The following is a 60,829-nucleotide window of genomic DNA, read 5'->3' as shown; positions in this document are numbered from 1 at the left end:
TATAATTAATAACTAATCGAGGAACTCCTCGTTTTAATTCTTCATGTTTTAGCACAACTCCATAGTGATTTGTTTTTCCTTATTAATCATTTTGTTAATAAATTATCAATTTCTTTTTTACAAAATTCTAATAATTCATTGTTCATTTTGATTGGTCTAGCTTTAGTAGGAATATTTTTCTCAGAAAATTCTTTTTTATAAGGCAATTCAATTATATGATGTTTTCTACTTCAGAAAGTATTAGGCAAGCTGGAGCATACTTCTTTCTCGACTATATTTTTAAAATTATTAATATTTTGGATTAACAATGAATCTTTTAATTGTTCTTCAATTCTTTTATATTTTAATTCTTATTTTAATAAACTTATCTGTTTTTCTTTTTTTTAATCTTGTTTTTCGTTTGAAAAATAATTTTTTTGGTTAACAAAATTTTTTAGGGAATTTATTTCTTTCGAAACAGGAGAGAATAAAAATTTAAATTGAATTTATTGCTACAGTATTTTTGTAGAAATCCATTCTTCTATCAGAGAAAAAGGATAAAATAAAGCAAAAAATAGATTTCCTAGTATTACTTTAGTATTAATATTTTTTACTAAAATAAATGTTGTTTTAAAGCAAATTCCATTATTACATATACGTGTATTAGATAATTTATAATTTATATTTAATTTTGTTCCATTGGCTTGAGATAATATTTCTTTTGGTTTTTTAAAATATTTGGAAGGTATTAATCCTTCTTGGATACAATTTAAATTCTCTCTTGTGTCTAATAAAGTAATTGTTGTAAAAGAAATTTCTTGATCAATAGAGACTATCACTTCAGTATACCATTTTTAAAAATTTATCCTATTAAGGATATTGACAAAATTTTTTGCTTCATCCTTAATAACTATTGTTAATGAGCATTCACCTTGTTCTTTATTAGGGGTATTAATATTTTTATTTGTTTTTAATAATATAATTTCTTATAGTAATTGTTCATTTGAAACTTCTAATTTAAGATTAAATGTTTTTAGATTTTTAACTTCTTGTTTTTAGATTAAATTGTTGTAAGTCTTGTAGTGTGACTTTTTGTTTTCTAGATTTAAATTTACTTACTATTTCTGAAAAATTGTAAGGTACTGGTACTGAAGTAGTATGCTTTGTAAAAGTATCTTCTAATTTTACTAAATAATCCCTTCTTTCTTATGGATCATTAATTTTATCAATTAGTTCTAAGATAATATCCTCATGTTTTGAAAAAATATTAATGGTTTTGTTGCAAATGCAATTGTTTTTATCTAAACAATTATAAACATACACCTCATCTTCCTATGATTCACTATCAGAAGATTGTTCTGAAAGGCTTAATTCCTTTAATTAATAAATTTCTTCTGAAGAACTTTCTTCCTCTTCACTTGACGGTAGTATAAAGATATTTAATAATTTTTCTTTTAATTTTTTGGATATGTCTAATTTATTAATTTGTTGTTTAACTATACAATTTGACTTGTAATGTCTAATTTTTTCACATTTATAACAAACAATTTGTTTTTTCTTTTTATTATACTTTTTTGTATTTTTTATAGGTTTATTATATATTTGTTTATCTTTTTTCTTTTTATAGAGTACTTTATATTTTCGTTTATGCTTGTTGTTAGAATAATTCTTATAATTTTTTTTTCCTTTTTATGTCTTCTAGAACGAGGTAATAATGGAGTATAACTGAACTATTCACAAAAGGTACCCGGTAAATATTTTGGCCAATAAAATGCTTAGTTAATATGAATATTAAAGTATTAACATCATTTTCTAATGGATGGCCATATTCTATTTTTATTATTTACATTCTTTCATCATGTTTATATTGGTATAATATTTTACTTCTTTGTTCACTTGAAAAATAATGATCCCACGACCTTTTAATTGGCCAGTGAAACCTGTAACAATAATGTGAGCTACCTGATGATTTGTTTTTCCATTACTATTATAGACGTTAGCAACCATAATCATTTTTTGAAAATGATTTAGTATTTCATATTCAAATAATCCATCTATGTTCCATTTATATAATACGTTTGATGAAAAAGTAGATCTTACTATATGTTCTCTTTCTTCAACTTGCATATCTAGTGGGGTTGGCCTTGGATACCAGTTACTAGTAATAGAGATGTGTCTTTTAGAATCCCTAGCTGAATAATCATTAATATGGTCTCCTCTAATCTTGTTTATTTGTAAATCCATATTCTTAAACTGATTTTCGATTTTGCTAATTTCAGAGTCAGATACAATAAGTGAGTCTATTTTACTCAATACATTAATATGAGATTGTTTTGAAGTAGAAGCACTATTAGTACTATTTAATTTTTCTAAATTTATTAGAGATTTATTCTAATAATTTTTTTTTTATAGAAAAAATAGTTTTTAAATGAGATTGAATCTCATGGGGAATAAATAAAGGGATTTCCTTTACTTCTTTAACGGTTGGATTAATAGGAGATAATTGGGTCTCAATTCTTTCTAATTGTTTACCCATAGTTTTTAAAAATAAATTAGTGTAATTATTTTGTTGGATTATATTATCTGTGTTTTTAATATCTGTTTTAGAATTATACATCTTTATTGGTGATGCTAAGATTTGAGTACCTCTTTGGCTGTACTTAATGGCTTCAAAAGGGAGATATTTTTCACAAACAATTTGATCACTCTCTTCATTAATCCATTAATTAGTAGTCCTATTTATGGTTGATAATTGGTTTGATTTATAGATTTCAAACCATGTAAAGAAATGTATATTAGTCTGTATTTCTTCTAAATACTCATAATATTTCTTTTGAATATAATCTCATTCTATTTTTGTAAAAGTTGAGAAGAATAATAATCTCTTTTGATTATTTTCTTTTTTCATATAATCTTATTTAAGATATTCTTTATTAATCTTGAAATCTTCCTTACTAAGGATGTATATTTAAGCATATTCTCCAACTACTTGTGAATATTTTGGAGAAGATGGTTCTTTTACTGGCTCAGGATTATAAAAGGTAGATGTTATACTATGATTAACGGTATATACATGTGTATCAATAATGATTCCAGGAATAATTCCCCGGTTATGAGTGTGTAGGTTCTGGAATCTGGTGTGTGGTAACTAGAGGGCGCTGGTGAAGAATAATGTGAAAACGATCTTCTAAAAGGTTGAAAGACTATTTGGACTGATCCATCAGTCTTTTGGTCTATGTATTCTAAATCATCTATAACATTGTTTTCTATTTTAGATAATGGATTTATATTGTCTAACTTCTATTCATTAGGAATAGTAATTTGATTCCATTGAATCTGTTTAAGAATCTGTATACTAGAGTTTGGTGTGCTAGATTATAATAATAATGTATAACTTTTTGGATTGATAATAAGAGTTCGTGGCTCTAGTGTGGTTTTCATAAGTTTATAATGGATTCTATATACTGTGGTTAAAGGATGTGATCCTTTCATCATATAATAACTACTTGTTTTAATATTTAATGTTAAAGCATGTAGAATATTAGTATCAAATAATTAAATAGAATAATTAGAACAACAATTGAAATAAACCGGGCCTTGAAACATACTAGATTCTACCATACCAAGTAATGAGTCATGAAATTTATAATGTCTTATGTCTCTTAAACAAAGTAGTACTGAGGTATTTAATCCACTTCTAGTGAGTGATTTTATAACAACTTGTACTAATCCAATATGTATGAAAGAATATTTCTGTTCTTTATAATGTTTAATGGCATCTTTAGTTAATAATTGTAATGTTTCATAATCATTGTTTAAACTAATAGTTTTTTTCTACAGTTTTAATAGTATAATTAGTAAGAAATGATAATTTTGAAGAAAAAGTAGATTGTTTATAAATTTGACTTTTTGGAACATTATGAATTGTCCAATCTTGTAAATTTCTTTCAATATTTAATATATTATAATCTTCTTGATTGATGTTATCAGGCTCTATAGGTATACTAGCTGAGGATTTAGATTTGAATAAAAAATTCATTGAGACAGAATTTTTAACAACGATAAACTATAGAAAGTCTTGTAGTTTTTTTAACAGAATTCATTTTTTAATCTTTCATGTAGTTTTTTATTATTTTTATCCCATTTGTAATTGTTTAGGTTGAAATTTAGAAAAGTGTAAGGCAAGTTTTTTTTTTTCCACATTTTTATTCATTAATAATATTTATCTTTATAACCTTATTCCATATACGGTCTATATATTCATTGTAAAAATTCATTAAATTTAATAAGTCTTTTCTAATTTTGTATTTTAATTATTCAATCTTATTAAAAAGTAAATAAAAAAATTTGAAAAGAGTACAAGCAAGGCTCAAGAAATAACTTGACTTAATTTGAGCTCGTAAAAGAGAACGAGCAAACCTTGAAAAATAACTCGGCCTAGCTTGATTCTAGCTCGTGTTGTGAACATTTCGAACTTAGCTCGGCTTGGCAAGCTTTTAATTCGAGCTCGAGCTCAAATTATTTGAGTCAAGTTTGACTTGACAAGCTAAAAGATCAACTCGGCTCAGCTCGCTTAAAACCTATAGAATAAATCTATTTTTAACTTGACCATTTTATGTAACTTGACTCATAAAATAAATCTATTTGCAAGTCTATTTATTAAGACATCAAACACATTATTGATATGGAAGCATACCGCATTAACTTATATAAAAAAGTAATGATACTTTAACTTTTTTTTATTAATATAATGATCCCACAATAAAAATGTGTTGCACACTAAACTTGTAAATAAGATAGCTCTAACAAAAATGTTTAAGGAAGAAAATCAAATTGTGTAGGGCTTTATCATTTGTTCATGTGACTTATCATTTATATCATTCCATTTAAAATTTTAAACACACACATTTACATATTAATATGTGTGTATTTAATTAGAATGTCAAAATTGACAAATCACATGTTGGTGTATGGTCTAAGAGATGATAAGTAGATTTTTTCATTATTTCTACATCCTAGCCGGTTGGTCTTGCCTTTTTTCTTATAGAAATTAGTTAAGCTATTTCCCTCGAGCAATGTTAGTTTTTATCTTAAAACTCGTCATCCCCAATTATACTTGTTGATGCGATAGATTTTAAGCAATTTCGTATACCAGCTATTTAAAAAAAAGTTATTTAAAATATGCCACATAGCAAGTATGACTAGAAGAAAAAAGAGCATTTCTCATTACGATTACGTGAGGATATGAATCTATTTATGCTGTTTTTAAGACGACAATCATGACGAGTTAATATGAGATTACTAAACATAATTTCATTAAGAGGTGTAACCGTTCCAATTTTAGACAAAATTTAAGAACGAATCGGTATGAATCGGTTTTGTATTTTTAAAAACCGATTACGTACCGGTTACTTTCCTAAACCGGTTCATCCGGTTTTACCAGTTCTGATCCAGTTTTCTAGTTTTAATTTAGTGAATGCATGAGATTTGTGAGAGAGAGAAGCATTGAAAGTAGCTAGCAATCTGGAACTTGGAACAAATATATGTGTGAGAGAGAGACCAATAGCTGAAGACAAATGCATGAAATCTGAAATTGCATCAAAATGATACCTAGCTAGAATATAATAACATATCAGATTCATCACTATATATGAAAGCACATGCTCTCATTGAATAATAGTGTTTATGGATTAGAGCCCAATATAATACTTGGGAATGTATCTTGTCTTAAGAGGCAAAAGGCTGCTCTTTGCCCCCACATTTGCATAAACCTTTTGAAAAACGATATGTTTAGTAAATTTATAAAAAATGATTTAAGAAAGGAATAATAATAGTAAATTTAAGAAATACAAAAATTAAAAAAAAATTATAATACAAATTCCTAGAAAAGAATATAATATGTTTAGTAAGTTTATAAAAAATAATGATCTTCACTATTGACATTAGACAAATAAAGATCCTCAAGAAGATGATTTTAACTTCTTTTTTTTTTTAACTTTTAATATCTTGAATCCATCTATGTATGAGAGCAAATAAATCTTTCAAAAGGGCATCCAACTGGTAGGTAGATTTTTTTTACAATTCAGTAGATGTTTTATTTTTCATTTTTGACTTGGTAGAAATGGGAGATTTCATCTTTGGAAGTCGTACAAGAGATATGGGACTGAAGGCAATGGAGCAAAGCCACTTGAAAGCTTTCATTCAACTCAATTGCTTAATCAAACATAACAAACAGAGCTTTAGGCTAACGTGGCCCTTAGAAAAAAAACCTAGGAAGTCCACAACCTAACCATATCATTGCAGATGTAAGAGTCTCACTCAACTTGGAAGTATTAGACTTTCTTTGTTGTGTTTGAAATCGACAACCCAAAGTAAATAGTTCCTCTGTTTTTCTTTCTTTTAACAACCGGGAGCATATGCCTAAACAATCCTGACCTCAAAGAAAGATGCACAAAATTGTATAAGAATTAAGTTCAAAGAGCAACACCTAGACAAAGATTCTCAAAGATGTCTAAAGTTCTCATTTAACCAATAAACCTTTGAAACAAAAAAGTTCCCATAACAATTAAACCAACGGAGATTAAAAATGATATACACATTCGAGATTGTTCCAAGAAAAATTACCGTTGAAGACAGAGAGACATGAGAGAGGGGCTGCCAGCTACGTGAGAGATGGGAGGGCTACGTGAGACTGTGAGAGACAGAGAGGGCAGTGCAGCGTTGCGAGAGGGGCCGAAGGGCTGTGTGTGCAATGGGAACAGCTCAAGAGGTGAGGCCATGAGGGGAGGTGCAACGGCGAGAGAGCGGGTCTGTGTTTCCGAGGGGGTAACGACAAGATGGAGGGGACTCAAGTTGAGGGGACAACGGCAAGATGTGCACAGTGCAACAGCGTGGGCCGTGGCCACGTGAGAGGGCAGGGATGCAAAGAGGCTGTGAGGCAGAGAGGCAGAGTGAGAGAATGAGGAAGAGAGGGGCAGGTCTTAGGGTTTGGGAGACTGGAGGTGCAACGACGCCGTTTAGTAATAATATCAAAATTATTACTAATAGTCTAATTAGACTAAACTCTTATACTATAAGTCTATAACTATATCAGTAATTTTGTATAACTATAGTCTATATTAGACTATTAGTATTAGTACATATATTAGTATTTGTTATAGTGAGTTTAATTTATTATAACTATATATAGTTATATATATATATTTTGTTATAGTGATTTATATATAATACTATAATATAGTATTAGTTATATATTAGTATAGCTATATAATATATTGGACTATATAATAGTTTTAATATTAGACTATTAGTATGACTATATATTAGTATTAGTTATAGTGATTTAGTATAATTATATTAGTATAACTATAACTATAGTCTATATTAGACTATAATAATATATAACTATAGTCTATATTAAACTTTAGTATTAGTTAGACTATATAATAGTATTAATATTAGACTATTAATATAGCTATATATTAGTATAGCTAACTAATATAAGTATAACTATAGTATATATTAGATTATAAGTATAACTATAGCTATAGTGAGTTTGTTAAATGTTATATTAGTATTTGTTAATTGTTATAGTGAGTTTAATTTATTATAACTATATTATTGATAGTATTATAGTGATAGCATTAGTGTAGTAATTTGTTATTAGTAATTAGTATTACTATATCATTATTTTATATGTGATTGTTTAGTATAATGATTATTTAGCTATATATAATATATCAGTATTAGTTATATATTAGTATAGCTATAAATAAAATGTTATTAATAATTTAAATATATATTTTATGTTTAAAGCATATGATAAATTAAATTTTCATATTTAAGATTAAACTTTTATTTTATAAATTATAATAACATTATCTTATATATAATTATATTAATAACATATGACCAAATAAATTACAAATGTTCATATTTAAGATTAACATTTTATGTTATAATTTATAAATTATAATATGAAATTATTTCATATATAATTATATATTATATATAAAACTTATATATAAAAAATATTTTGTATAAAACTTATATATATATAAAATATTAATTTTTATATTTTTTTCCCAACCGGGCCAATCTGGTCCGACCGGTTTTATGGTTACAAGAACCACAAGAGCCGGTCTTGGACCAGACCGGTTCAAAACTGGTCCAACGGGTCTGGTCCGGACCAGTTTTCCGGTTCAAATTTACACTCCTATAATTTCATATAATGTTTTCTATTGCACTAAAAAGATTTACTTACTCCATTCAAGTTAATTTTTGTATATAATTTTTGTAGAGTAATTTATGTTCAAATTCATCCCATATATATGTATATATAATTATCTTGCAATGATTTCCTTATATATTGTCCCAAAAGATAACATGGCAACATATAGATAATGGAAAACTATCTTCAAAGGTAATGGGAAAAGAGCTAAAGGCATGTGGCTGATTGGTATAACTCACAATTTCCAAAATGGAGGTATGAAAATCGAAACCCCATTCCCTCAAATATATAAGAAAAAAGGTAATGGGAAAAGCTATAACTAATAACTATTCTACGAACAATGACTTCCTCCGTATTATTGTGGTTGTGATGCTTTGAGATTTACAAGGAATGGTACAACAGAGGAGAATAAAGAATACAATAATAATTTTTGTATTGTTAAAAGGATTAATGTATCATTTAAAAAAATATAACTCATTATTTTCAAAAAATATTAAAATTTTTATATATGTAAGAGATTTATTTTCCATGGATGAAATTATTTTACGTTGGATTTAGAATGAAATATATGATTATATTCACTAACTTAGGCGTAACTATTGCCTTGGGCTCTCTGCGATACTTGCATGAAAGAGCCTCATACGGCTCAACTGTAATGCCTTTTGAAACATTTGTTACAAGTTGCGTACCAAAACCATAGTTCTAAACTTCGCACTGAAATAATTGTTTTTCTTAAAAAAACCCCCGAGTTTTTCTGGGTTTTTTTGAAAGAGAATAACTTTCATTGGTTACTCAATACAATGTTTTTCAGCTAGTAGCTTTATTGAATTCACCACACAAAGAAGAATTGCACACCCAAGTGCCTACGGTTCCTCCAAACAACTGTAAATGAAAATAACGCATGCGTTCCAATTCTGTTAGGTTTGTTAGTATGCCCTGGCAGAATATTCTTTATTCATTTTGTCTTACATTAGTTCATTCTTGTAATCTATATATACGGGTACAAATCATGAATACAAAATATATACATTTTCAGCCTATTTTATCGCCTTCAACCTTTCATCATTTTTACATCTTGGCTCTACTCTGCACCATTCTTAATATGGTATCAGATTCAAAGCTATGACAGAAACTCCTCCCAAAACCGATTCACAAATGTCCAACCCCCACACCCCGCTAGTCCCTTATTCATCCAACCCGGTGAAGGAGCCTCATCTCCCTTAGTCCCAGACTTTCTAACAACTGAAAACTATGTCACATGGGCTAGAACCATGCGTCGGGCCCTCAACATCAAAAACAAATTAGGATTCATTGATGGTAAGATTCCCAAGCCATCCAATGATTCTGACCCCTTCTATGCACCTTGGGAGCTTTGTAACGACATGATCATCGCTTGGAGCATAGATCGAGCATCGCTCATGCAGACACTAATGCCAACGTTTGGAATGACCTCTGTGAACAGTTTCCCATCCAAAATGCTCTACGCATTTTCCAACTCACTAAATCTATTTCATCTCTTACACAGGACGATTCCACGGTCAATCAATACTACAATCAACTCATAGGATTCTGGGATGAGCTCAAAATTTATGAACCAATGCCCATTTGTTCTTGCGGTGCCGTGAAGATCTTACTGGGATATTCACACAGGAGCAGAGTCATGCAGTTCCTTATGGGACTTGACATCTCTTATGATTTAGTCTAGGCCCAAATCTTGCTCCATGATCCGCTTCCACCATTGAATCGTGTTATCTCACTTATTCAACAGGAAGAACAACGCCGACAGCTCCATTCCCTTCCATCACCCCTTGCGATGGCCACCAGAGGACCCGATCATCGCCCACAAAATTTATCTCGCAAGGAAAGTTTATTCTGGTCCCATTGCAACATATCTGGCCATTCCTTGGAATGGTGTTTTAAAGCCAACCCAAACCTCCCTATTTGATCACACTACCGCATACCAGGGCATACCAAAGAGAAGTGCTACAAACTTCACGACTTTCCTCATGGACATAAGAACAATGTTAAATCTAATTTTGCTGCTAATCAATCTACTCTTGAGCAGGACAAAATTGGCCATGGACCACCTATTACTCAAGAGCAATATAGCAGTCTTCTTGCCTTACTTCATCCAGCTCAATCCAATGTAGTCACTCCTTCAGCCAATCAAGCTAGCGCACCTTCTTCCCCTGCGTCTGGTATTTCATCCTTTCACTCCACTCGCACACACAGCAGCACTTCCTGGATACTTGATACTGGAGCTACAGATCACATGATTTGTAGTCCCAATTTTTTCACCAACAATGTCACTCTTGTTTTGCACAAAATCAAATTACCAAATGGAACCACAACCACAACCACCCACATTGGTGATGTTCAACTTCTTCCCTCCTTAAACCTAAAAAATGTATTGTGTGTGCTTGCATTTTCCTTCAATTTAATATTTGCAAAATCATTAGTTACTCACTCTAATTGCTATCTAATTTTCTTTTCTAACTCTTGTTATATCCAAGACCTTTCATCTTGGATGACGATTGGATAGGGGAAGATGATTAATGGCCTATATCATCTTCAGATTGCAAAACCCAATCCCACTGCTTTACACTCTATCTTTACTGCTTTACGCCCTCCTGCTGTAAACATTTCTACAGTTTCAAAACATGATGAATTTAATTTGTGGCATTGCCGTTTTGGGCATACTTCAATGACTCAACATATATTGAATGAAGTTCAAAAAAATGATTATAAGCCCACGGTTTCCTCCACCAATCCGTGTGAAATTTGTCCAATTGCAAAGCATCGTAGATTGCCATTTCCATCCTCTAATATCACGTCCACCACACCTTTTGAATTAATTTCAGTTGACATTTGGCCATACACGAGCCTATAATGGTGCCAAATATTTCTTACCATTGTTGACTAATTTTCAAGATGCACTTGGGTATATTTACTACAAGCTAAATCCGAAGCTCGCACGTCACTCCAAAATTTTTTCACCCTCATTAAAACACAATTTGACACAACCATTAAAACAATTTGTTCAGACAATAGTGCCGAGTTTAACATGTCATCCTTTTATCAGTCCAAAGGTGTTGTACACCAACTCACTTGTGTTGCAACACCACAACAAAACGCTCTTGCTGAATGCAAACATCAACACATCCTTAACGTCGCTCGAGTTTTAAAATTCCAATTTGGACTTTCCATGCAATATTCGACTGATTTTGTGACCACTACCGTTTACTTAATAAACCGAACACCTAACCCACTTCTAAATCTCAAATCACCATTTGAAATACTTTTCCAGAAAAAGCCATCTTATTCACATCTAAAAGTCTTCGGATGCTTGTGTTTTATATCCACACTCACTCATGCCTGCTCCAAATTTGACCCAAGAGCACGCCGATGTTTGTTCCTTGGATACCCTTAATTGTATCAAAGGCTACAAGCTACTCGACTTGCACACCCAAGAAATTTTTCTATCACGAGATGTAACATTTCATGAAGACATCTTCCCTCTCAAACAGCCTACACAACCTACCTTTCAACATCATACATTATTTCATGCATTTCCAGAAAACACCACCCTTATGCTCCCTTATAATTTTCCAGAAAACATCCTCCATTCTCCAACCACGAACACCTCATTTCCCTCACTTAGCACTAACCTGCGACTCACTCAAAAATGAGTAGAACAAAGGCTATCTCAAGTGGAGGAGGGTGTCGCGTAATAATTAGGAATAAATTCCTAGATCATCTCCTCAAGAAAAGTTACTTAAAATCAGACTCGTTTAAAATAGTGAAAATATTCACAAAGAGAAAATAAAAATGATGGTATGTGCAATGAATGGAAGAGTGCAACAAAAATGAAAAGGGCACTAGTCATGGACTAGATTCATATTTTTAGATTTTTGAGTATCAAAATGAAATGTAAAAGACTAACAAATTAAAATTAACAATCAAAGAATCAACTAAACAAAACAATCTTAATTAATCTGAAAATTAAATAATAAAACTGAAATTATTTAAATCTTAATTAAGTTTTAATCAATCTAATAGCAATGGAATTAAGAGATTAATAAAACTAAGGTAAGAATTAAATTAGATTAGAAAGTAATTGACAAAATATGAACTGAGAATTGAAAAGCCCCAAAATCAAGATTCTATAAATCATCCTTGTACTCAAATCACAAATTTTCAAAATCAATCCATAGCAATTGTAATCACTGTTAAATGAAAACTTAAAAAAATGAGAAAAATAAATAACACGAAATAAATAAACAGCAAATAAAAATGCCCAAAGGTCTAAGCCAAATATCTCAAAAATACATCACAAACTTTAAACTAAAATTAAATAAATAGTAGAGAGGGAAAAGAGCAAGCCAAATGAATGGAGATGGAGGTGGTAGGCAACGAAGGAGAAGGTTGGAGCGGCAATTGGACCCTGGAGGAGTTCTTCAAATATGCGGCGCTGCTGTGCAAAAAGTCCCGAAAAGAAAATATATATATCTCTCTCGTTTGCGTCGTCCCCTCAAATCACCTTACGGAAACTCCCTGCTTTTCAAAGTGCCCCCAGCGTCACTTTTAGTTGCAAGCGTGCGTCGGTTTCTCTCTCTCTATTTTTTTTTTCCTTCCGCGTGTGCCATTGCCCAATTGCCTTTTTATTACTTTTCTTGCTCTTTTTTTTTCAGCCTTTTCTTTTCTTGATCTATAAAAATAATAGAAATTAGAAATAAAATAAAATAAGAAAGAATAATAGAATATCAAAAATATGTTGTGCATGTGAATGAACATTGTCCAATTAAATCAAAAGTTATAAAATTAAGCATAAATCATGCTATTAACCAATTTAAATCACAACTCAGATTTATTCATCTTAACAATTTTTTCATCTAAAAACAATAATAACGTAATGAAATAAATAAAACATATTGGTTCTAAATGTATAAAATATGCAACAATTCAGCTCAACCACACTCCCCAACTAGTTTTTTGCTAATCCTTGAGCAAAATAGTGAAAATTAATTGAGATGAATATTGCATAAAAATCGAAATCGAAATCCAAACAGAAACAATCAAATACAATTTTGAATTCTCACAAAAGTGACACGTTACTACTCAACCCCCAGGGGCTATACCCACAAGACTATTTCAACAATCTTTCACATAGAATTGAGGCAAATGAATCAGAACTTAAATTTGTGTGTGGAGCTAAACTGGTTGTGTGTTCCTCATTACTAGCCATGATTTGTCATAGGATTTTTCAACCTTAAGATTAATCATTGCTGATTCTAACTACCTCAAAGCCCAAGGAACTATCAGTTTTCACACCAGGTCTGTTTTTAAAAGTTGAACACTTAACCCCCAAAGTCTTGGGTAACTGTTTCTAGCTCTTTACTTAGGAAAACTCACTAAGTTGCTTTTATCCTATTTTTTCCTATTCTTTTCAAATCTCTCATTTTTTTTTAAGCATGGCTCAGTAGTCTTGCAGTTTACTTCTCCTGTGTTAAATCAGTGAACAGTAAATAAGGAACACTATAAGCGTAAGCATGTGCAAAATGTCCTTCAAAATTTACCATTCGTTCTACAAAAATCTTATCAAATCTCATCTCAATGAGTATAGCATCCCGGTGTTTCAAGCCACACATCAACAAAATATGATGCATCAAAATCATGCTCTATACTTAAGCTTGAAAATAAATCTTCACAAAATGATTCCGCTCAACTACTCCACCAAGATGCTCAGATTTCACAAATACCAGAAATGGAGTGTGTGTCGATCATATATGTATCAATGCACATCATATTAATTTTTTTTTAGCCTTTTCTTTTCTTGATCTATAAAAATAATGGAAATTAGAAATAAAATAAAATGAAATAAAAAGAATAATAGAATATCAAAAATATGTTGTGCATGTGAATGAACATTGTCCAATTAAATCACAAGTTATAAAATTAAGCATAAATCATGCTATTAACCAATTTAAATCACAACTCGGATTTATTCATCTTAACCATTTTTCCATCTAAAATCAATAATAACGTAATGAAATAAATAAAATATATTGATTCTAAATGTATAAAATATACAATAATTCAGCTCAATCAACCTCTCACCACCAGATCAACCCATCAACACCAATACTCCAAACCCCATCACATCACCTTCACCACTTATTCCTCGACGATCAATTTGACCAAAGCAAGCTCCAGCCTATCTCAAGGACTTTCATTGCCACCAGGTCATTGCACCAACTCCCATGCAATCAACATCCAAGCAGGAAGTCCATGGTTCGGCCTCTTTTTCAAAGGTAAAATTCCCTTTATCTTTTGTTCTCTCTTACAACTCTCTCTCATCTTCGTTTAAAGCTTTTACCACTTCTTTATCCACCCACATTGAACCAACCTCTTATTCCCAAGCAATCATAGATCCCATATGGTGTGAGGCAATGGAGTAGGAGCTCACTGCCCTTGAGCTCAATGAGACTTGGTCCATGGTTGATCTACCTCCTGGAAAGTAACTGATTGCATGCAAATGGATTTACAAGTACAAATTTAAGGCCGACGGGTCCATTGAACGAGCTAAAGCCAGGCTAGTTGCGAAAGGCTTTACACAACGCGCAGGTATCGACTTTCATGACACATTCTCTCCGGTTGCTAAATTGGTTTTCATTCGTTGTCTACTCGCAACTTCTGCCATTAAAGGTTGGGACCTCCAACAATTAACGTCAACAATACATTTTTATATGGAGAACTTGATGAAGAGCTGTACATGAAACCCCCTCGCGAACATCCAGCAGCCAAAGCAAATAAGTTTTGCCATCTACACAAAAGCCTCTATGGCTTACGACAAGCATCTCGCCAATGGAACACCAAATTATCTTCCTCGTTGGCTGAGTTTGGGTTCATCCAGTCCAAGGTTGACTACAGCTTATTCACAAAGGAGATGTCAACTTCCTTTGTCGCACTCTTCATATATGTTGATGACATAATTTTAATGAGCTCCGATGCCAAGTCCAACGATAAAGTCAAGGCCTTCTTGGCAACCAAGTTCAAAATCAAAACTCTCGGGTCTCTCAAATACTTCATTGGCATGGAAGTAGCTCGTTCCAAGGCCAGTATCCAAATTTGCCAACACAAGTACACCAGTCCTGACCTTAATTACAGTGTCAACCTTCTCAGTCAATTCATGGAAAAGCCGCGGGTCCCTCATTACAATGCCATCCTCAAAATCCTTCGTTTCGTCAAAGGGACGCTAGGCCAAGGTATTTTTTTTTTCCAACAAATTCCAAACTTGAACTCATTGCATATTCAGATGCCAACTGGGCAAATTGTTCTGACACACGCCGATCGACTATTGGTTTTTGTGTGTTTCTCCGCCACTCACTCATCTCCTGGAAGTCCAAGAAACAACCAACAATCTCCAGATCCTCTGCCAAGTCGGAATACAGAGCAATGACTGTGGTATCTTGTGAACTCACATGGCTGCGATATTTCCTTCATGACTTGCACATCAACATTTCCAAGCTTGCCACGTTATACTGTGATAATTTAGCTGCTTTTCACATTGCAGCGAACCTGGTTTTTCACGAGCGCACGAAGTACATTGAGCTCGATTGTCACCTAGTTCGAGATCAAATATCAGCTGAACAAATCTCCACGACTCATGTTCCCTCCTATGCTCAGCTGGCTGACCTTCTTACCAAGCCCATTCACTCTCCTACCTTCAATCGATTGTTACTCAAGATGGGAGTAATCAATATTTACTCTCCATCTTGTGGGGGATATTAAATTCACCACAGAGAGAAGAATTGCACACCCAAGTGCCTACGATTCCTCCAGATAACTGTAAAGGAAAATAATGCATGCGTTCCAATTCTGTTAGGTTTGTTAGTATGCGCTGGCAGAATATTCTTTATTCATTTTGTCTTACGTTAGTTCATCTTGTAATCTATATATAGGGGTACAAATCATGAATACAAAATATATACATTTTCAGCCTGTTTTATCGCCTTCAACCTCTCATCATTGTTACGTCTTGGCTCTACTCTACACCATTCTTTTACTAGTAATCATATTGGGCTCATCTTCAATCCAACATTGCATTTCCTCTAATGACAACGCCAGTTTTGCTACGATATGTACTATCTCGTTTCCAGTTCTTCTTACAAAATTGATCTTCCAGCTATGCAGATCTTTCAAACTCTCTTTGACATTTTGAATAATCTGCCCATATGCTGTCCAGCACGTCTCTGAATTCACCACAGCTTATAAGATAACTTTTGCATCTCCTCCTATAATCACCTTTCTAAATCCCATCTCTAAACACAACTCAGTTGCTTTCCTGATAGCCGCTGCTTCTGTTAGTAATGGTTGAGACAACAAGCACTGTGGTTCACTACAAGCTGCCATTTGTTCTCCAATATGGTCCCTAATGATAATCCCAACACTACTTTCTGGTTTTTTGAATCTACAGTAGCATCAAAATTAACTTTAACCCAACATTCCTCAGGTTTTTTCCATATAACCCTCTCTGTTATTGGATGTTCTGCAGTGTTTCCCATCACCTTCTTTTGTTGGGCATCTTTGAACTCTTTTAATGGCAATAGAGCAGATTGAACAATCTGTTTTGGGCCATCAAAATGATTCTCGAAAATTGATCTATTTCTCATGTGCCATATACCTCTTAACATAACACATAAGTTTATTTGCTATATGTTATACATTAAGCTTAGATACTAGTTATTAAATAGTCATCTTTTCGAGAAGGGGAGCGAGCAAGAACCTAGAGGGTGAGCAATAGTGTTGGGATCTCGGAGGAAACAAACAAAAACTACCCAAACTTTGAGGTGGACAAGCAACAACTTGGAATGTGAGCAAAAGTGTTTAGGCCCTGGGGAAACAAACAGACCACTCGATCGCAGGGGGAGTAATAGCTCTGAATGCTAGGAAAAATGTTTGAATCCAGGGGCAAGCAATAGCTACTCGAAACCCGGGGCCGAGCAGCCACCCAGAGGGCAAGCAAAAGAACTTGCACCACAGTAAAGTGATCACTCCCCGGGGCAAGCTAGGCATTTCTGGTCACACCCTAGGCGGAGCAAATAGCTTGGGTCTTGCTGATCGTCCCCCGGAAGGCGAGTTAAGAGTGCTCACCGAAATGGGATGAGAAAAGATTGCTCGGATCCTAGGTGACCAACCACCCAGATTGCGAACAAAAGAGCTCAGACCCCAATGAAGGAATTATTCTCGATACAGTCCCTGTTGAGGCCTTCGTGCGTACAAAGTGAAACGATTAGTTTCGATTCAATTAAGAAACAAAGCTCTCCTCCTCCCAGACTCAGTTCCCCCCTCCCTCTCCCTTTCCCTCCGAAGCATTTCTTTCCTCCCCTCGTCAGAATCTTCGAAATCTTAACCCCATCCCTCGAAATCCATTGAAGCTCCATCATATGAAGCTTCATCAACCACGACTATGGTGCTCTACGCAATCCTCAATTTAGTGCTGCATTAAGCCATGTAATTGGGTTGGACAAGTTTCATTTTTTTTCTTTGTTCTCTTTGGCTTTGAGTAAGTTTCGTATATATATCTCTCTTTTTTTATGGGTGTTTATTTAATCAATGTATTTTAGTTTGTTTATTTTCTTCCTTGTGCTTTCATATTTTTTATTTGGGTGCCAAAAGTCCTCATCTTCTCGATTTTTAGGAAACCCAATTCCTTTATCCGTTTCTTTTTTCAATTTGCCTGTTATTATTTGTTTGATTTGTTGTCTTTACCCAAATTAGTGGGTTTTTTTTTCCACTCATTCTGTGTTCAGTTTTTGCAATTTTTTTTTTTTTTTTTGTGTTTGCTTCCTAAAGCTATGAGATTGGAAAAAAGGATTTGATTGAAGGTGTAGTTTTGAAATCTGGCTTCTTATATATATTGCAAAATGGTCATGGTTGGTTCTTCTTAACAATGTTAGGAATTAGGATTGTTTGTTTTATATTAGCTTAGAGATATCTGCCTCCAAAGTTAGGCTTATAGTTGGCAATACCAGTTCTATATCTTGTGCTTTTGGATTCTCTACCGAAGGATCAATTTATCACAGCTCATGAAAATGTTATAGTCATAAAAAAACCAGTTATAAACTTCAGTAGACATCCCTTGTAGGACTTGGCACATGCATACCCACAAAATATTTACGTTGGGCATGTGTTTTGGTCTAGAAGAGAGATAAGAATGAGTGAGGAGTTCTGCCCGTATGGAGGAAGATGAAGTGAGGGGTATTTTTGATATTAGAATAAAATTATAAGAAAATGACCTAAACACCCTCTTCGTGCGCATGCAAGCCCCTAATGGGATCTGTACGTAGCACAACTTATTGGTTTGCTTTCGAGACTAAAATTCAAAATTTTAAAAATTTTGAAAATCTCGCATTTCATCATTACAACTTTTTCAAATTTCTACAAAAAATAAAATAAACAATTCAATTTTTTCAAATTTTAAAATAAAAATAATATTAAAAAATATTTTCTAATAATATTTTATTCAACTTTTTAACTTTAATTTCAACTCATCTCAGAAAACAAACAAGAATATTTGTACAACTTTCTTGTAGGCCAAATTTCTCTGCTTTTGGTTTGTTTATAGCCCTTCATGTCGCGAGTTTCTAGATTTCGCAATTGATGTGCTTTCCCTCTAACCGGCAGGCGTTTGAAAGTGTTCCAACAGTTTTACGCCCTTACAATCAGTCAATGTTGAGTGTGCCATTGCCTTGCAGAAATGGCAATATGAGCCAACATCTTATAACCATTCTTGACCAATGCAAATCCATGCTTGAGCTAAAGAAAATTCATGCTCTTCTGACCACTATTGGCTTCTCCCAAGACTACCCTTTTGTATCAAAAGTTCTTTCTTTGTCTGCACTTTCTGATTGGGGTGACATCGAGTACTCATACAGGGTATTTTCACAACTTTCCAGTCCGAGAACTTTTTATTGGAACACAATTATAAGGGGCTACTCAAATAGCAAAAACCCGAATCCGTCCATCTCAGTTTTTGTCAAAATGCTGCGGGCTGGGGTCTCACCAGATTATTTGACGTACCCTTTTCTGCTGAAGGCGTCATCACGCCTTTTGAAGCAGGATCTTGGGGCGGCGGTGCATGCCCATGTCGTGAAAACTGGCTTTGAGTCTGATAGATTTATTCAGAATTCTTTGATTCATATGTATGCTTCTTGTGGGTATGTCGTGTATGCACGTGCGGTATTTGATGGAATGCTGGCAAGAAACTTAGTTTCTTGGAATGCAATGTTGGATGGGTATTCCAAGTGTGGGGATATGAAATCAGCGAGGGAAGTGTTTGAATTGATGCCGGAGCGGGATGTTGTGTCGTGGAGCTCTTTGATTGATGGGTATGTCAAGACTGGGGAATACGGGGAGGCTATAGCTAAGTTTGAAAAAATGTGTGCTGCTGGGCCCAAGGCCAATGAAGTGACTATGGTCAGTGTTTTGGGTGCTTGTGCCCACTTAGGTGCACTTGAGAAGGGGAGGATGATGCACCAGTACGTTGTTGATAATGGTCTGCCTTTGGCTTTAGCCTTGCTTACTTCTCTTGTGGACATGTATGCTAAATGTGGGGCGATAGAGGAGGCTTTGGCTGTCTTCCGTGGGGTTCCAATGGGTCGAACTGATGTGCTGATTTGGAATGCCATTGTTGGAGGGCTTGCGACGCATGGGTCGGTCAAAGATTCCCTTGAATTGTTCTCAGAAATGCAGCGTGTTGGGATCACCCCGGATGAGATCACATACTTGTGCCTGTTAACTGCCTGTGCTCATGGAGGATTAGTAAAGGAAGCTTGGCATTTCTTTGAGTGCCTTTGTAAAGATGGCATGAGACCTAAGAGTGAGCACTATGCTTGCATGGTAAATGTGCTGGCACGTGCAGGTCAAGTAACAGAGGCATATCAATTTATAAGTCAAATGCCCATGGAGCCAACGGCTTCAATGTTAGGTGCTCTGCTTAGTGGATGTATGAGCCATAACAAATTAGATCTTGCAGAAATAGTTGGAAGGAAGCTTATCGAATTGGAGCCTGATCATGATGGTAGATATATTGGCCTTTCAAATATTTATGCAGTTGAGAAGCGCTGGGATGATGCAAGAACCATGAGAGAAGCTATGGAGAGTAGGGGGGTGAAGAAGTCTCCTGGGTTTAGTTTTGTGGAAATATTTGGAAACCTCCATAGGTTCATAGCTCAGGATAAAACACATCCTGACTCGGAACAAATTTATGCAATGCTCAAGTTTATTATACGCCAAATTAAATATCATACCGATTATGAAGATCAAGAATATTGTTTGTAGGATATGATATATGTCTGCACGGATCCAATGAATTTTATGGAAGTTCACAGCAATTGAGAGGATTGAATAATTCCTTAGAATCTTATATGGGTCAGTGAAAAGAATGATTAAAATTTGGTAGTTAAAAGGATTTGGCATATGATGCTTTGAGTGAAAGGTTATTCTGCTCTCAAGTTCAGATTTGCAAGGGGTAGCAGAGAATACTAAATGAAGCATTTTTACCTCACTTGATTTGCTGTCCCTCATTCTTTTAAAGACGATGCTCCCTTTTTTTGGGCCTTCGCTCAAGAAACTTACAAAATACACCAATTATCTACTTAGGTACTTCAGTGAATAATGTAGCTGCAGTTTATATCAAATATATCATATAAGACACAACTGCACACTTCTTTTAAGAAATATTCTTTTATTCCAGATCATCTCTTTGTTTCGTCAAATCATCAGAGGGAGTCACCAAGCACAATGGGATTCCACGACTGGCATTGCATATATTTGGATAATATAGGGTGAACAGAATAGTGCATTTGCTGAAAAAATTTTAGCCTCATAACTGTTAGATGCGATCAATCTGTGCTATCCCTCCTGTAGCAGATGCTCACGTTGGCTCTAAAGCTGTTTAACACAGGTGACATAAGGTTAGCTTTTCTGGCGAGGCATTATTTCCCATACTTTTACTTGCAATCATTGATTATTCTCGCTCTGCAGTTAGAAGGACCTTTCCTGAGTATATAACAAAAGAACTACACTCTTTAAATGATCATTGGTTCCCTACCTAAGCTTTCCCCGAATTCATTAGAAACTTATTCAAAATGCAAAAGTATGTATCTAAAGGAATTGTTTGGTTTATTTTTCTATCCTTTCGACCCCTAGATTTTAAATCTTCAGATTTGCAGTTATAGATTATTTGCCTTTGTATTGAATCTGTGGCCTCCCATATTTTCTTAATTCTTAAATGGTCAGGGTTGTCAGCTTTTGTTGGGTAGCAAGTTACCTTCTGAGGCAGATGTAGGGTTTGTAGCAGAGACAAACCCAGGGGGCCTAGGCCCCCCACCCCCATCCACTGGTTAGTCAAATGCTTTACATAGCACCGCATTTTGCAGAAGACACGAACTTAAAGTGTTTTTATCCGTCCTTCTTCCCTTATTAATATTTGATGATCCATTAATGATGTACTCTTGAATTTCAAGAAAACGTTTGTTTTTTTTATAATATTTTGGATATTGTACATGTGCTTAATCTTTCAAATAAATTTATTAATATTTCAAACTACGAATGGATTTGGAGGCCATTTAAAGAGATTAAGGTCATTATACATTTAAAGAACTCAAGGTCATTATATTGCACAAATAATTTACAATAATTCCACTGTTTTCATCTTTTTCTTCAGGCTTTTACTCCTTTATATTTTTTATTTTTCCAGTTAACAGGCCATCATACTGAAGGTGCCAGCTGTTCAAAGACTTGAAAGCTACATATCCTGTGAGATTATATGACCTGTATGGCACTGTGAATTGCAGAAAATGGACATTTTATCTTGAAGAATGTTCTGTCACATGCAGGCCTCAGTTGACAAAACTAGTAAGTCTTACTCCCTTGGGATGTTTAATGGGTTGTTTACTAATCCGCTAAGGTGCCTTTTTGAAAGTTTCTTCTGCATTATTAGTAAGGCATATTGCTTCGCTGAAAATGAAATCTGTGCTGTAATTACAATCATATGGTCAAGTTCTTCTTTTTATTGATGAAAAAAAATTAGATTCCAGAAAGCTGAACAGTTTGTTGCTAATAACATACGAGGGTGGCTATTGGCTTCCAACTAATATGTTATCATTTAGGTCTGTATGCTAATTGAATATACGTGTGTTGATTGAATTCCTCATTCATCCCCCTACATCAGCATCACGATATAATTGGGTATGCAGCTGATCAATCGAGGAAATTATCAGTAGGGCATCACATAATATCAATAGATCTACATCATTGCAAACTTTGGAGGGGACATAATCATATTTTAAATAGGCCTACCAAATAAGCGGGAATACATACACAATCATGGGAACCCTAAAAATCAAATATGACTGTTGTATTTATAAATCGTATTTTTGTCATATCATGGGAATGATGCAAACATTGTTGTTTGGCTAAATTGAACCTGTGAAGCTGGCTTTAATGGTTTCTGATGCTAATGATTTTATGATATGTAATTTATGTGATTTTTCTCCACTTATCTAAGGTTCAAAAAGGGGGAGGTTTAGTTTGAAGAAGGTTGCTCTTACAAGAGCCACCTTGGTCTGCATCCATCTCATTCAGGAGTGACATGTCATGCTGATTATTATCCCAAGTGTTTAGTCTCACATTCCATCCTCTATGGCCTGCTTTAAAGAAAAAAAAGATAAATCTTCACCCACTACATAGACTGCTTTAAAAAAAATCTGGGTTTTGCATTGTAGATCAAGACATCATTTATGAAATTTAGATTTGTTTCTTGTACAATAGTATGTATCAGACAGTTTTCTAGCCAGAGTAAAGGTGGTTTAGGAAAAAGGTTTACTGTTTGTTTCATTGGGTCAAACCTGCTATCACGAAAGATTTTATTATTTCAAGTCTTAGGATATAAAAAACTCCAATAAAAGTATATATCAAGTAACTGCGTTTGCTCACTTCAATTTTCCGATTTTGGATGTAGCTAGGTAGTGTAATAAACTGAAGCTTCATTGAGTCTGCTTTTGAGGTACTTGATTTTGTTATATAGTATTCAAAAATTAAGATTCCTGAGTTTAGGTATAAAACCATTGTAAATGAAATAAAATGTTGAATCTCAGTCATACCGTAGAGACGACTTGAGAAGTTACTACTTCCTTCTGGCAAGCTGAGTAGGAGCATTACCATTAAATGATCGTATCATTCATGTATAGATAGCTCTCTTGTTCTCTCTAGCTAACAAAATAGTTGCTAGAGTGCATGGAAACTTTTAAAACATACTAGAGTCAATTCCTTGGTAAACGGCTGGATAGAGTTATTTGAAAATGCTAACAAATTTCTTTACTAGTTAAAATACGTAGGTTCAGAAACTTAGAATGTTCCACACAAGTAACCGCGAGTCTTCATCTTGATAACAATGTCATGAGCTTTTATTCCTTCATCTTCTTGATCATATAAGAAACTCATCTCACTAAACCTCAATCTGAAAATACATTAATAAATTAACTTATCAGAAGGCATTCAAAGAAGATATAGTGCAAAAATAACTTGTAAACAATTGAGAAATAATATCAAGTGAATGATTCATGATATTGTTGATTTTATTGATTTGCTTGGATGAGTGAGTTTAGCCCCAACAACGAAGGGAAGGCCGGAATTAGGAAGCTTCTCACTTGTGAATATTTCTAGTTCATAAGGTGTAAATAATGCAAAACACAATCTACGTTCTAGTTTTACCAAGAAACAAACCCATTTGGAAACATGCTGCACAATCATTTTTATTCGCCTTTTTTTTCCATGTCTTGGAAGCTGTCTGATGCCTCCTAACTGAGCTGAATGATAGCCATTCTAACCAACATCTCAATAATGATCCATTTATGTCAATTAAAACAGAAGTAAAATTTATGATTGAAACTGCACAAAATGCCTGTTTGTCACACCTACTTGCATCAGTCTGCAACCAATTCACCCTTCTGATGTTAAGTGAGCCTACTGAATATGTGGAGGCCTATAATTCGATGGCTGGCGTATCTAGCAGTTTTGTAGATGATGATAAGATTTATATATGATGATGATGTTGTAGAAATAATGATAATAATGTTGATGCCATACCCTATGGAATTGGAGACGAAAGTTAATCTCGAAGATTGGGCTGAGCAAGTTGGAGATGATATGGCTGAATATGAGGAGGAATGGTGGCAAGTTGAAGCACACTACTGGGTTGGTCTCCATATAACGAGAAATGATCTCCAACTTGTTGATGCTCCACTGTCTTTCCCTCCATTGCCGCCTGCTGATACTCTATGGCTGCTCGGTTCTCCTGAATCTGTCCATAGCCATCAGCCAAAGCACGTAGTTATCTTGAATCTCCATTGATCACTATTTTTTTTCGTTGCAAATCTATATTGTTTGGTTTTACTACTAAATAAAGTGATCCAAATATCTATATTGTTTGGTTGGACATCCATTGGAGCTCTTTTGAATGATCTTTTACTTACCCAATGGTACATGCTGCTGTTTTCATCCTCCAACATCCGCTCCTAAACATTACAAGACAAAAGGAGATTTATATTATTGTATGCAAGTTCGTCGTGTGCATGTGTGTGTCCATGTGTTGCATAGACGGAGAATTTTCACCTTCCTTCTCAGGTTGTCCATCTGCTGGTTCAAGAGCTCGTTCTGCGCACACGCACGCACAGTACTTGTTTTAAAAAAGGATATATGCATGAAAACAAGAGAAAAAGAAAAAAACAGACTGACTAATTAATTATGAATTTCTTTTATATATCATTGTAGTGCATGCGCATGATTTTATGACTGCTATTACTTTTAAGTAATTACATATATATCGTGGAACTACCCATTAAAATTATAGAAAAAAGGTTGTCACGCTTGAAAATAGATTTTTTCTTATTTATTTATAATAATACCTTCCGATCTCGAATTTTGTTAATGGAGTGCTCTAGTTCTTGTTCAAGTTGATCCAAATCCTCGTACGTTAAGGAGCTCGTGTCCTCACCAGTGTAACGTTGCATGCCAAGCTGAAGACGATGAGTTTCTGCTCTCAGCATTGATATTTCAGCATATATTTGTTCCTACAAATGGTAAAGGGCATAAGGATCTAACCTCATTTAATTTTGGCATAAACATATAAGGTATATAATATAATTAGAGTACTTTATAATGGAGACATTTAAATGTAGAATAAACGTACGTACCCGGGCATCGTGCTCAGGAACACAAGTGCCAGTGACCTTTTGGTACCTTTCTATGATTTCCTCCATTCTGGGACAATTAATTAATTAAAGATATACAATTTTATTAAGACTGTAAGTCGACTAATTTATAATCTGCACAAATAACTGAAACAGCTTGGAAGTACGTATAATATATGTGGTGCAACAAAAACTCGATCGAATTAAGAAGCATAATTAATTGTTGGACAAGATTGAAATTAGACCATGCAACGTCTAGAATGAGTACTACTGTAGCTACGTGTCTCCATGTTGTTTCATCTGTTTGATAAAATGGAGGAAGGGGAGCTTATGGAGATTACTGTTATTCTGTGGACATTGTGGAAGAGAAGAAATGCAGTGGCGTTTGAGAACCAGGTCACTACTCCCTTTGCATTGTTCAATCAAGCAGGTCAAAGACTTACGGATATAAAGACCAATAATCAAGTCCAACGGATTAGAGTTCCTAGAGCAGATGATGTTCTATCTCCTTTTGGTGCCACCACCTTGAGGCATACTCCCAAAATACTGTTGATTTCCTGATCTTCATCCACAAATTAATACTCTTTCCCTTTTCTTTCGGCTAGGGAATTTCAATACCAATTATATAGTAATTAAAAGTAAGAACATAATTTATTTCCTCATGAAGGCTTCTTAGAAAAGGAAAAAGAAACTATTGGTGAAGATCAAGGATGGGAATGGACTATGGCAATGGGGAGACCAGAGAGAGTGTAATCCTAAGCTATTTTGAGAAATTGTTTGAGAATTCTAACCTAAGGGGTTCTACTGAGTGTTTGGGACCTCTTGCTGGTAGAATGACAAGCTCCATGAATGAAACTTTGGGAAAGGTATACACTGGAGATGAAGTAGTGGTAGCCTTGAAACAGATGCACCCATCAAAAGCTCCTGATCCTGATGGGATGTTCCCTATTTTCTATCAAAAGTATTGGCATGTGGTGGGTAAGTCTATCAGTTCAGCAGTATTGGAAGCTTTAAATACAAGTGAATTCCCAATCCCCCTTAATCATACATATATTACTCTTATTCCCAAGAAGTCCCCCGAAACAGTGGCAGATTATAGGCCTATTAGTTTATGTAATGTGGCTTATAAGTTAATTACCAAGGTCATTACCAATAGGTTGAAATCAGTATTACCTAGTATTATTAAGGAGAGTCAAAGTGTTTTTGTGCTAGGTCGTTTAATTACTGATAATGTGCTAATTGCCTATGAATTGGTACATCTTTTAAAGCATAAGAAACAATGGAAGAAGGGATACATGTCTTTGAAATTGGATATGAGCAAGGTTTACAATAGAATTGAGTGGGGTTTCATCCAAACTATGATGGAAGTGATGGGATTTTAGCAAGCCTTTATTGATTTGATTATGTATTGTGTGAAAACTGTCTCTTTCTCAGTGTTGATTAATGGGGAACCAAAAGGGCCAATTAGACCTGGTAGGGGGTTGAGACAAGGGGACCCTTTGTCCCCTCATCTGTTTTTACTTTGCACAGAGGGGTTGATAGCTTTGCTGAAGGCAGCAGGTATGAGAAAGGAAATTTCTGTTGTACAAATTTGTAGAGGTGCACCAAACATTAATCATCTGCTGTTTCCAGATGATAATGTTATTTTTTGTAAGGCAGAAGTGGAGGTAAACAGGAGGGTGCAAGCTGTGTTGGAAGAGTATGAAAGGGTATTAGGTCAAAAAATTAATAAAGAGAAAACAACAATGGTTTTCAATGGTAATGTGGGAAATGAGACTAGAGAAGAGATTATGCAGTTGTGGGGCAATAGTGAAATCCAACAATATGAGAAACACCTTGGACTTCCTCCAGTTGTGGAAAGATCAAAGACTAGAGCTTTTCAAGCAATAAAACAGAAAGTGTGGCAAAGACTTCAATGTTGGAAGGACAAACTTTTGTCACAAGGAGGTAAGGAGGTCTTATTGAAAGTTGTTGCCTTGTCCATACCAACATACTCCATGCAATGCTTTATTTTTCCTACAGGTTTTTGTGCTGAGCTAGAAGGTTTGATGTCCAACTTCTGGGGGGGCCAAAAAAATGATGAGAGAAGAATTCACTAGATAAGCTGGAACAAAATGTGTGAGAGGAAATCAAGAGGGGGGATGGGTTTTAAAGATTTGAGGAATTTCAACCTTGCCCTTTAGCAAAGCAAGGGTGGAGACTTTTGCAAGATGAGAACTCATTGCTGCATAGGCTTTTGAAGGCAAGATACTTCTCAAATACCTCTTTCTTTGAAGCTGGCTTGGGCTATAATCCTTTATATATATGGAGGGAAATTTGGGAGGCAAAGAAGTAGTGGTTAAAAGAAGGGTGTAGATGGCAGATTGGGGATAGAAAATCTGCTCTTTTATGGACTGATCAGTGGATCCCAAGTCACAAGCCTTTAGAAGAGGATGGAGTTTCTATTAGAATGGAAATAGACTTAGTAGCATCCATAATTGATGAAACTACAAGATGATGCACGTGGAACATTGACAAAATAAGAACACTGTTCAATCCCAATGTGGTAGCATACATCCCGAAAGTTGTGATACACCCAGGTGCCAGTGCAGATAAGTGGACTTGGATGCATGACAGAAGTGGCAAATTCACAGTAAGGAGCTGTTATAGGTCCATCTCATATTAGAATAAGAGCTCTATGGTAGAATCCTCAAATGCTAAGAGATAGCAAGCCTTGTGGAAATTATTGTGGAATTTACAAGTTCCTAATAAAGTAAAGTTTCTACATGGCGAACTTGAAAAGAAGGTCTTCCTATTAAAGAGAATTTGATGAAAAAACAAGTGATTTTAGAAGGGAAGTGCAATTTCTGTTCTTATCCAGTTGAGGATCTTAATCATGCTCTTATTAAATGCATTCATCTTGGAGAGGTATGGCATCAATAATTTTCTTCTTTGGTTAGAAATGTGAGTTTTAAACTTTTTGATGTGGCTCTACACATTGTTGAGGGGAGGGACAAGGAAAAATTGGCACTTTTCTTTTCTCTAGCTTGGGGTTTCTCATATAGAAGGAATAAGATGGAATTTGAGAAGATGATGTTGAGTCCTCGACTGGTAACAAGGACTGCTTTGGCTCTTATGAGTAGCCACAAGGAAGTGAAGTCAATTCCAAGAGCATCTCTTAAATAGTTCTTACATTGGAAACCACCTCTTGTGGAGTTTCTAAAACTTATAATGTTGATGGTGCTACTTTCTATGGTCTTCAAAAGGCGGGTATAGGAGTCATTCTAAGAGATGCTAAAGGGCAAGTGATTATGGTAGCCAGCATGATGGAGTAGGAAGTGGAGGAACATGAGGCTATTGAGCTATTAGCCATTTTCCGAGGGCTTTAGTTATGTGTTAGCATGGGGATCTCATAGTTAATAGTTGAGAGTGATTGTTTGATGCTTGTTGAAGCTCTACAACAAAACAATGTGGCGGATTCCATCCTTGGTGTGTTATTTGGAGAAATCACAAAGATTTCAAAATGTTTTGATTCTTGCTCTTTTATTCATGTCTATAGGGAGGGTAATATGACGGCTCATTGTTTAGCCTGTTATGCTTGGAATGTTGCAAATATTGACATGTGGTGAGATTGTATTCCAAACTTTCTTTCTCAAGCCATTTACCTTGATAAATGTGTGTAATCTTTATTATTAATGATATTGTTGGTTTTCCTATATATAAAAAAAATAAAAAATAAATGTAAGAACATAATTATGAAAGGTGCATGCATTGAATATTAATTGCCCAAACTATCAAATTTTTTTAAGCAGAAGATAATCAGTAGCATAATTATAAACAATGAGAAACATTGATCATATATATAGTTGATAAATTAATAAAATACCAACAGTACTGGACAAGATAATCCAAATCTGATGATCTATATATAATTGTTGCAGGCCAGCAGCTGAGTGCAGCCAGCTACCTGCAACTAAATCAAAGAAATTAATGACATCATAAATTAAGTTGCCTCAGCCATACTAACATGCATGTATGTTGCATGATGGCAGGAAAAACCCTAGCTAGGCTAGCTAATTTGTCAGAAGCACGAAACTAAGAGTAAGTCAAGCCACTCAAGTTGGTCAATCTGAACCTATTCGGGGGTAATGGGACTTAAATCTAATCTATCTCTCTCTCTTTCTCTCTCACTGACACATGACAAACACACATAAAAGTTTGAAAAACCAAGTAAACGAAAAACCCTAGCTAGTTAGCATGCATCACGGGGAAAAACAAAGTCAGAATTTAATTAAGCTCTTCCCTGCAAGGCAAGGTTGGATCGTTCAAGACAAGAGACAAAGATACAATTCAGCAGAAGTCATGAAAACATATACTAAGCTAAGAGCAATAATATTTCAATCTTTTGAGAGGAAATATTATATATATATATATATATATATATATATATATATATATGCAATAATAATAGCAGGCTACGTACCTCAAAGGCTCAGTGCAGTACTGACACATCTTTCCAGTGCTTGAGAAGATAATGAGCCCAATTTGGGCATCGCAAAGAACAGAAAGCTCGTGAGTCTTCTTCAACAGCCCGGATCGGCGCTTGGAGAAGGTCACTTGCCTTGTGGTCTGGTTCTCAATCCTCCTGATTGGTATCTTTCCGCGTCCCATTTCCAATACCAAATTTTTCCTGTGTTCTAGATAAAGAAAGAGCAAGAAAATAAGAGGAATTATACCCTATTAAACATTAGAATTTCCATGTTTTTTGATTTAGGAAAAAGAAACAAATTCAATAGTCCAAAAACATGTAAGCTTTTAGGATATGATTAAGTATATAAAAAATATGAATATAAAAAAACATGCTTGGTGATCAAGATAGGGAGGGAGGGAGGGGGAGAGATCAGAGAGAGAAAGAGATAGGGGGGAAGGTTGAGTATAGAATCTGCATACCTAATATTTCTCTTCTGGCTTGGAAATTAGAAGAGTATTGAAGACAGTATCCTTATATGACCTAGTGCTCTGCATGCTGATAACTCTACTTTCCTCAAAATCCCAACTTTATAGGTGAAACTACCAAAATGCACCTGATCTTACATGAAATCACAGAGAGAGAGAGAGGTATGCATTTGAGGATTCTTGCAATGTACGTACGTTAATGCTGAAGTGCCATAGTCAAAGGCATTTTGATCAACATGTTTTTTTTTTTTTTTTGGGTGTGGGGGTCTGATGAATAAATGGTAATATGATGTAATGGTCCATCAGGCTCAATGCAGCATGCTTCACCATAACCATGCCATGTGCATGCTGTGATCGTTTAAGGGTAGTTTATACGAACTTCATCACGGATATATCAATAGCAGGCATGCCTGTAGTAATTCCATGGAAGAGAGTAGTCCTTGGCTGTCCACTTAAGAAAAATATGAACAAAATAAGGTTGCTGTGACCTAATTACCACCGCTGCTTTGGTCCACCCAGAAACCTGACTATATCCACTTATAGTCATGGTTGGAGAAACTAAGCTTACCAGAAGGAGAAAGCCCAAGAATCGAAGCGAAACTACAAAGTGTAACAATCCCTGACAGCTGAGAGCGACTTTCATTTAATTAGTCCTATATGTATGTACGTATGTATGACCATCCTACATATATACTTTAAGGTAACAAAGTGGTTGTACGACGTTACTCTTTGATTTATAATAAGTTCATATAGAAACCACTTTTCTCGTCCTGAGTTCAATTTCACCAATGTTATACAGAAAAATGCTTCTTGCAACCGACTTGTACAACCGGTGGAGAGTCTCCACGTCATTAATAGAATATAGTATTTCATTTTTACATTGTAGTAGGTGGAAAGATCAAGAAAATCTAACTAACACACTAGCGAATTTCATCTTCTTCTCCATGAAGCCACATACGGCCACTCTCCCCTGTCTTCTCCACAAACCCACGAAGCTGTTGAGGAAGAGAAAAAAAGTACGGAAGATTGATTACAATGGGAAGAAGTGCAGATTTGCAATGAGGAGAGAATGTGGGGCCAAGGACGAGAAAACATATAGGAGTGTAACCAGTCTGATTTGATTCGAATTTGGACATATTTTAGAACCGTACAGGTATATACTAATTTTGAGATTTGAATAACTGATACCGCACCGGTTACACCTCTCAACCGGTACTTTCGGTTTTACCGGTTCCGGTTTAGTTTTTCCAATATATTATATAGTATATATATATTGTAGTATATTATATTAATTAATAATTTATCATATAATACAAAATTATTTTATATATATTATATATAAAAATGATATATAAGATAAAAGATCATATAAAAAATATTTTATACAATATAAAAATTAAATATATATATATATATATGAACCGGTCTGGTTTGATATTAGGAAAAGAAAAACCGAAATCAGACCAATCTTAATTGATCGGTTTTGAGAAAAGTAGAACCTGTATCGGACCGGACTGGACCTGGTACCAGACCAAAGCCATTGATCCTGTTTACTGGTTCACTATTTTTTTTTTTTTTTTTACCCTAACGACAAGAATGCACCAGGAGAAAAAAAGCATTCCCAAAGAGCTCAAGTTTAAAAAAAAAATTATTGGATATCGTACGCGCGGTACTATTTAAAGTACCGGACCGATCATGTAAACCATGGGTGAGTGATTTCATTAGGTATGTATTAATTGGCCTGGTCATTATGGGTTGAGAAATGCTTGGTCTATGAATTAGAAATTATATAAAAGTAAATTTATAATTAGTTGATCACGTGTATGTTAAATTATAAATTTTTTTTTATTATAAAATAGGTATAATATCAATCCACGATTATTTATAATTAAATTTATTTTTATAAGATATTTGTTTATAGATATAACACTTCACTTATTGATTAAAGTGTGGTTTCTTTAATTTATTGGAGTGTGAGACAGGTATATAGCTAGGTAGGTGTGGTTGTATCGCAGTACTCATGATCCGTTAATCAAATGGAGTACTGGAAAACCAGCTTAGTCAGACAACCCATGTTAGAATTAAACATATATCTAAAATAGGTTATAAGGGTTAGAGAGTTGGTCCCCCTCCTTAATTTGTTTTGAAGGGACAGTTTGTCATCATCATAATATCCTTCCATGATGGTTAGGTAGCTAGCTACTGTCATGCAGTTTTGCCAGACATATTCATTGAGGCCCAACTGATCTCTCTCTCTCTCTCTCTCTCTCAACATACACAGAGACACAAATCTCTCTCACTGATCTCAGTTGAGCTTGCTTCCTTGGGATCCCATGCTTTGGAGTGCCCTTTGGTTGTTTTCATGATTTGATCAGTTGCTAAGGAAGGAAGATCGATTAATTAGCAAGGGAACCTATTGTGTCATGATTTTTGTTTTTCCTATTTTTTTGCAGCAATTATATAGTGTATCCTTTTGGAAACGAATTAGGCCCCGTTTGGAGTGAGAATTGATTTAATCTAATCATTACAATTTTATCAAATTTCTATACAAAATATAATAAACAATTTAATTTTTTCAAATCTCAAAACAATAATAATATTAAAAAATATTATTCTAACAATATTTTATTCAACTTTCATCTCAATTCACTGTATAAATTATAACTTAGTTCACCTTAATGTTTCATCTTTAGTACTACTGTGGTCATGTGAAGTACAAAAACCATTCAAATGGATCATACTAAAGGTGTCTTAACTTTTGAATGAAAAATGTAGAAAAAGGGTAGCAATAATATTGTGATCTGAAAAATATTCAAACGGTTAATTAAATGTGACTTTGTTTTCATCTGAGTACTGGTACATTTTAGATTCATATGATTTTGGTGTTGGGAATATTAATCCTGCAATTGTTTTTGGCAGGATGCAAGTATTAACCTTTGATTGTATAGAGGAGGACCATTAACTGAACTTTGTACATTTATAACTAAATATTATTTCATTCGAACGTATGGTACTCATGTTTCAATCAATGTTTAAACTAATAATAATCATGACACAGAGAGTTGAAATACATGAAGCTACTTAAAAAAACAAAAGTAGCTAATGTTTTATAGATTAGGATCATTAGATTTTTTTTTTTTTTTTAAAGAGATAGTTCTTCAATTTTATTGATAATCCTCATATATGGTGGAGAAATACCATATAAAAAGGGAGGATGGGGTTACAACTAAATTCCCAAACCAAGCTCCACTACAACACAATTATTTTTTAGTGACGGTTAGGAAATTGTGACAGTCCTCAAACTGTCACTAAAAAGTATTTTCTGTAAAAGTTTCTGGAAACCGTCACTAAAGGCAGATGAGATTTTTTTAACGTTCCAACGTATAAGAAATTTACGTTTGAATGTCACATATACGTTCGAACGTTGTGGCTACTTACGTGTGAACGTGAAATGTTTTGACGCCAACGTTCAAATGTTAGTAATTAACGTTCGAACGTGAAATGTTTTGCGTCAATGTTCGAACGTTAATTTTAAATTTAAATTAAATATGACTCTAATTTAAAATTTATGTAGTTTTTATAGTGCATAATTTGTGAACAAGTCTAAAAAATTGACTTGTATATATTTATATATACACAATTTGTAATATATAAATATATATTTATGTTTTTATATATTTGAAGTGCAGTGATTTAGTATTAAAGTTGAAAAATATAACATTAAAGAAGATTGAGAATTGAAATTAAAAAATCATAGAAATATTAAATAATATTTTTCTTTACATATATGAAAAGCAAAATATGCTCGAATTTCGTAAACAACACTCGGATGATGACGTTGCTCGCAAAATTCGAACTTCGTACCTCCTCAGTCAAGGTCAACCTTGTCGTTGAGGATACATACACAATGGGTGATCTTGGCAACAGACGCCTCTAAAGTCGCGAGCGATCTATCGATCTTACGATCGACATGCGTAGTCAGCTATGAGATCACCGCATCAACCCAAGCAGGCCGCACATGTCCCATAGATGTATTCAGCGGCTGCTGACTACTACTCCCCACATGACCTGGCTCAGGTTGCGTCGGAGGAACTAGATCCTCTACAGAGGTGGCTGATGTCTCCTCGTCTGTCCAAAACTACGTTGATGTGTGGTCATGTTGAGGAGGCTCATATGATCTTTGAGCCCTCCTCTGGCTGGGTTGGCACTCTCAGTGCAAGTAATAGTCAGCTGATCAGGATACCGTATGAAAGATTATCCGTGGAGACGATGCTCGCCTCGTAACGGATCCTCTCAAAGATGTGTAGTGGAAAATCTATGGGATCTCCACATGCCACTCGTATCAAAATTTGTACCCGAAGCCGAGTAAATGTGGTTTTATGTGCCACTGGATCCACATTTGTTGCAACAATAAGATGCAACATGCGGAAGAAAGGTAGCAGATGGTTCTGGTTGAAGGCGTGCTTCCTCTCGATCTACATGCGATCCCTCCCGGTGAGAATGTAGAAATCCTCGTCTAGGTCATCATCCCGAGCCTCGAGGCCAGTATCCTTGGCCTCTGACCGGTTTGCATCTCTGGCTAATACTAGCTCAAATGGGCAGCAAGTAGATGATGTTGCATGCATAAGTGCCTACATCCTCCCGGGTGTAACGTGTGCAGATGTCTCAACTCCTCGACGAATCTCGAGGTGCTCGGCGATGACATCGGATGAAATCTCAATGGAAATACCGCGTATAGTCACAGTGTGAGAGGATGCGTCCTAAGACATGTTACACATCTCCATATAGAACTCATGAACCATTGAGGGGTATACATTTCCCCTCAATGTATAGATATTTCCCCTGCCTCTACTAACGAAAACATCTCTTAGGTTTGTCTACTCCCATATGAGTTCATCAAATTCATTAATCAGGACCTCTCGCTCTACCATAACAGTACGAGCCCCGATACGAGCAGTATCCTGAGTGGCTCATTCCCTCCTTTGTTTCCTAGTATGCAGAGGATGAGCCATATCCTAAAAATAGAAAAGGAAAAAAATTTATTTATATTGATGCATTGTTAATTTTAAGCTGCTCTATATTAATGTTCGAACATAGTAAAATAAAAGTTCGAATGTTAAGATAAAACGTTTGGATGTTTATGTTATACATTCGAATGTATGGGTTTTACGTGCGAATGTAAAGGATGCATGTCCAAACGTTGAAGCGTAAATAAATTTAAAAAGTAGTACATTCGGACGTTATAATTAAACGTTTGGACGTAAATTTTATGAAAAATAGTGTCCGAATGTGAAACAATACACGTTCGAACGTAGAAGCCTTAGCTATGTAATTGAAACGTCGTATGTTCGAACGTCTTAGTGAAACGTTTGAACGTTACGACACAGAATGGCTGAGTTGACTCAACCATTATTGAAATCTTGAAAATCAATCTACAAGGTTCTAAATGCCACCATAGAAATGAAATATACACTTCAAGAAACTTTTCTACAATGACTATTTGGCCAATAGCAAGCCGGGGTGGCCGGAAAATGGAGTTGAAAATCCGGCCACCACTTGGCCCGTTTTAAACAAAATCGAACCCAAATCTCAAATAAAATACATGTTATTTGATTAAAAGATAAATGCATACCTTTTAGTGATTGTTGTGTCAGAATTTGACGGCAATGACGACAGAGGAGTGGCGGCATGCAAACGGGAACGAAGTTAGATAACGGTGAAAATAACGTTTCACCGTTTTGTTTTGGCCTTATATACATGAAACATTCGAACGTAATTCTTAGTACGTTCGAACGTTTTTCGATTTATTTTTCAAAATATTGACTATAATATATTACATTATTAATATATGTTATATATTATAATGTATTATATAGTATATTATATAAATATTGTACTATATACATAGTACAATATATATCTAATATTATATTATATATTATAATATAATATATATATATATATATGATCCATTATAAACTAATGAAAACAACATTAAAACCATAAGCTCTTATTACTAGCCCAAAAGGATATACTTTATTATTACAATCTAGTACCCAAAATTCTAGTGTACAAATTCCTAAATAGATTAATTGGAATCAAATTGCTCTCCCTAATGAATGACAATTAGATTAATTGATTTTTTTGAATTTGTGAGTGCTAGTTATATTTATAAAATTTAGCAATATGTTTATACATGTTGTTGTAATTTTATGTTTATTCTTGAAATAATTGTGATTATTGATAGTCGTGGTTACATTAAGTATCAATGTCGTGGGTGTAAAAATTTGTGTGCGATAGGGTTGAATGAAGTTGAAAGTCATATATTTATGAACGGTATAGATTTGGGTTGGATGAAGTTGAAAGTCATACAAATTATGACCCTTAGATGATGTGATTCTAGAAAATCATTACTATATAATATATATATATAGTGCATTATATATATAATGCACTATATATATACTATGTAGTGTATTATATATATATATATATAAGTTTTGTTGTTAGTTTTATTAATTATATATTATTTATTCATATATATACTATATTATATACTATATACAGTATACTATATATAGTCCAGATTACTCACCTTGGCATCCACCTCTCATAATCTTAAAAATGAACATTTTTCTCCAACATATTCACAAGTGATTGGAGATGATGCCCAAATACACACATTGAGTAAAGAAGAATTTAATAAGTAACAAAGAATATCTCAAACAAGCGGATTATATGAAAGAAGAAAATAGTGACAAAAAGTTAGTATTTTTCTCAACTTTTCAAAAGAAAAAAGAGATTATATTGAAGAGAAATATTATGAGTATCTAGAAAAAAATTCATATATATAACTATTATATTAACAAATACTAACTATTGAATAAAAGTAACGTTCAAACATGAATTTTTAACGTTCGAAATTTAATAATGTCTTCCTGCTGGATTTTCTCATATCTGTGATGATCTTTCCACGTTCGAACGTTAATGGAGGTGTATGACAGTTCATTTTCATGTTTGAACGTACAATTGTAATACGTTCAAACACGAGAAGAAAAATGCAGAAAATTTCCCGCTCAATTTAGGTATCTCTGTGATGATCTAAAACGTTCAAACGTGCATTTTCTAACATGAAAATAAAAGTGCAAAAATTTTCTCGCTCGATTTAGGTATCTCTGTGATGATCTTAACATTCAGACGTTGAAATTTTACGTTCGAATGTTAATCGATAAAAATCACTGGGAATTTATAAACGTTCGAATGCCAAATTTCTTAACGTTCGAACATGAAAATAAAAGTGCAAAAATTTTTTCGCTTGATTTAGGTATCTCTATGATGATTTGAAGGTTCAGACGTTGAAATTTTACGTTCGAACGCCAAATTTCTTAACGTTCGAACATGAAAATAAAAGTGCGGAAAATTTTTCGCTCGATTTCGGAGGCTGTCATAGGAGGATACGTTCGAACGTGTATAGAAAACGTCCGAACGTTCTTCGTAGAAAATTTATCCGAGTTTTTTAACGTTTGAACGTTGTCTAAAAATTGGGTGGAATAATATTATGTTTGAACGTACAACTTAAATGTTTGAACGTTTTATTTAAAAATTTTATGATTGAATGAATACATGCACGAGAGACAGCCGACTCATTTTTGCTGCTTCTCTCGTGTGCGCAACAGAGAGAGACGTGAGAGAGAGTCTTCGTGAGTTAGAGAGAGAGAGGGTTAGAGTAAGAGAGGGACGTGGGTGAGAGAGAGAGAGAGTTGAGTGAGAGAGGGACGTGGGTTAGAGACAGAGAGAGTTAGAGTGAGAGTGGAGTTGAGTTTTGGTAAGAAAAAATTATTTTTCTTTTGTATTTTCCTGAATTTTATGATATTTATCTTGTATTTTTGTTATATATATTTATAATAAGTTAGTGCTGTATTTTTTTGAAGGATTGATTGTTTTGGCAAGTTGGAAGCTTTTGATTTGTAAGAGGAAATTGTGAGTACTAGGTATATTTCTAAACTTTAGCAATATGTTTATACATTTTAAGCTTACTCTTTAAATATTGTAATTATTGTTTGTATAGTTTGTGAATAGTTTGTGAGTTTATGGTATTCATTGATGAATTAATATGTGTATAAATATTGATGTGGGAATATTGTGAATATGTTGTGATGATATGGATTTGAAATATTGTGATTATTGTTTGTGAATTTGGTTTGAATATGTTTACATAGTTAGAAATATATTGTCTTTAGGTTTTGGATTTATGTGAAAATTTTGATATAATATTTTTTGGTTTTGAATTTGTGAGTGCTAGTTATATTTATCAAGTTTAGGAATATGTTAATACATGTTGTGATTTTATGCTTACTCTTGAAATGATTGTGATTATTGTTTGTAAATAGTTTGTGAGTTTATGGTGTTCATTGATGAATTAATATGTGTAGAAATATTATTGTGGGAATATTGTTGTTGTTGTGGTGGTATGGATTTGAAATATTGTGATTATTGTTTGTGAATTTTTATTGAATATTTTTATATGGTTAGAAATATATTGTGTTTAGTTTTTAGTATTTATGTGAATATTTTTGTGTTTTTTGAATTTGTTCTTTAACAAGAAAATTATAAGTTTAGGATCTTAATTTAAGTAAAGATTAAAAAAATTTAATATACATTTAATATGAGACTTAATATTTAACATTTAATAAGTATATATAATGTATTCATACTAATTTAGTTAGAATATGATTATTATTCAAATTATAACTATAGTATAAAACTTAATTTTAAAAAAAAGAAAAAAATATATATAACTTAACTATATATAAAGTATATACATACAATAACTATAATTAATAATTACTTGTTAAATATAAATAACTCACTCAATTAAGTATAACAATTAAAATGATACTTCATGAATGATAATAATTAAAATTATATAATAACTTTTGAAATTAAGTAAATAATTAAAATTATATAATAACCTTTGAAGAAATTATATATAAAAATTATAATAAAAATTATATAATAAGAATTAAAATTACATAGGTATCAATTAACAATGTCCTAAGATATATAATAACAATTAAATTATAATTGTGATGCATCCAAGATCAATCATTATAATATTTCGTATAGGATAGCTCCAGTCAATCCAAATCACTATAAAAACTTTGTTGCCTGTTGAAAAATCTGAAGTTTCGATTTCGTAACTATTAATTTTTATTTTTTTTATAAATTAACAGTGTCACCTTCGTATTATGTTATATTGTTAAACTAGAGAGAAATGAAAGAATATGTGAACAAGTTTCGTGTCTTGTACACAACGAGGGAGTATGATCTTGAAGAAATGTTAGAATTTTAGTTTAATTGCTTGACTGTCAAAGTCTCTCCGGCCTTGAGAGTTGTCAAGGTCGGATAATTTGTGACTGTTAAGTAATTAGACTAAAATTTAGACATTTCTTTAAGATCATTTTCTCTCGTTGTGTACTGATAGGAAACTTGTTCACATAATCTTTCATCTCTCTAGTTTAACAATATAACACTACTAGAAGATGGCATTGTTAATTCAAACAATATGGAGATATTGTTTGTAGTGTTTTTTGATAGATATGGTGTGACATTGCATAAATAACCTTAGACCCGTTTGGGAATTAGTGTACATTTATGTGTCCACTAATTCCTGAATTGTCCAGAGTGGAAAGTTTGAGATTATATTATCTGTATTGCACATTTTTGTTACTCCTACTTTTCACGTTTAATGTGAAGTTTCGGTGTCTTCCTCTACTGTTCTTCGGGTATACTGTTTGGAGGGTCACAATCTCTCTATTTGAACATTATACTTGAAGAACTATGGAGAGGTGCTACCAAAATTTTTACTAACGTGGAAAGTAGTAGAATGACGAGATTTGTGCAATATGGATAATATAATCTTGAATAGGATAAGACCAACTATCTTATCAAAAAAGCAAAGAGAATTGAAGCATACATGCATGTGAATTTTCTATATACGTGTTATTAATAGATAGATGTTTTTAGAAATAGACAAAAATTAGATGCGTCTGAGCGATAAACTAGGAAATGATTACGTACCCTATGCGCGTGGAGTAAGAACCTTTATTGAATTTGCACTGGTCTATGCTAATAGTCGTGGTTACATTAAGTGTCCATGTCAAGGTTGTAAAAATTTGTGTGGGATAGGGTTGGATGAAGTAGAAAATCAGATATTTGTGAATGATATAGATCTGGCGTATACCCGATGGGTATTGCATGGTGAGCTGTATGAATAGTCAGCAGATGTATTGGTTGATCATCATAATTATTTGCAGCACATGGATGATGATTATGAGCAGGATGAGATGGAGGAGATGTTGGGTGACATAGGAGCGGGAATTTTTATGGATGAGATTGACGACAATGCCTCAAGTGGCAGAGGGACTGATTCTGAAAATTTCGCTTCAATGTGGGAAGATGCAAAGCGCAAGCTTTATCCAGGCTATACAAAACATTCTAAAATGTCGTTTATTGTGTGATTGCTTCACATTAAGTAATAAACATGGTATTTGACTTATTTAACGAGTTGCTTCTCGAAGGGTCTGCATTGCCCAAGAGCTTTTTGAAGCGAAACAGTTGAGAAATGGATTAGGATTTGAGTACAAGTCCATACATGCATGCAAGAATGATTGTGTTTTGTTCTAGAAGGAGAACGAAGAGAAACAAGCATGTCCTGTATGTGGAGAGTCGAGATGAAAGGGTAAGAAAAACGTGCCGGTTAAGGTGTTGCGGTATTTTCCCTTGAGACCTAGGTTGCAAAAACTATATATGTGTAAGAAAACAGATCATAATATGAGGTGGCACGAGGACAAAAAAGTTTTAAGGATGACGCATATATGAGGCACCCAGTTGACTCACTTGCATGGCAATCTTTCGATAATCAATATCCAGAGTTTGGGATAGAAGCTCGAAACGTGCATTTGAGACTCACAACCAATGGATTCAACCCTTTTGGGAATATGAGTACAAGTTATAGCACTTGGCCCCGTAGTATTGATTGTGTACAATCTTTCACCATGAAGGTGCATGAAGGCGCCCAACTTTTTGTTAACTTTACTTATCCCCGACTCGAGATCACCTAGGAATGACATTGACGTATTCATGCAGCCGTTGATTGAAGAGCTGAAAGAGTTATAGGAAACAGACCTTAGAACTTATGATGCATCCACGTAGACATCTTTTCATATGCATGTTGCGGTAATGTGGACCATAAAAGACTTTCCAGCATATGAGAATCTTTCCGACTAGAGTATGAAAGGGAAGTTAGCTTGTCCGACGTGCAATAAAGAAACTGCTAGTGAGTGGTTAAAATATTCTCAGAAGTTGTGTTTCATGGGTCATTGATGTTATCTACCAGCAAACCATGCATGAAGAAGAGAATGTGCTAAGTTTGATGGGAGAGTAGAGGATAGAATTGCACAAAAAAAACTGTCTGGGGAAGAGATAGTGGAACAACTAGTAAATGTTAGAGTGAACAATTTTGGCAAAGGTCAGGGAAAGAACAAGAGAAAACGAGGCGCAACAGAATTGAATTGGACAAAGCATAGTATTTTTTTGACTTGTCGTATTGGTCGTCTTGCATATTAAAACATAGTTTGGATGTAATGCACATAGAGAAGAATATTTGTGATAATATACTGGGTACATTGATGAGCATTAACAAAACGAAGGGCACGATCAAGATGAGGAAAGATCTTGAGAGAATGAGAATTAAACATAATCTACATTTGCGGGTGGAAGGCAATAGGGTGGTCATGCCGCATACATGTTTTACGATGATGAGGGAGTAGAGAATGGACTTTTGCAAATGGTTGCAAGTTGTGAATTTGCCAGATGGTTATGCTTCAAATATTGGTAGATGCGTGAGTCCTGATGACTGGAAAATCAGTAGATTGAAAATTCATGTCTGTCACGTATTTTTGCAGAAATTATTACCTGTGGGTATTTGTGGGAAGCTGACATCCTTGTGCACAAACGGATTATGATTTAATTGATGGAGAGTTGGGTAAAGTTTGGTAGTATGTGTTAAATAATTGTTGGGAGATTGATGATTATCTCAGGTATGTCGTTCTATGCTTCGAATAATTCTAATTTTCTTTAAGTTTAACTATAATTGTTGTGCTCAAAATAAACTTCTTTTGCATTTATCTATAACAGTGAGCACATTGACAAACTTAGGATGGAAGGCGTAGAAAATATAAAGGCAAGACACGAGGAAGAATTTCCTAGACGGTTTGAAGAACATGTATGAACTAAAATTATATATATGTTATATTTTGAAACTTTTAACTCTGGATAATGAAATAATAAATATATACTATTTCAATTGTTAGATTTTGGAACAATGTGCTCGTGATCCCGGATCAATTTCTTCTGAATTGTATGCATTGGCCTGTGGTCCCTCAAATAGAGCACTTCGATACACTGCATGCACAGTTCGAGGTTATAGATTCCATACTCTAGACCATGAAGGTAATAGAAAGACTCAAAACTCTGGTGTGTTGGTCGAGGGGAGTCATGGAACAGATGATATTGACTATTATGATGTCATATGTGATATTATCGGATTGAAATATCTGGGTGGGTTTGTAACATATGTATTTAAATGTGATTGGTGGGATCTAAGCGGTGGTTGGGTTTCAATACATAGGAATAATCACTTTACGAGTATCAATGCTGCATCTAAATGGTACGAAGATGATCCATTCGTATTGGCTTGTCAAACTACCCAAGTTTATTACTTGATTGATTCAATGAAAAGTACTGATGAAGATAGTAGAGAGATGACTTGGCGAGTCTTACAAAAATTTGTCTCTCGAAATATATATGAAGCAGGAACGAGTGCAGATTACGAGAATAGTAGAGATGAAGATGACACTCCGATTGTAGAGGCATACCAGGAAGATGGAGAGGGTATTAACTTGTTTGTTGACTTCGGTGCACTCGAGTTGCTCCCCTTGTGTAGAGATGATGTCCCACCTGTCCATCTCGACCTGTTCGTATTAAATGATCATTCAATTTAAGTAAATGAGGAGGAAGAAGAAGAGTCAAAAGATGAAGACGAACCAGAATCCGGCCAGGAGGTGGATAAGGAGGATGAAGAAGAGGTGCATGATGATGATGAAGATGTTATTAAGGAAGATTCTGAAACAATGATGGAAAATACATCCGAAAATGAAGAATAAAAGTACTAAATATTTTATTCATATAGGTGACTATAAAATATCTTGAATTTTCATAATTTCTTCTAATTAATTTTCTTTGATATAATTAATTATTTTCAAGAATGCTGCCAAAATGACAACGAAAAAATGTGCCTCTGCCAAGTCCAAATCCCGAACCCATTGATGACTCCCCACTCGAGGAATCCGCTCTTGAAGATCATGTTAACACGCAAGAGAATAACAGCTAGTCGACATCTATTAGTAAGGAAATATTGTCATTGATAATTAATTATATAGTTAATACTTTTGTCTCAATAACTATATAACTATAATTATACTATCTATTGTCTTGTAGTTGATGCATCTGCATGTCGCGGTCATGGCTATACACGTGGCATCTCTCTTGAAAAAAATAGAAGGCAAGGAAAATTCAAGATCACCATTCCTGATAATTCCACTAGAGGAGTGGATAATAGTATTGCAGTGCTTTCCTCCTATATTGGCACAGTAGTTCGAGCTTATGCTCCATTTTATGTGCGCTCATGGCGAGATGTTCCGAATGAGATTAAGGAACACATTCGAAGTCGTGTGCTGGTGAGTTTACTTTGAGAGTATATTTTTTTCACTTAGATTAGTATATTATATTTTTTACCTTATTCACTTGTTAGAATGAATTCGACCTCGACTTTGGACGTAGTGAGGATTTGATAACCATGAATGAGTTGATGACTACACTATTCCGACGTCACAAAGGACGATGTCATGACCACTTCAAAAAGTTTCAGACGTTGGAAGAGGCTGTGCAGTCTCCTTTCCAGCAGATGAAATTAGATGATTGGAAAAAGTGTAATAATCTTTTCGCATCTCCAGATTATCAGGTATTTTACATTTATATCTTTTAATTATTTACATTCATATTTGTTCTATATATTATATGTATACATATTACAATTAACATTCTTAATATATTTTGTAGCACTTGAGTTCTACAAATACACAGAATAGATCCGCTCTGACTGTCCATCATCGTGCCGGTTCAAGGTCATTCCACTGTCTTGCTGAAAAAATGGTAATTAAAAAATTATAGCATTCATTTATTTTTCTGATATTCTTTTATTTAAGTACTAACATTATCTTTTTAAAATTGCTAATGTTGCTTTGTTAGAAACGTGATGATTATGAAAAATTTTTCCTTATTCATGTCTATGCTGCTGCTCACACTAATGAGCATAGTGAGTGGATGGATCCTGTCGCTGCAGATAATTATGTAAGCAGTGTTAATTTTGTTAAATAAATTATATAACATGTGAATAATTTACTTTTTATTTTTATTTCTTTTAATACGTTACTTATCAATGATCATTACCTTTCAAATTGCAAGAAAAAATGATGGAGATGCAGTCGGCTTCTGGGGAATCCTCTCCTAGTGATATAGACATATTCACGCAACCTCATCGACTTCACAAATTAAAAATCTTACAAAAGATTTAGAAGCTGCACGGCGTGAGAATGAGTATATGAGGTCAAAACAGCAAGAGTTAGAGTCTCTCTTAGAACGACAGTCTCATTTAGAGACACGTTTGCAGGACCAACATAGAGACAAGGAGGAAAGAATACGCAGTGAAGTCCAAGAGCAAGTGCAACGGGAGATGATGGTGCAAATGGAGCGTGTTATGTCGTTGCAACAGAATCGCGGTGGGCGAGGAAAAAAGAAGAAATAAATTTTATTAGTAGTGGTGGCTAGTTTTAATATATAATTTTAAAATTTTATAAGACATTGTTATGTAATATGATATAGTTGGTATTTTTTAAATTTTATGAAATTAGTATTTCTTATCTGTACGTTCAAATGTAAAGTAAAAACGTTTGAACGTTGGTTCACATTCGAATCAACGTTCAAATGTCAATACATAAAATTGTATAGTAACATTTGAATGTAGGCCTTTACGTTCGAACGTACTGGCCCTCAAACTAACAAAACATTCGAATGATTAAACGATTAACGTTCGAACAAACCTCCGAATGTACCACTTGCATTCGAATGCTTATTCGTTTACATTCAAAATAACGTCCGAATGTTAAACCCATTACATTTGAATATTGGTCTATTAACGTTCGAACGGAAATTCGAACGTTTATTATAATTAATGTTCAAACGCATTAACGTTCGAACGTAAATATGATACCAAATTATAATCAACGAACGTCAACTTCTCTCATTCGAACGCCAATCGGTCAGGTTGCCGTTCGAACGTTCAATTGGACGTTTGAACGTTATTTTCTGTGACAGTTCTCAACCGTCACAAAAAAAGGGAACATTCGAACGTTCAACCAAACGGAACACCTCCAACCGTCACTAAAAATAGTTTTAGTGACGGTTCAACAGTAAACCGTCAATTATTTTCTGTGACGCACATTAGGTGACGGTTTCAAACCGTCACCAAATATCTTTAGTGACGTTTTGACAATTTTTTATGACAGTTTCCTCTGTCACAAAAGATAAATTATGTTGTAGTGCTCCTAAGGAAAATTAAAAGTGGAAATTAATATATAACAAAAGATTACAATGGGTCCATTAAGAAAATTAAGAACTAGAGTTAATGTCGAAAGCTAGGAGTACCTGCACAATCTAGAGCAAGCATATATTTAGGCAATTGAACTAGAGAAGAGAAACTTATTGTGTTGTCCAATGTTCTAAATGATGTTTACCCTCCTTGTAAATGTGTTTGGGACTAAAAGGAAAATGATGTTTGATTGAGCTGTAAAATATCATCCCAAATATCAAAATATTGCCATTTGGGTTAAGCATTATCAAACCAGTTTACCACAAGGAGAGAACTCAATTCAACAATAAGCGCAAAACACTTAGCTGATAATTATGCAAGTATGTTAGTACCAAAGCGCAAAAAAAAAAAAACGTCAACAATAATGGAGTAATTAGACGACTTAAGGATACCAGCATAACCAAAAGAACCTGTATTGCCTTTGGCTATCAATATTTAATTTGAGGGTCCCAAAAGGAAGGGATGACTACTTCACCAAGGTTGGCTTCTTGGCCCGGATGATGATCCGAGAAGTGTGAAGAGACTCAAGGGCGAGAGCTTTTGAGTTGAGCAAGAGAGAACAAGGCTTAAGAAGGATATTGAGATTCCTACGCGAGTTGACGATCTTATAAATGATGGTATCAAAGCTAGTGAGAAAATCATCAAATCTGGATTTATTCCTTTCAAGCCAAATCTCCTAAAGAATGAGAGGTCGTAGTATGCTAACAAGAAGATGGAGTCAATAGAGGCAAGCCACCACTGAGTGGCTTGATTCTTCCAATTACCAAGGGTAATGAACTTTTAACCAAAATTAGAGAAATAGTGCCACACCTGTTTAGAGAGGACAATCTGTAAAGATATGGTTAGCGATCTCTAATTATCCCTCAGAGCAACAAGAACATTTGGAAGACAAAATGATTCCATAGTGTCGGATCTGATCATCCAGAAGAATGCCATTCTGCCACAATTCTCAAATGAACATAAAAATCTTGATAGGGAGAATATTATTCCAGTTATAAGAAGCAAATGAGAATGGGGGGTAATGATCTCTAAAAAGGTTCCAAGCATATTTGGAACTAAAATTCTTGTCATTGGTGTGTTTCCACACCCTAGAATCAAGGTCCAACTTAAGTCTCACCAGATAATTATAGACCTCTTGAAGGAAGGCATGATCACCAACGGCCAAAAGCTTTTCAATGTTCCAAACCATAGAAGAGCACACGACTTTAGGAAGAAGGTTAGGGTTGGGATATCGAAACCCTTTTGAGCCAATGAACTATTCCTTGCCTCACGAAAATGTGTAATAGACTCAACAATGAGTTTTATAGAAAAAATGGGTATTTTTGGACGTTAAGAAAACACTCTTGGATTGATTGATCTTTTGACCTGATATGCATTCATAATGGGAGATGAACTTCATAAGAGTGCTAAGAGAATTTTAGGAGCCATTAGTGAAGATCAAAAGATTATTGGTAAACAAAATATTAGAAATCGAGGTACAGTCACGAGGGACAACGTAGTGAGAAATCTAGCCATCAACCATAAGCTTGTGAAGGCCTCAACTCAAAGGCACTTCACTGAGAATGAAGAGCAGGGGAGATAAATGATCACTTTGTCTTATACCCTGCTCAAAGTAAAATACCCAGAATGAGTACAATTTAAACAAACAGAGAAAGTAGTTTTGGAAAAGCAAGTCTGGAGATGGGAGATAACACCTTCACTAAAACCAAAAAAGGTAAGAACACTAGTGAGATAATTCCCAATTGACTCTATCAAAGGCTTTAGCCAAGTTGACCTTAGGCATGACATTATTACCATGGAGTTTTCTTGATCAACTATGAGTGAGTTCTTTAGCCAAAGCAATGCTATCGAAGATGATCCTGCCCTCAACAAAAGCACCTTGATGCACCGAGATTAGCTTGGGAGTAACAAGACGAGAGGCAAAGAGTTTTAGAAAGGGAAAAAAAAAAAAAAAAACACCCTTGTAAGCCACCTGACATAAACTAATAAGTTTAAAATCCGAGATAATTGAGGGGCTATCCTTTTTAGGATAAGACACTACAAGAAACAGGGCCTTTTTCGGCACTAAACTGGTATAGCCTCAGCTGATGCGAGTGAAGACGACGATTTCGTGGGTTTTGATTACGCGAAAATCTACAGGCCGGGGTGGAGTAGCTCCGCTGTTAGTGGTGGATTTCGGTGGAAGGGGCAATCATGTAGCTAATAAATTTTGAGTGGGTTTTGCTTAATGTGCATGTAGATAGAAATGGAGAAGAGCAAGTTAGGGAAGAATGTGACATCGGGATTTGGGAGTGCACGGGAGAAATGTTAACAGGTGATAGGGGGAAAATCTGATTAAGTTTCTTGCGTTTTGGCGCCCTTAACATTAAAAGGGCAATTGCAGGGAAATTGTTTGCCACAACTCGCTTTTCACCTTTTGCAACGCTTTTTAATGTCACAATTGTGATTAAAAGTGCTGCAAAAGTTAAAATATTATTTGCGGCGATTTTATACGCCACAAATGTTGTTAAAATCGTTGCGAAAAGTAAAACTAAAAATATGCGGTTTGGAGGCTGCGTCGACCTTCAAATCGTCGTAAATAATGACTTAATGCGGCAAAATTATTTCCGAAAAATAGTAAATCGCCGCAATAGCCTATATTTCTTGTAATGAGAGTTATGAAAGAATGTTTGTAAGAGGGATGTAAAGCCCCACCTTGAAAAAACTCAAATCACTGTATCATGAAGGTCCATATGCACAATAGACCAACATGCAAGGTAGAATGAGGAAGAAAAACCATCAGGGCGAGGAGTCGATGGGAAAACTAGACAATGCTTGTTTAACTTCCTCTAAAGAATGAAATCTAAGTAAGAGATCATTGTCAGCTTCGGATACTAGGGAAGGGACGGCTTTAGATAAGGAGAAAGTATCATATATAGGTTTAGCTGTTAATTATTTGTGAAAGAATCAACAACGGCAGCATGGAAGATGTTATGATCAGAGAAAGAAGAACCGGAAGGGTGAGAGAAGCCATAGAGAGGCTTGAGATTAACAGAAGTCTTGTGATTAACAACAAAAAAATACTATAGAAAATTAAACTCACTAGAATTAGAAAAAACTTAAGACCAAGAAATAAGCTTTAAGCAAAACAATAATAACTTTAAATATAAAAGAAAATTCAAATTTAAAAATAAACTAATAGATTTAAAAAAAAAAAACTAAAAGGAAAAAGAAGCAAAAAAAACAAAATTCAAAGAAAAAAACCCGTACAAGGGATTCTCATCACAGATTGTTGCGAGGTGGCTACCACCGCCTCAGGGTGGGTCATGGATGTCTAGGTAGCCACCCATGGTGGCTTATGGGTTTGCCAATTAGCTACCATGTAGGTGACTGGAATACAGGACACCTTGCAGCGCGCTAGCTACCTCGAATTGGGGAGGGAATGCCCCTACCATATCAAATGTTTCTTTTTTTAATTTAGAAGTTTATTTTGTTTTTATTTTTTTCTACTAATAGCCTTTGGTTGGATTTCTTTTGATTTAAATGACTCTTTTAATTCCTATTTTAGCTTTTTTTTCCTTCCACTTCATTTTTATTTCTTTCTAATTTTTCACTATTTTCAATTTTTATTTTTATTTCATTTTTTAAAGTCTTGATTTTATTTCTCTTAGTTTTTATTTTAAATATGCATTATACTCAGTAGGGTTGAGCAAGAATATGAAAATCTAACTCTGAATCCAACTCCGTTCTGACTCCGACAAAATGGAGTTGGAGTAGGATTTATTTTTTAATATTTCAGTCGGAGTTGGAGATGTCACTGGACCGACTCCGACTCTAATATTGTACATATGTTATAAAAATATATATTTATCTATATTTTTATCATATATACTAGTATAGTTACATAGTTATATAACTAGAACTTATATAGCTAAGTTCAATAATATACTAGCATGAGCTAATTATTATAAAATAATATAATTATACTATAATATAAATAAACTAATAATAGTTTAGTATATGTAAACATTATAGCATTATTACCATACATGATTAAGTATAGAAATAAATTAGACACTACTATAGAAATAACTAATAATTCTAATATAATAAGTTAATAATACATAATACTAATTTATTAAAGTATAATAACATGTAATTAGACACTATACTATAAGTCTTGTCTAGAAATAAGTTAGACACTAGTATAGAAATAACTAATAAGTCTAGTGTAATAAGTTGATAACACATAATACAAATTTACTAAAGTATGATAACATGCAATTAGACACCAGAAATAAGTCTAGTATAGAAAGATGTTATAAACAAGTTAGACACTAGTATAATATAATAACATGTAATACTATAGTATAAGTCTAGTATAAAAATAAGTTAGATATTAGTATAAAAGTAAATTAGCAGTTCTGATGTCCTTATCTTCTCTTTCTGAGAAATTAAGATTTTCGTTTCTTTGCCAAGCCAAAGAACTTGTCTCTTAGACATTAGTCTTAAGAGTGTGGAGATGAGGAAGATGATCTCTCCAAACGCTGGGAGGGACTTAGACTTACCGGATAATTCATTGTTCTGATGAGGCCATCAGTGACTCATGGTATCGAGGCAAGCAATGCCTTCTTGGTCTGATTGTGACAGAGAAGGGAGTGAAGAAAGAAGCTTTTAAAACAACAATGGCACAAGTGTAGAAATTGGGGGTGGGGTTACTTTCAAAGAAGTGGGAGAATATTGTTTCATCATTGAATTCCAAAGAAACTCATTAAGGAAAAAGTGCCAACTGGAAGGCGTTGGTTTTTTTATCATGCTCTTTTATCTCTCCAGGAATTTGAAGGCAGTACACCTCCTAACACTATATCATTTTCATATGAACCTTTTTGGGTTCAACTCTACAACTTACCTCTTGCATGTATGTGTGAGGAAATAGGAGGAAAGATTGGTTCAGCCATTGGAAAGGTGATATCAGTAGATGTGGACAGGGAAGGTTTTGGATGGGGAAGATGCTTACGAGTAAGGGTTGAAGTTGAGTTAACTAGGTCTTTGTTACAGGAGAAGTGGCTAAGAGCTGGAGAGAAACAATTGTAGATATCTTTCAAGTATGAATGACTGCAAATTTTTTGCTTCTGGTGTGGGGTCCCGAAGCATGAGGGGAGAGGATGCACAAGACAGAAACTAGATAGAAAGATGGCTGAAGAAACACAAACTTAGTATGGCCCTTGGCTTGGAGCACAGCCTACGAACTTCAATATTTTTTGCAGCAAAAAATATGTTTGTAGAAGGGATATGACCCAACCTCTAAACCAGCAGCAAGAGCTCTCCGACGAAGGTGACAGTGGTGACACCAAGAAAGGAAATGCAAAATCTAAGGAGGGATCTGAGGCTCAATCATATGCACAATTGGTGGCAAATTTTGATCATGATATTGGAGAATCAGCAAAATTGGCTGTAAATAGGGGTGAGTTGGCAAATCAAGGAGTAGACCAAAATGAGGCCTTATATCATGCAAGTTTCCAAAAATTACACCAAGAAAGGAAATGCAAAATCTATTGAGGGATCTAAGGCTCAGTGACAGACAAAATCAGTGGCAAAATTTGATCATGATAATGGAGAATTGGCTAGAAATGGGGTGAGTACGCAAATCAAGGAGTAGACAAAAATGAGGCCTTATATCATGCAAATTTCCAAACTGGGGAGGCCACGACTGATGATAAGGAAACATTGGAGGAAGACTCTTCAAGGAAATTTGCCATTGATCCAGCATTGGCACATAGTTAAGAAGGTTTGAATCCGCAAAATAGCATGGATTTTGAGTTGCCTATTTAATCCTCTCTTGCTAATTTATTGCGAAAGGGAATATTAAGCATGAGTAGAAGTTATCCTCAATCTGTTATACCTTTTAATGTTACTGTTCAGTATGAATATATGTCAAAAAAGAAACCATCATGGAAGATGAGAGCTAGAGGGTATCAACTTAGGAAGCAAAATGACCCCTTGATTAATTTTGGTACTAAAAAGAAAAGAGAGACTCTTGTAGACACGAATAAACATGTGTTCTCACAAATGGCTAAAAATTCTAAGTTAGAGCTCAACCTTGAAAAGAGCCTAAATCAGGTTGCATTGGTGGAGGCAGTTATGAAGCCCTACCAACAACCATGATTTTCTTGAACTAGAACTGCTGGGGACTTGAGAACCCTCGGACAGTTCGTGAATTACATCTTTTGGTGAAATCTAAGTGCCTAAATTTTGTTTTCCTTATGGAAACAAAGTATAATATGAATAAGGTGGAGATAGTGAGGAATCATTTGGAGTTTGACAATAGTTTGTAGTTAACAACAGGGGCCTAAGTGGAGGTTTAGCTTTATTAGGGAAGAGCTCAAATTCTGTTTGCTTGGAATCTTATTCTCATAACCATATTTCTATTATTGTAAAGAGGATATAAGATGGCACACTACTGCTACTGACATGTTTTTATGGATGCCCAATAACTGCAAAAAGGCGTGAAAGCTGGCAGTTACTACAAATGCTTAAACCAAGTGTTGAGATGGCTTGGATGCGCATGGGGGATTTTAATGAGATCTTACATATCATGAGAAGTATGTTGCTGCAATCAAACCTTATAGCCAAATGGAAGAATTTTGAGTAGCAATGGAAGGTTGTGGACTAAGTGATCTTGGCTTTCAACGAATAAAGTTTACTTGGAGCAATAATAGAGATTGCAATCAATTCACAAAAGAGAGGTTAGATCTTGCTTTTGGAAACTTTGCCTGGACCATGCTATTTGCATGTACTTATGTTAATACTTTAGCTGCTCAAACCTTTGATCATAGCCCTTTACTGATCTTAATGGGAAATAGACTGGATGTTAATCATTGGAATGAGAAGTTATTCAGGTATGAGGCTAGCTAAGCCAAAAAAGAGGATTGTTGCAATATCTTTGATGAAAGCTGGGCACAATAGTTGAGATCAACTACCAAGATGATTACAGTTATTAAAGGGTTACAACGATGTAAGGAATCTCTAAAGAAGTGGAGCAAGGTGAAAGTGAATAATCAGAGGAGATCTATTATCGCTAAGCTCAATTAGATTTCTAAGTTACAAAACTTAAACACTGGTGATCATACAAGAGGCATTAAATAGATGCAAAAAGAAGTGGATGGCATGCTAGTGGAAGAAAATGTCAGATGAAAACAAAGAGCAAAATAGACCTAGTTTAAAGATGGTGACAGGAATATGAAATTTTATCACGTGTGCTAATCAAATGAGGAAGAACAACATAATCAGGAGAATTGATAAAAGGATGGCTCTACAACTACAAAATCTGAGGAGATTACAGAAGTGTTCCCCTAGTTTTATAAGGACCTCTTTTCCTCTTCTAAACCCGAAGGAATTGATGACTGCCTCAGTTCTATGACCCTAAAAGTGACTCTGGAGATGAACTCAATCCTAATCAAAAGATTTACAGAAGCAGAAATTAAAGAGGCCATCTTCCAGATGAACCCTCTAAGCTCCCTTAGGCTAGATGGTTTCCCTGCAGTCTTCTACCAAACTCATTGGAACACTATTGGACCTGCTGTGTGTGAAGCTGCACTTGAGTTCCTCAATTCTTTTGGTGAGTTAGCACAGATTAATGAGGCCTACATTGTGCTGATTCCAAAGGTTAAAAACCCCAAGAAATTTCTGATTTCAGACCAATCTCTTTATGCAATGTTCTTTATAAAATTATTTCAAAAGTGTTGGCCAACAGATTGAAGGCGATACTACCTGAGATCATATCCCCCACACAAAGTGCTTTCGTTTCAGTGAGATTAATCATGGACAATGTGATAATAGCCTATGAGGCAGTGCATTATATGAATAATTGGCTTTCAGGTCAATCAGGCTTTATGGCTTTGAAACTTGATATGAGTAAGACCTATGATAGAGTGGAGTGAGTTTTTAAGAGCTTTACGATGAAAATGGATTTCAATAGAAGATGGATTGAAATGATAATGAAGTGCATAGACTATGTTTCTTATTCAATGCTTGTTAATGGATCCCCTCAATGGTGAAAAATACCTTGGTTTACCTACCCTCATTGGTAGATCTCAAAATCAAGCCTTCAAGAGTATATTGGATAGGGTGAGGAGCAGGATTAGTACCTGGAAAACAAAGTTTCTTTCACAGGCTGGAAAGGAAATCCTTCTCAAGTCAGTGATTCAAGGATTGCCTACTTACAATATGGGTGTTTTCAAACTCCCAAAACCCTTGCTCAAAGAAATTAACAAGGTGATGCATCATTACTGATGGGACCAGAATAACAATGAGAGAATGATCCATTGGGTTTCTTGGAGCCAAATGGGAAAGGCAAAGACAACAGGAGGATTGGAATTTCGGGACCTAGAATGTTTTAATTTGGCCTTATTGGCCAAAAGAGGTTGGAGACTTATACAAAGACTTGATTGCCTTGCTGCCCAAATTCTTAAGCTGAGGTATTTCCCTCAATCCTCTTTCTTCAAAGCTAAACTTGGATCTTGAGCATCCTTCATTTGGAGAAGTCTTATGGCAGCCAGACACTTAGTCGCAGAAGGCTCTATTTGGAGAATTGGTAATGACCAATAGGCTAGAATACGGAAGGACAAATGGCTACCCCAACCAACATCTTACAAAATACAAAGTGCTGCCCATACACTGGATGATGTCCATATAGTTGCCATTATTAACTCCAGCACTAAACAATGGAATATGCCTCTTATTGACGAGCTTTTCTCAAGCAGTGAAGTTGATATCATCAAGAAAATTCCCATAAGTATCTCCAACAACCTAGATAAATTGATTTGGAGATATACTGTCAATGACCAATTTTCTATAAAGAGTGCTTATCAGCTACAAAATGAACTTATTGATCAAGCAAAGGGGCAAACATCACAGTCTGTTTCCAAGAAAGAAGAGTGGTCAAATTGTTGGAGGCTCAAAATTACTAATGCAGTTAAGGTGTTTGTATGGAGAGCATGCCTTGATTCTTTGCCTCCAAACCAGAATCTATTTAAGAAGAAAATCATTGAATCACCATACTGTCCTATTTGTCTAAGGGAAGAGGAGTATGTTATTCATGCTCTATGGGATTGTATTGCAGTTTAGGATGTTTGGAGTCTTTGTTCAAAGACTCTTCAAAGGAGTACCCTATCTGAAATTAATTTTAAAAGCCTTTTTGCACCTATGTATGCATAGAGCCAAATATTGCAGCTCATATTTTAGCCGAGAATTCATTAGATTTATTGGAGGACACTATCAATAAGTACTTTTTTTTTTTTTTTTTAAGTAACAGGGAACGATTTAGTTTTAATTTTTATTTCTTTAGAAATATTAAAATTTGAAAGTTTATAAAAAAAAAAAAAAAAAAACCTTTTTAAAATGGACTAAAAATGAAACTAGAAAAAAAAAAAGAAGAAAAAACCCAGAGCAAAAGTCTAAATCCAACTCCGCTCCGACGAGTTGGAATCAAATCGAAAGCTACACAAGTCAAAGTTGGAGCTCGGATTTGAACTTCGACAAAGTCAAAATTAAACTCGAATTTAGGAGAATTCAATTCCGACTAAATTGTTGGTCATCCGATATTTGAATCAATATTTTGCGGCCAAGATTTTAGGAAGAGTAAACTAAGAGACCAAAATTAAGATCCCATTTGGATTCAAAGTTTATCTTAACTCATCTCATCTCCTCTAATTATTATAACTTTTTCAAATTTTCACAAAATATAATAAAAAAAATCATTTTTTTCAAATCTCAAAACACTAATAATATTAAAAGATAATATTATAATAATATTTTATTTAATTTTTAACTTTCATCTCAACTCATCTTATCTCATCTCAACTCCCAATCTAAACCTCACCTAAGTGGAGACCACTTCGGTTTGTCAAAATCTTTATAATCAGTTTCAATTTGTAATTAGAGCAAAAGCCATTAACCAATAGAGAGATTTTCCCTCAAAAAACTCTTAAATTAAGCTGCATTTAAATGTTATACCGAGTTTAGTTAAGAAAAATTTATAATTGAAAAAAATATTATTAAAATATTATTTTTTAATATTATTATTTTAAAATTTAAAAAAATTAAATTATTTATTATATTTTGTATTAAAATTTGAAAAAATTATAATGATTAGATAAGATGAGTTGAGATGAATTTGAGTTTCAAACATTACAAACCCATTTAGGTAATTATGGGTGCACATCTACCAGGAATGCAAAACCCCTTTCATGAAATTTACTACAACTAATTTAAAAAACATATTACCCACAACAAAGATGATCATCAAATTTAATCTCTAACCACAACAGCTATCATAAACAGGGATAAGAAACAATTTGATGGTTGCTACAAGACGCCATTAGATTAACAAAAAAGAAAAACTAAAAAAAAAATCCAAGATTTTAGCTTTCATGGTCCAACATTGGAAGCCAAAAAAAAACAGAAGAATGCACTTAGAAAAGAGAAGTCCCCTTCCCCTTCTTGTCGCCACCGATCTCAAAATGCTTGCACCTCTGCAAATACAGGTCAATAAAGAGGCATTAGAACAAAACAAGGAAGCCCACAAAACAAGGAACGAGGAAACCGAAGGAGAGATGGATCCACCAAACCTTAATTGGATGCTGGGAAACATGCTTGCAACCCTGGCACTGCAACCTCAGCACAATCTTCTTGGTAGTCTTAGCCTGTTTATAGAGAGAGGAAAAATGAAGTCAATATGGTAAATGTCAGAATGGGGAAAACTAGAGTCGGATTCTTATCCTAAAGCTATAAGAATAGTTCTAGGTTCATATCTTTTTATGCTAAGCATTGAATTCAAGTAATGTAAACAAATCAACATTAAATTCTAGACCTTTTTGTGGAAGACAGGTTTGGTCTGTCCTCCATAACCAGATTGTTTACGGTCATAGCGGCGCTTTCCTTGAACAGCAAGGCTATCCTTGCCCTTCTTGTACTGTGTAACCTTGTGCAAGGTGTGCTTCCTACACTCCTTGCTCTTACAGTATGTTTTCTTTGTCTTAGGAACGTTCACCTGCATACACACAACTTTATAACCGAAGGCAGAAAGACAGAAAAAAGAACAGACTGAAGCCTAACAAGATTAAAGCACAATCGCATCACAACATTATACAAACTAAATCTGAATACTTCTTAATATGACTATAACATCCAAAGCTTTGAGTGATATTCACATCCAAAGCTTCCTTGAATAATTTGTTCAAGTAAACCTTGCCACTCCTTTTTTATACATTTCCCCATCCATCGAGATTCCATCCATCTCATAATTAAGAAATCTCGATGGATGGAGAGCTATTGGCAAAGAATTGAGAATGGTGTCAACTTTCTTTCATATGTTCCTAGGCTCTACCTCTAGAAATGATATGACATGAAAGTGCTAGGTAGTTTGACGTCTTCGGAACCTGGGGTCCTAGCGGGAGCGCCAACAGAAAGTGCCACATGTGAAGGCCAAGGAACATATGCCTATGCTTTGTTATGGCACGATTCCAATGAAAAACACAAGGGCAATCCAAGCATGTGGAATTGAGCTGGCGGAACATATGGCATGGCAGTGAAATAGACAAAAGACCTCAAAAGGTGAGAAGGTCCAGTATGACTTATCCAAGGTATACCAGAATCTCACTGCAAAGCCAGTCTTGGTCTGGAGTCCAACGATTCAAAAATGGAAGGCAGGAAGGCCTCCATTAAATTGGGCATGGGCTCTAGTACGGAGAGGACACTCATGGCATATAAGGGAGCGTCAAGTTTTAAAAAGACCCAACCCAATTGGAAACAGCAATTTTAAAGCACGAGTTGAGGTCGTAACAGCTCTAGACTAATATTCGAGGCTGGAACTGGCAAGGCTAAACCAATACATTGAGGACCCACAAATGATACACAATGGAGACTTAATTTCACCGTGATGTCAATTGAGAATCCTCAGGCAATAGACTCAACTAGCCATATCCAAGTTATTCTTCATTCTTCTAACTCTATTACCGATGATGATTGCCAAATTGGGGAATTTCAACCTTGGGTTACTCAGTGGGGATGTCTATGCCCATTTTAGTGAAAGGGATTTCGGCAGCTTCAATAGACTGCTATCTAGGTTTCTCTATGGCTATGATAGGTTAAAAGTACCACGTCAAAATATTCAGTAACAAGGGGAAGCATGTTCTGAGGGAAAATTGTTTATATATTCTGTACATTTTGGGAATTTTGGGAGGGGGGGAGCTGGGCAGCCCAAGGAAGAGGGACGTTGTTAATCATAGGAATGTTTTAATGGTTAGGCCAACACAAGATTTGAACAAGGCCACACCCTCTATCTTGTTCTCAGGGAGAAAACGCCATTTGAACTATATCCTATCGGCTATCATATTAGAGTGGATTTTTTTTTTCTCCAATCTTATTTGTCCTTCTGTTTTAGCTAGCAAGTAATAATCAAGAAAATATCCAGAGGAACACCTCCACGCTATGCTCTACTCACGCAAAAGGCGAAACAAAAATTTTACTAAGCATATAAACCCATAATATGGATCTATGAGCAACCTCAAGGACTAAAGGTTGCAATTTGCACACACATTTTTAACTAAAAAATGACAAAGTAAATTGTCTGACTCTGCCCACAAATGGAACCAGTCCATGATGAAAAAAAGGTCATGCCACAAACATGGGATTTATACTCCTTTGAAGGTCAGAATAATATGCATCTATAAAAGCTCAAAAGAGATTCAGGGAATCACATCCAAAGGTCATTTTCAGTCAAAGGCACGCCCAAGCGAAAAGAAATAGGTTAGATATCAAACAGTTGTGTATTGACATCAAAGTAAGGTACCATAGAGATACATATCAAATAGTTTCGTTACACAAACCAGTAACAACACATACATGTCTAAATAACATAAACCGCAAACGATTTTATTTAAATATTTGGGTATACAAACATCCAAATTAATATTGGAATACAGATAAGCAGTAACATTTAGTTGTGCTCTTCGAACGGCGGATCCAGCTTTTTAAGCTCCCCCTACCCCAAACAAAAAACCGAAGAGCAAAATTTAATTTTCCCAAGTTTTGCAAGCAAGAAAAGTTCGAAAACACAACATAACTGTAAATATAAGGCACAATAAGAAAACCAGAAACCCACTCATGTAGAAGATAGAAAAACAGATGTATGCGAAGTGAGAGACGCGAGCAAGAATTAGATCAAAGATACATAAACCTACCAAGAAGCCACAAGTGAAAGAGAGAGAGCGTACCATGGCTACAAGTTGTGGTCAGAGCTGCTCCAGAAAACCCTCGGAGGTGAACAAAGATGCAGTTAAGCAAATGAGTTGGTTTTTATAGGTGCAAGGTGGAGCCACGATTAGGGTTAGCGTTGTTCGGCCGTCATTCATTACAGAAATTCGGACCCATTTGTCGGGTCCAAAACATATCCAGTCCGACCCAATATCGAAAAATATACGAGATTTTACTCTCATGATCCACACTTTTTTTAAGAAAAATTTTAATTTTATTCTTTTTAATCTAATTGAATTCTTCTACACATTATTTACATATTATATATTTGATAAGAGAAAAAAATAAAAAAATAATGTGGTATATGAAAATAATAAATATAATTTTTCAAAATATATTTCTCGGCAGATTTCGAGTATACTTGAAGATTTGAAATATTTTAATTTTGTAAATAGATGTAAAATGATTTGAATAAATTTTAGAATATAAGAGAGAAAATTTTGAATAAAAATGTTATAAAATTATATATTTGTTTGAATATAAGTTTTTAATATAAATTTTATTTTAAAGTTTGTAAAACTTATATATATATATATATATATATATTGATGTATATGTGCTATTATTTGCAATTTTATTAATTTTTTAAGCAACCTTAATACATATATTTATGGAGGAGTTGGCTTGATGATTGGTTTGCTTTTTGCAATTCTACTATTATCATTCATGGCATGGGTATATAATTAGTTCTTTAGTTTTTACTGTTTAATTTTCTTATCTTTGTACAAATATTTCTTTTGTTTATTTAGTGAGATTTCTTGTGAAATATGAATATGACATTAGACCCAAGAAAATATTTATCTAGGTTTTGTAAATTGTTAGACAAATAAGTTACTTTTTGAAGTACTACTGCACATACACGTGGATAGTAAATAAACAAACATGAACTTAATTTTTTTAAAAGAAAATAAACAAAGATGATTTAAATGTTATACAATATTCGCTATTAATTAAAAACTAAATGAGTTTCTTGTACTTATAAATATTATGTTTGCATTATTATATGTTTTATAACAAATTTTATTGCTATGAAAGATTCAAGTCAATATATAGAAAATGAAAATGAGTCAATTGATATTAACTTGCTTGAGAGTCCTATACTCTCTGCCCAAGAAGATGGTGGCTCCAAAATTATCATGTTCTACTAGTACTAAGCGTAGACATAAAGATATGCGTCTTGCACGCGTTCTTTAACAAGAAGTAAAAGATTCTGAGTATTGACTCTAAGGATAATGATGTTGATGTCAGTATTAGAAGCTTTATGTACGATCATGAGAAAACACATTAACTTTTTTCTTATATGATTTTATACCATAAGTATCCTTTTAATATAGTGGAGCACATACTCCTCAACAAGTTTATAAGGAT

At 34.4% G+C, this 60,829-nt stretch overlaps 3 protein-coding genes across 13 annotated transcripts; 1 reads left to right on the top strand and 2 right to left on the bottom strand.

Moving 5' to 3' along the window:
• The first annotated feature begins 18,808 nt into the window (after positions 1-18,808).
• On the top strand, positions 18,809-24,780 carry LOC121256393 (pentatricopeptide repeat-containing protein At5g08305). 10 transcript variants are annotated; one of them, XM_041157190.1, is made up of 4 exons: positions 18,809-21,186; positions 21,521-21,614; positions 21,972-22,129; positions 24,256-24,780. In XM_041157190.1, the coding sequence occupies exon 1, from the start codon at positions 18,872-18,874 to the stop codon at positions 20,549-20,551; it is 1,680 nt and encodes a 559-aa protein (XP_041013124.1). In that variant the 5' UTR covers positions 18,809-18,871; the 3' UTR covers positions 20,552-21,186; positions 21,521-21,614; positions 21,972-22,129; positions 24,256-24,780. The 10 variants fall into 10 exon arrangements, with proteins under 10 accessions (XP_041013124.1, XP_041013120.1, XP_041013125.1 ...); XM_041157186.1 differs by having other exon boundaries at positions 21,512-21,614; XM_041157191.1 differs by having other exon boundaries at positions 18,809-20,872; positions 20,996-22,129.
• LOC121256395 (protein TRANSPARENT TESTA 16-like) lies at positions 23,425-30,635 on the bottom strand. Its single transcript, XM_041157192.1, has 8 exons — positions 30,394-30,635; positions 29,927-30,140; positions 25,468-25,534; positions 25,180-25,344; positions 24,887-24,928; positions 24,748-24,789; positions 24,362-24,575; positions 23,425-23,732 (listed from the first exon to the last, which is right to left on the bottom strand). Exons 2-7 carry the CDS (start codon positions 30,112-30,114, stop codon positions 24,384-24,386), a joined length of 696 nt encoding a protein of 231 aa, XP_041013126.1. The 5' UTR covers positions 30,115-30,140; positions 30,394-30,635; the 3' UTR covers positions 23,425-23,732; positions 24,362-24,383.
• A 25,819-nt stretch (positions 30,636-56,454) lies between these two features.
• On the bottom strand, positions 56,455-59,577 carry LOC121256253 (60S ribosomal protein L44). 2 transcript variants are annotated; one of them, XM_041156978.1, is made up of 4 exons: positions 59,422-59,577; positions 57,018-57,197; positions 56,776-56,850; positions 56,455-56,679 (listed from the first exon to the last, which is right to left on the bottom strand). In XM_041156978.1, the coding sequence occupies exons 1-4, from the start codon at positions 59,422-59,424 to the stop codon at positions 56,620-56,622; spliced, it is 318 nt and encodes a 105-aa protein (XP_041012912.1). In that variant the 5' UTR covers positions 59,425-59,577; the 3' UTR covers positions 56,455-56,619. The 2 variants fall into 2 exon arrangements, with proteins under 2 accessions (XP_041012912.1, XP_041012911.1); XM_041156977.1 differs by lacking the exon at positions 59,422-59,577 and having other exon boundaries at positions 57,018-57,203.
• Between the last annotated feature and the right edge of the window lie 1,252 nt (positions 59,578-60,829).

This window comes from Juglans microcarpa x Juglans regia, chromosome 3D (genome assembly GCF_004785595.1).
Source record: "Juglans microcarpa x Juglans regia isolate MS1-56 chromosome 3D, Jm3101_v1.0, whole genome shotgun sequence".
In the NCBI taxonomy this organism is placed as follows: Eukaryota; Viridiplantae; Streptophyta; class Magnoliopsida; order Fagales; family Juglandaceae; genus Juglans; species Juglans microcarpa x Juglans regia.
The sequence above is the reverse complement of the archived record's forward strand: the minus strand, read 5'-3'. Positions and strand labels throughout refer to the sequence as shown.

Coding starts and splice junctions, on each gene's coding strand:
- LOC121256393 (XM_041157191.1), top strand. CDS start 18,872: ATGTGCTTTCCCTCTAACCGGCAGGCGTTTGAAAGTGTTCCAACAGTT.
- LOC121256395 (XM_041157192.1), bottom strand. CDS start 30,114: ATGGGACGCGGAAAGATACCAATCAGGAGGATTGAGAACCAGACCACA. Junction 25,535..29,926: donor TACTGCACTGAGCCTTTGAG/GTACGTAGCCTG, acceptor TAATTGTCCCAG/AATGGAGGAAATCATAGAAA. Junction 25,345..25,467: donor TTCCTGAGCACGATGCCCGG/GTACGTACGTTT, acceptor TACCATTTGTAG/GAACAAATATATGCTGAAAT.
- LOC121256253 (XM_041156977.1), bottom strand. CDS start 57,203: ATGCAGGTGAACGTTCCTAAGACAAAGAAAACATACTGTAAGAGCAAG. Junction 56,851..57,017: donor AACCTGTCTTCCACAAAAAG/GTCTAGAATTTA, acceptor CTCTATAAACAG/GCTAAGACTACCAAGAAGAT. Junction 56,680..56,775: donor TTTCCCAGCATCCAATTAAG/GTTTGGTGGATC, acceptor CTGTATTTGCAG/AGGTGCAAGCATTTTGAGAT.